Source organism: Saimiri boliviensis, chromosome 11 (genome assembly GCF_048565385.1).
Source record: "Saimiri boliviensis isolate mSaiBol1 chromosome 11, mSaiBol1.pri, whole genome shotgun sequence".
Classification (NCBI taxonomy): domain Eukaryota; kingdom Metazoa; phylum Chordata; class Mammalia; order Primates; family Cebidae; genus Saimiri; species Saimiri boliviensis.
This window is the reverse complement of record NC_133459.1, coordinates 109,512,950-109,585,038: the sequence shown is the minus strand read 5'-3', so window position 1 is coordinate 109,585,038 and position 72,089 is coordinate 109,512,950. Positions and strand designations below refer to the sequence as shown.

Here is a 72,089-nt window from a genome sequence, read left to right as displayed (position 1 = left end):
GAGAACCCTAGTAAGATATTCCACAAGATCATCCCCAAGACACATAATCAGATTCTCTAAGGTCAAAATGAAAAAAAAAAAAAAAAAAAAAAGTTAAGGTCAGCCAGAGAGAAAGGCAAGGTCACCTACAAAGGGAAGCCCATCAGACTAACAGTGGAAACTCTATAAGCCTGAAGAGATTGGTAGCCAATATTCAAAATTATTAAAGAAAAAGAATTTCCAACCCAGAATTTCATATCTGGCTGAACTAAGCTTCATAAGCCATAGACACTTTTTCAGACAAGCAAATGCTGAGGGCATTTGTTAAACCAGACCTGCCTTATAAGAGCTCCTGAAGGAAGCACTAAATAAGGAAAGGAAAAACCATTATCAGCCACTACAAAAACACACAGACCAGTGACAATATGCACCCTGTTCTCTACAAAAAGTACACAGACCAGTGACATTATGAAGCAACCACATAAATCAGTTTGCAAAATAACCAGCCAGCATCATAATGACAGAATCAAATTGACACATAACAATACTAACATTAAATATAAATGTGCTAAATGCCCCAATTAAAAGACACAGAATGGCAAGCTGGATTAAGAACCAAGACCCACTGATATGCTGCCTTCAAGAAAGCCATCTCACATGCAAGACACACATAGGCTTAAAGTAAAGGGATGGAGGAAAATTTGCCAAGCAAATGGAAAACAGAAAAAAGCAGGGGTTGCAATCTTAGTGTCTGACAAAACAAACTTTAAACTAAAAAAACAGAAAAAGACAAAAAAGGACATTATATAATGGTAAAGGATTCAGTTTAACAAGAAGAGCTAACTATCCTAAACATTCTTAAATATAAGCACTCAATACAGAGGCACCCAGATTCATAAAGCAAGTTCTTAGATGCCTTCAAAGAGACAGACTCCCATGCAATAACAGTGAGAGATTTTAATAGACCCCTGACAATAGTAGACAGATGATCAAGACAGAAAATTAACAAAGATATTCAGGATCTGAACTCTGCTCTGGATCAAGTGGACCTGATAGATATTTACAGAACTCTCCACCCAATAACAACAGAATATACATTGCCACATGACTCTTACTCTAGAATTGATCACATAATCAGAAGTAAAACACTCCTGAGCAAATGCAAAAGAACTGAAATTATAACAAACAGTTTCTCGGACCATGGCACAATCAAATTAGAACTCAAGATTAAGAAATTCACTCAAAACCACCAACAGCATGGAAACTGAACAGCCTCCTCCTGAATGACTCCTGAATTGAGCCCAATTGCAGATCTAAGGGAATACTGGCTACTAAATAATTAAATATTTGGATAAATAATGAAATTAAGGCAGAAACCAAGAAGTTCTTTGAAACTAATGAGAACAAAGACACAACATACCAGAATGTCTGGGATGAAGCTAAAGCAGTGTTAAGAGGGAAATTTATAGCACTAAATGCCCACAGCAAAAAGCTAGACAGATGTCAAGCTAAAAACCTAACATCACAACTAAAAGAACTAGAGAACCAAGAGAGCAAACAAACCCCAAAGCTAGCAGAAGGCAAGAAGTAACCAAGGTCAGAACCGAACCAAAGGAGATAGAGACCCACAAAAAACCTATCCAAAGATCAATGAATACAGGAGGTGGTTTTTTGAAAAAAATTAATAAAATAAATAGACTTCTAGGCAGAAAAATAAAGAAGAAAAGAGAAAATTCAAATAAACTCAATCAGAAATGAAAAGGGGGATATTACCACTGACTCTGCAGAAATACAAACAACCATCAGAGAATACTAAAAACACCTCTATGTACGTAAACTAGAAAATCTAGGGGAAAAAAAGAATAAGTTCCTGGACACATACAACCTCCCAAGACTGAACTAAGAAGAAATTGAATCCCTGGATGGACCAACAATTAGTTTTGAAACTGAGGCAGTAATGAATAGCCTACTAACCAAAAAAGCCAAGGACCAGATGGATTCACAACTGAATTCTACCAGAGGTAAAAAGAAGAGCTGGTACCATTTCTACTAAACCTATCCAAATAATTGAAAAGAGGGACTCCTCCCTAACTCATTCTATGCAGCCAGCATCATTCTGATACCAAAACCTGGCAGAGATACAACAAAAAATGGTCGGGCCAATGTCCTTGATTAACATCAATGCAAAAATCCTGAACAAAATATTGGCAAACTGAATTCAGCAGCATATCAAAAAACTTATCTACCAGAATCAAGTAAGCTTCTTCCCCAGGATGCAAGACTGGTTTAATATATGGAAATCAATAAATGTGATTCCTCTCATAAACAAAACTAAAGACAAAAACCACATGATTATCTCAACAGATGCAGCAAAAGGCTTCAAAAAAATTCAACTTCCTTCCTGTTAAAAACTCTCAATAAATTAGATATTAAAGGAACATACCCCCAAATAATAAGAGCCATCTATGACAAACCCACAGCCAATATCATACTGAATGGGCAAAAGCTAGAGGCATTCCCCTTGAAAACCAGCACAAACAAGTTTGCCCTCTCTCACCTATTCAACATAGTATTGGAAGCTCTGGCCAGGGCAATCAGGCAAGAGAAAGAATTAAAGAGTATTAAAATAGGAAGAGAGGAAGTCAAACTATCTTTGTTTGCAGATGACTTCCTGTATCTAGAAAATCTCATCGTCCCAACCTAAAAACTTCTTAAGCTGAGAAGCATCTTCAGCAGCCTCCAGATATAAAATCAATGTGCAAAAATTGTTAGCAATTCTATACACCATCAATAGGAAAGCCATGAGCCAAATCATGAATGAATACACATTCACAAATGGCACAAAAAAGAATAAAATAGCCAGGAATACAGCTAACAAGGGAAGTGATGGGACCTCTATAAGAAGAACTAGAAACCAGTGCTCAAAGAAGTCAGAGGACACAAACAAATGGAAAAACATTCCATGCTCATGGATAGGAAGAATCAGTATTGTGAAAATGGTCATACTGCCCAAAGCAATTTATAGATTCAATGCTATCCCCATTAAACTACCATTGACATTCTTCAGTGAATTAAAAAAAAAAAACTATTTTAAAATTCATATGGAACCAAAAAAGAGCCTGAATAGTGAAGGCAATCCTAAGTAAAAAGATCAAACCTGGAAACATTATACTACTCGACTTCAAAACTATATTACACCTATATACTTCCATTTCCAGCCTGTCGTGTTTCTTTCTGTGGTGATAGTGCTCCCACAAACATGGTGAACATTTCTAAGACCCACCAGACTTTCTGTAAAAAGTCTGGCAAGCACCAATTCCACAAAGTGATGCAGTGTAAGAAGAGCAACAATTCTTCATATGCCCAGGGAAAGTGTTAATATGACAGGAAGCACAGTGGCTATGGTATGCAGACTAAGCTGATTTTCCAGAAAAGGCTAAAACTACAAAGTAGATTGTGCTAATGCTTGAGTGTGTTCAGCCCAATTGCAGATCTAAGAGAATACTGGCTACTAAAAGATGCAAGTATTTTGAACTGCGAGAAGATAGAAAGAGAAAGGACCAAGTGATCCAGTTCTAAGTATCATCTTTTATTATAAAGACAATAAAATCTTGAGTTTATGTAAAAACAAACAAACAAACAAACTGCACTACTGGGCTACAGTAACCAAAATAGCACAAGAACAGACACATAGACCAATGGAACAGAATAGAGAACCTAAAAATAGAACTACATACTTAATAACCATCTGATCTTTGACAACCCTGACAAAACAAGCAATGGTGAAATGATTCCCTATTTAATAAATGGAACTGGAAGAACTGGCTAGCCATATGCAGAAAATTTAAGCTGGACCCCTTCCTTACACCATATACCAAAATCAAGTCAAGATGAATTAAAGACTTATATGGAAAACCCAAAACTATAAAAACACTAGAAGAAAATCTAGGCAATATTATTCAGGACTTAGGCATGGGCAAAGATTTCGTGATACAGATGTCAAAAGCAATTGCAACAAAAGTAAACATTGACAAATGGGATCTGATCAAACTATAAAGAGGCCAGGTGTGGTGGCTCACACCTGTAATCCTAGCACTTTGAAAGGTCAAGATGGGCAGATCATCTGAGATCAGGAGTTCAAGATCAGCCTGGCCAACACGGTAAAACTCCATGTCTACTAAAAATACAAAAATTAGACAGGCATGGTGGCATGTGCCTGTAGTGCCAGCTATTAGGGAGGCTCAGGCCAGGAGAATTGCTTGGACCTGGGAGGTGGAGGTTGCAGTGAGCTAAGATTGTGTCACTATACTCCAGCCTGGGCGACAGAGCAAGACTTCATCTCAATGAATAAACTAAATAAATGAATAAACTAAAGGGCTCTGCACAGCAAAATAAACTATCAAAAGAGTAAACAGACAACCTACAGAATGGGAGAAAATTTTTGCAGTCTATCCATCTGACAAAAGTCTAATGTCTAGCATCTATAAGGAGCTTAAACCAATTTAAGTCTCAGCTGTGACAAGTTTTATAACATTATCTGCCAATAGTGTATTTCAATGTAGTAGGATGGCCATATTGCCAGTTATGCGTGTTCAAGCAGCTGGTCATATGGATCCAGAGAGTCACTCTCAACCACACCACTATACCTCACCCTGACATATCTGCAGCACACATCAGACAAAAGAAAAATTGTATTATTATTAGAGAGATATTACAAAAATAAGAAAAAAAATCCCCCAAAACCCCTAACAGAGAAATGAGCAAAAGACCCAAATGGGTAATTAACAGAAAAAGAAATGTGAATGACCAATAAACATATGAAAAAAGACTGAACCTTACTAAGAGTTAATGAAACACTTCTTCACCTATTATGTTTGCAAAGATATAAATAAAAGTTAATACTACAGACTGCTATCTACTTCTGATGGAATACTACACAGTCATAAAAGAATAAAGCAGATCTACATATTCTGCTTTGGAAAATCTCCTCATTATATTATAAAGAAGAAAAAACTCAAGGTACAGAATGATATACTTTGTAAAATACTATTTACACAAAGTATGGGCTCCATATATGCATGTGTGAGCTTGTAAATGGTCAGAAAATTTTGGGAAGACTATAGAAAAAATCATTCTCATATCCAATTGGAGGGTGGAATAGGGAGTCTAAGGGAGTACAGACCATGGGGAGGAATGGTAACTCTTTTTTTTACATGTTTTATTATGGAAAATTACAAGCATATACAGGGAGAAAGAATGATATACTGACCTTTCTCCCATTTACTCATCACTTACTTCAACAGTAACTCATATTCCTTGATTATGCTATCACTTTTTTCTGTTTGAAAAAAATTTACCACTTATATGTCTTATTTTTATGCTTTAAAAACCCAACATAATGAAAGTAACTTTCCCCAGTGCCCTAATAACCACAGTTTGTTAGCTTAACCTTTAGTGCCCACAAGCAGGAGAAAGCTTCAGGGACTAGGGGTCTGGAGAGTGTTAGCCACTTTGCTCTTGAACTCAGGCCACCTGTGTAGCTAGAGGGACAGCAAACTTCATTCAGCTACAATCAAACAATACTTAATTTAAAGAGTAACTTCAAAGGAAGACTGCCCACTTTGCAAGGGAGAGTTTAAGATGCTTGCCACTCACACCCACACCCCCTAGTCTGTGTTTTTATAAAGGGACAACTCGATTTATACTACAGGAATGTTTTTATCTCTGTATTAAGGTTTACTCCATTTCCCAGCAGAGCCCAAAGCTAAGAAAACAGTGCTTTCCTCTTCAAACTGAGTCTTGGGCAGCTGCAGTTGTTGTCAAATGTTACCCTTGGTCACAAAGGCATGACGGATGCCTCATGCTAGAAGTTCAGGGGAGTTTGGAAATTCCCAGGCACTATTTGGGGCAGAGTGCCAAAGTCTGAAGACTGAAAATGAAGATACCTGCCTCTCAGATGCATTCATTGATTTACTCACCCATCATTCATTCCGGTATAGTACCCTTTGCCAGGCTTTGTGCTAGAGTTAGGATTACCAAGTTGAGCAGCACATGGCCCCTGACCTTTTGGAGCTTATGAAATCTGGAATGAAGCTTTGCAGTTTGCTTTGCTTCCACTGCCAGGATTGATCTTTCCCATCTTGCCCATCTAGTCTTACTCATCCTTCAGAGTTTAGCTCACGAGGTGCCATCTCTGATGAAAGACATTTACAATTCACTGTTCCTCTGCTAGGAACCACCCCTTCTATCTTGTCCACCTGTTATTACTCCCCTTAAAAAGCCAGTCTTCATCACTGTGGCCCTGCCTGACCCCTCAGATACAAGTTAGTTACTGTGCTTAGCAGATTGTGTTACTTATTCTAACATGTTTTCCTCCCTTTAAAGCCCAGCCCTTGGTTCACCATTTCCCATGCAGTGTGTGGCATATATGCATATTTGTTGAATTGATGAGGAAAGTAGTGTAACAGCATAATTTCTCCTGATTTTATGCCACTCAGACTCTCGTAAGTGCCTCCAAAGATAATCTCGTCAGCCGTTAGTCCTTCTACGGTTGCTCCTCCTTCTTTCTGTATTCTATAAAAGCACAAATTATTTTATTTGAGGCTCCAAATAACAAGAGTAGATGAACGTCTGAGTCCCAACCCTAAGCAGCAAAAATTTATTATTTGTCGTTTTGAATAATATTGGTATTAATTTTGAAACTCTTGCTTGGTCCCTTCCACTTTAAATATTTTAAGTGTAAGAAGAATTAGAACGTACAACTATGATAATGATATCAATGTCATGCTGCAAAGTTTGGATGGCATGAAGGTCATTGGAGAGCTTTTGTATCATTGCAGAACTTAAAAAAAAAAAAACTGACTAACATACCGGGCAAGGAATCATATCATAATAAATAAACATTAGACCAAGAACCAGGGGATACGGCTTTTACTTCCTTTTGAAGCCTTCATTTTTGCAACAACAGAAAAGGGATCAATTAATGTTTGAATGATTTTGTGATTTCTAGGGTCCCTCTTGGCTTCACGCTTCTATCAGTCTGTAATCCAAGAAGCAAATATTTGCAGTAAATTGAAAAGTAATTCTCTTATCCAGTCTTATCTCTCATCAGCCAAAGGAGAATCTTTCCTGTAAATTGCCCTTAAAACATTGGGGAATGTTGTAATATTTTTCTTCATGTTATTAATTCTTTCTGTGAATTGAGACACTTACAGGTAACAAGCAAAGAAAAAAGTCCCTTTGGGAAATCGACTTCAAAAGAAAATTCCAACATCCATTGTTTTTCTTGATTTCTTTTTGGCAAAGATATCTAATTCTCACTGCCATTGCAAATTTTGAATTTAATCCAATGGGTGAGGAGACTCCATCCTGATCTACAATTCCCCTGCTGATGGCTCCCATATGGGTGGGAGACCAAGCCCTCTGGAGCCAGTCTTGGCACCTGAGCTTTTGGATGTGGTACAAAAGGCTCCTGTCACCTTTCCTGAACTGGGACTGCTGTCGGTAATACATCCTTCTTCAGCAACAAGACTAAAAGGACTGGCACAGGATCTTTTCATAGCACACCATGTTTAATATGCAGTTCAAATTTCCATTTAACATCAGTGATTCTGCAAAAATACTTTTGATTGGTAATTATCCTCCCAATTCAAATTTCCATCAAATAACAGAGGGAGAGAGGTAAGAAGTGGCTCCACCCAAAAGAAAATTAGAACAGTAATCACTAATAATTATCATGTGCTTACTCTATACTAAGTTTTATCTCATTTATTCCTCACATAACAATACGTATTATTATATGCCCCATTTTATAGAAGAAATAATTGAGGTTTAGGGAAGTTACTATTAGTCTAAGATTACACAGTCTACCACACTGAAATTCAGATGTGAAATATCTGACTCCACAGTCTACACCTATAATCCCTCTGCAATCCTGCTTCTCAAGAATTGTATATGTATGCTATTAGAATGGGAGATATATAAGGTCTCTAATGGATTCCAAAATGGTAAAGAAGCTGATTGTTGGCTTTCCTCTTGAGTTATCCACAAGAGAAGTTTTGGATAATACAGCAATAGAAATCTTTACAAAATAAAGAAAAAGCTTAAGAAATGTCTACTAAGATTTCAGGAGTGATTAATGAGTCATATTGATTAGAGTAAGTGACATCGGTTGCTGTAAGAAGTGCACTGACATCTCCGTGACTTAGCACAACATTTATTTCTCACAGTTCAATGTGGTCAACTGTTAGGCTCTGCTCTAACGTCATTCAAGACAGGATTGAGACCAGTGTGACCTAAGTCAGGCAAAATTTAAGGAGGTGGCAAAAATCTTAGTGATCAAAACAAATAATATTTTAATACAATATTTTGAGACTCAAAATTAATGCAAAAAAAATCCATACTGAATAAAGTATCAACATTTTATTTTATTTATTTAGTTTTTTAGAGATGGGGTTTCACCATGTTGGCCAGGATGGTCTCGATCTCCTGACCTGGTGATCCACCCGCCTCAGCCTCCCAAAGTGCTAGGATTACAGGCGTCAGCCACCGCACCTGGCTGTATCCACATTTTAAATAAAGACAAGATCCAGCCGGGCTGGGTTAAGAGTGAGGTAGGTGAGATTGAGCGGTGTTGGCTAATTACAGACTAATTTAAAAAATCTAACTAAAAGTAGAATGACCTGTACTCAGAAAATGTGCAAAACAAAAGCATGAATTATTGTCCCTTCCCACCATGCCTTGGCCCATGGTAAAGGTGGAAAAAAGAAAGGATCTGTGTAAGTTTCCTGACAATAACTAGAATGAACTAGCACATCATAACTCAACACATGGCATTAACATTCACAACAGAATTCTTGCCCATCAATTACTACATCATCAAGCAGCGTTTATCAGCTAAATGGCTTAGGGTAATTTATGATTCGAAGTCAAGTCACTGCCACTGATTCAACATTTTAATGAGCTATATTAAAATCTATGCATTTTAGCAAACTGGGTACACTTTTAAATATTGGGTCATATTACTCTCTCTAGTAACAGTACTCATCACGTGATACAATCAATTATAAAAATCCACAATAAAATCACACTGTATCTGTTCAGAACAAACTCTACTTTTTAACATTTTCCATATTTTAATATTGTAGCATTATGTGCATTTAACATTGCTAAGATCAATGTCTTATAATCAACATCTTATGAATTTTTAAATTTTTTTTTAAAAAGCTATTATAAAAATAATGTTTTCCCATCAGTTCCACTTCCCATCAGTGTAACTTAGAATGGAGAAAGTGATATTTGCAAGAAGCATGATAGACAGGTATATAATTTTAATTTATTAAGAATTCATACTAAATGATGTTTTAAAAGCAGCAAGCCCTTGGAAGTAAATAGGCGAAGGATGTGAATCTTCCATTCACATAGTAAAAATAAAAATCAAGTGCTAAATAGAATGAGACAGAATGAGCACCCTTATCAAATGGGTACAAAATTTCTGGAAAGCAATTTGGCAGTATACTTTAAAATCCTTCAAGTGTTCACACCCTATTTATTCTTTTAGGGATGTATTATGAGAAAGCAATCAGAAATAGGTCTAAAATCTATTCACAAAGATGTTAAGTGGAATAAAGTCAAGATACTAAATTTATATACTAGATTTCAGTTAACTAAAGAATTAAAAAAGATAAAATATGGCAAGATATTAATAGGTAATTTTATTCTTGTTCTTTTACACTTGTATATACTTTATGAAAAAATATTATTTTAATAATCAGAAAAAATTTAGAAATTGAAAGGAAAGAAAATAACCATAGTGTATTTTGACATAAGTTCCATTTCTTCCCAAAGAAAGAGATGAAAAAATGCTTGCCACAAAAATCTGCCTTCATATGAAACTTACACACTAAAAAATATATGTGTGAGAGTTTTTATGTATTTACATAGCATGACACATAAGATAAAATACTTCATTTTGTTAGACACAGAAAACTTAACATTCTTGAATTTCAGCTCTTGAATTTTACATTTTGGGGCAAATTGTTTTGAAGCTTGTTATTAATTATCATTATCATCATTTGACTCTTTTTTTTAAAAAAACAGAGGCACCTCACTGGTTAAACTTGCCCTGTTAAGCTGTCTTCCTGGATGAGGACGTTTCCAATGTCCTTGCTAAAGATAGTATTAGTCAGCTCTTTATTGTCTCTTACAAATAATAGTTGGATACAGTTCACATTACATAAACATTTACTTATCCAAAAATCTAACAGAGACTATACGCTGCTAATGAACAGTTGTGTAATAAAAACATTGCAAAATCTCCTTTTAATAGGACTCTTCCTCTGTCCAATGCAATAGTGCTTCAGCATGGAGCAGTCTTCTGGTCTTTGGCTGATTCTTTCTCCCTACCTCTCCATCTCATCTCCAGTCTTGACATTTTATTTTTGATTACATTTTCTTGAAACAAACAAGCAAAAGCACAACAGGCCTTGGTTTGTGCCTTTGATATCAGAAAGAAAATTAGTTAAAATCGACAGTAAGTGTATGTGCTATATCTCTTGTATATTTCAATAACTTCCTTATTATATTTACTGCTTCAGGTATTTACACTTTTTGGGTTTTATTTGGTATGCCCATATAAAGAATATTGTGCAGGTCCTTAAGCATCTTGCAGGCTAGTTAGGGATGGCAGGATGTGGGGGAAGAAATATAATCAGCCTTTACAGTTTAATGTGAAAAGTGTCGATCCTTTTTAAATTCAGCATAAGTTTATTGAATGTGTGCCTTTGGCCAGAGAAGTTCTGGGCATTGGATACAGTGCTGTACAAGGCGAAGTATATTCTCTGGCCCTGAATCACGTATTCAGGATCACTGACTCTGAGACTATGCAAAAGAGGTGAGATTCTGCTCACTGGCAACCCCACAAACATCTCAGATCCGCTCCCACTTATCCCACATTCCTACTTCCAAACTCCAGCCAAATGAGCTTCTCAGTCTGTAGATGTGGAGTAAGAACTGGAACTTGATTTGTTTGTTTGTTTTTTAAAAGCTCTTCCTGGTAATTCTGATGCCCAGTCAAGTTTGGAAATTGCTATATGACCTAACCGCCTTAACGACCTCACATAGATGTAGGAGAAAGGCAGCAGGCAAATGTGTCTTGAATCATTTTCCCTCACAGCATCTTGCTGCTGTTAGAATTTTAAAATATAGAATATAAAATCATTAATAATATTGTCTCTAACTCAGTACAACTATATAGATAAGGCAACTCTGCTCTTCTCGAGGATCCTTAGCTTTTGTAATCTATTGAGTTAATATTCAACCAAAGTTATTTCTTTTGTTCTCATTTTTAAATAGCCTTCTAACGCAAATAATACTACAGTCCAGTTTCTCATTGTTTGTTTGGTTGCTACAAGCCTGTTATTCTTCTCTTTAACAGTTCCACAGATGTGCAATGCTTTCTTTTCTCTGAGCCTCTGCTGCACATGCTATGTCCATTCCCATTCACTGGCTCATTCATACTCAGGTATCAGGTGTGGAAAAATAATCAAGTTTTGCACACACAAGAGCTCAGAAAAATGTAACTCTGTCACAGAAAGTTTTTGAGGAATATATAAAACAAGGAAGAGGAAGAGAAGTCTTGGGAAACAGAAGCTAAAAAGTAGTAGCCAATGGAAGAAAGTCCCAGAATGAAAACTGTGCCACAGCATGCAGAAATCCAGAAGGGAGAGCTCTAGGGGAAAGAAAGAAAAACGCTCTTGAAAAATAATATAGACAAACACTTCACAGATGTGATGAAAATAATTAGTCATGGAGAAAACTTTGAAAATGAAAAAAGAAAGCAAACTAGGTTGTTGATAAAGTATAATTCTTACGTACTGTTTGGCTCAGCAGTGAATAATATTCGCATCAATATTGTAGTATAACCGTTGATTATTTCTTTTACCATAAATCGTGATACGACTTTATTGGGATAAGGAGACCGGGGAACTGAGTGTGTGAGCAATGATGGTGTAAGGGCATTAAATAAAAAAAAATTAACAGAGAAGATTTACTTTGAATAAATCAAGAAATAACACACGTATTGGAAAGTGATATAAAAAGAAATAGCAGAAGAAATGGCTATAAGAACTCAAAGAAGTTGCCTCAGTCAAGGGTGGGTAGGGAATAGAGGATTTGCACAAGGAACTGTGTTGTTTTCCTACAAAAGTCTTTTAAGCTTTTAAAATATTTTTGTTTTTCTTTTACAAGCACATTTTTTTCTTTGATTAAAAAACAAATTGATATGTATATGTAGAGCAACTACCATGTGCCTGGAAAAGTGCTTAAGTCTGCCCATGATTTAGGAAGAGTGATAAAACATGATTCTGCTATTCAGGACTGTAAGTCATTTTGGAGTATATAAGCTACAATGTTTATATAAGAAACAATTAAAGAAAAAGGTGTGATTAAATCTGACAAGAACACCAAGAAGTTTTGTATTCAAATTATATGAACCGTAGTATTTAAAAATATATAAAACAAAGAGCCCTATTAAGTTTATAATTTTTCCCCTTACTCAAAGGATGATAAAAATTTATTAATCTGTTTCAGCTCCTCCTTAAGGATCTACAAATTTGGCTCCATCAAAGTCTCTCTGAAAGAGGACTCTACTGAACAGCTAATTTCTACATTGCTACTGTAATCACTGCTTTTGCAGTCTTCATTCTTGGCTCTGTTTTTTATTGTTGTATTTTTTAGAGTTATTAAGTGCTTACTTGATACCAGCCACTTTTGTTTTTAGAGGATGAGCATTGGGTTCATGTTCCCTTTTGCCCAATGACTGTTTGGAAAGATGCTGCAGAGATGACTAAAGAAGAACAGACAAATAAGGAAATCAAAACAAAAGAGTCAGAGGAAAAAAAGTTGAATACAAATACTGTGTTTGTCAGGACTTTGGGGGCAGTTTCATAAATGTATTTCTTGCCATCATTGCACATTTTACTTGGACGTCCTGCCACTTCCTCTGTGCCCTCTGTGACAGAAATATTTGTTAGAAGGGTTAAAATCACTGAAGAAGTTGTTTATGTGGCATGTTTCTTAGCAAGAGAGTTATCTTCTGTTCCTCTGAAAAATGTTAGGTTATGGTGGACAACTAAGCCTATAGAAGGATTAAGCTAGAAAGCGTCAAATATACTTAAACTTTTTTTAGGTAGAAAATCTCTGAGAGATCCACCCTTATGTATATGCTAAAAGTTTTTTTCCCAGCATTAACAATACCAATAGTCTCAAAGCCTGAGCACTATATACTAGGTTAGTGCAAAAGTAATTGCAATTTTCACTATTACTTTTAATGGCAAAACCCATAATTAGTTTTGCACCAACCTAATAGCTTTTTATACTAGTAGACTGGAAATGTAATATATGCATATGAACTACATTTTGGACATAGAAGGCAGATATACAGAAGAAAGCAACCAACTCATGTAATTACACTGCTTACAGTAGATTACTATTAACTTTTTAAGTGATACATGTATTAATATATGCATATATATCATATATATGAGAAAAAGAAGTGTCATATTGTGTATATATAGTTTGCTCTTGTACTTTTCTTCCACTGGCATTCTGATCCACTTTTTTTTTGTGCTGGACCAACTTGGCAAGAATTTTAGGTATTTATTCCAGGCATGAAGGAACGAGGCAAAACTTTAAAGAAACCCAGTTGTCATTTACATCCAGACCTGAAATCCTGTGGTATTTTGTCTTCACAAGAGTTGAAAGTCAAGTTGGAGACAAATTATTCTGTGACTATTCATTCAAATAAAGCAGATAACATACAAAAAAATTAAAAAGTTAGGTATTATCTATTTAGGTATGACCTTATCTTGGAAGGATTTATAGTCAATAAATATTAGATATTGTAACACAGGGCTAAGCATCCTCATAAGAAAATTTTAAAAATTTATTATGATAAATATACACAATATGAAGTTTACCATTTTTGCCATCTTAATGTACAGTTCTGTGAATTAAGTACATTCACTTTGTTGTGCAACAACCACACCAACCACCTGCAGAACTTTTTCGTTTTCCTCAACTGAAACTCTGTACTCATTAAACAATAAATCCCTATACCCTTTCTCTATTGATCACCATTCTACTTTCTGTCTCCCTAAATTTGACTACTCTAGGTGCCTTATATAAGTGAAATCATACAATATTTGCCTTTTTGTGCCTGGCTTGTTTCATTGAGCACAATTCTTCAAGATGTGTCAGAATTTCCTTCCTTTTTAAGGCTGAATAATATTGCATATTATGTGTATACTGCATTTTGTTTATCCATTCATTGGCTGAATTAAAAAAATTTAAATGTATCAGTCATGTGTTGAAACTTTCTCTTTCCTTGACTCTGTGGCAGAGTCAGTTAGGTGATGACCAGAGTTATGTTCCCCTCCATGGTGTAGAGTTGTTGGACAGCAGTGTCCAGACAGGGTCTTCCTGACTCCTTCACATGTCTAGATGGGTTTCATGACAAGTAGCTGCCTGTGGAATGTGAGAGGAAGTGGGTGCATTGTATCTGAATATGCATGATGTTCTAAACACCTGCTGACAGGCTGGTACCTGGACAACTTTGAAAGAGCCACAAGGTGGAAGGAGTCTGGGTCTATGAGTCATCACTTTGAAGGGAACCTCTAGAGAGGCCCTTCCTACTAGGAATTACACTGGATTTTGCATAAGTGAGAAATTTATATGTTAAACCACTGAGATTTGGGAGTGATTAATCAACCCCATCTAATGCAACTTCCAAGGTCCATCTGTTTCAAGTTTCTTCTCCTAGTTTCTGATCTTCTTTCTCCATGTCTGTTGCTGGTTTTGCTTTCCTCTGCCTTATCTCCTGCTTTGTAGTCACTGGGTCATATAGATCATACTTAACAGTGACTGTATCAATTCTTTTCTACCTAAATGTTCTTTATGCTTTAGTTCAAGCGAAGGCAGACCAAGGGATAAGGCCATGCCAGCCGAGTGCTTGGAATGCTAATCTGTAAGGGGTGCTTACAGACCATTGTAAATCTTGTATAAACCAACAGCCTTCTAAAGAGGATACTTACTGCATTGATTGAAAGAAGTACACTGAAAAGCCTTTGGGTGAGGGCTGAAACCTCCATGGGGCCTGCTTCAGTAGCAGCCAATAGTTACTAAACGGCATTAGGAAGCAAGTGGGTTCTGGATAATGCAGGGCTCTGATTTTGTGAGTGGGGACTAGCAACCAGATCCTTCGATGAACAAATATTGAGCCAGTATTTTAAAAACATCAATTTACAGGGAAGAATAATAATCAGCCTATTCAAGTTCCCCACAAAGTCTTAGTTCAGGCTACCAAGTTTTCTTGCTATTTTTGGGCTATTTCATTTCATTCCAAATTGTCCTTTACCTTTACCATTCATCCTCCTCACTGCTGCCCGAGTGATCTTTCTAAAGCACAACTCTGATCGTGTTATCTCTTCCGTTAAAACTCTGAGGTTGCTCTTTGCTGAGGGTGGATATTCTTCAAATGGATCTGCCTCACCAACCACTGGGAAGCAAGTAGGTGAGAAAAACCATTTAAATAGAGCAGGCTATGGTGCCTTCATCCTAAATTATAAGCTTATGCCAGAGAATGGGAATGACGTGGAAGATGTGAATCTTATATGCCTGGCTGTTTCTCACCTCTGAATCTTTGCTCAGATTGTCCTTTCTTTCAAAATTCCAGAAGGATGTTCACTCTCCTTGCAAGTCTTAGCTCAAGAGTTATCCCTTCAGTGAAATTCTTCCCGACAAGTTTCCTCCTCCTCATTCTCATTATCCGTTTCTTTTTGTTTTGTCTTCCTCTCCAAATCTAGAAAGTGGTTGAGAGGCAGAAACGTTTATGGTTTTCTAGCTTTCAATAAAGGCTCCATGACGGTGTGAGAATGGTTATCATAGTACCATCGTTTTAAAGGAAGGTGTATATGTTACACTGAAAGTGTTTGGCAGCTGCACAGCGCTTCATGTCTAATGCATGTGGAGATCGTTGGCAATTGCTCCCTACCAGACTCCAAGACTGCAGAGTGCGAAGATGAGAAACAGGCCCATCCTATGGGCTAAACACAAGAGTTCAAATATCTCCTTTGGGCAGAGGAAGGCTCATTTATCTTTTCCTTTTCCTGAATCCCCTTGTTCGTCTGGGTGCAATCAATCATCCTTTTGTTAGGAAAAATAAATTAAATGTCTTACAGTGAGTTTACCTTGCAACTGGAGTGATCGTAGAGGAAGAATAAACCAAATTATTCTTGTCTCAGTAATCTCTTTGCCATTCAAAATGTGACCCCAGGATAAATCTAACCTGAAAGTTATTGGCCTGAAGTTTGTAGTCAAAATAGTTCTTTTAAAAATATTTTTGGTCAGCACACTTGAGGCACATCATTACCTGCTACCATTGTTATTGTGTAATTGACAGCCGTCAAGTGTCAAGCCCTTCTGATTAAAGGTGAATGCAATTTATAACATAATTTTGAGATACTCGAGTTTAATTCCACTAAACTTTCATTATGACGTCATGTTCTTATGCAGGATTTATAACCAAAAGAAGACAGCTATGAATAAAACCTCTTTGTGATCTTTACTCACTTTGGCTCCCACTACTAGCCCTGGTCTTCTAGCCGTACTCCCTGCTATCAAACAAACACCTGTGAAGATGACACTTAGCTTTGGTCCTGTGGCTCACTACTAAACAGAAATGTTGACTCCCCTACCTGAGGTTTTTCTCTTTTTTGGAGGTGGGGAGAAGAAGTGGTCAGACACTGAGAGAGCATTACCAAATGAGTGTTTATTTCTGCAGAGAAGTCCCCTAAACATAAATTCTTACATTGCTAAAATTTTCTTCACGTCTTTCCCTACCAAAAGCAAATTTATTAACTCTTCACTAAAGGGATGTTAAGTTCTACAGCCCCCATCCTCCACCCTTTGCCCCTGCCCCATTCCATGGAAGACAGCACTAATAGACTGCAGCATTCTTTTTCTCTGAGTCTTGGAATCCTCAACACAGAACACCCTATAGTAACTATAAATAGACTATAGCTGACAATCAAGTTAAAACCTTTGCACTATCCGTGGGCCCCTATATGCCGAACACTGATTATATGAAGGCGGATAATACACAATCTTTGCGTTCAAGGCATGCTAGTGGGTAAAAGAAAGTTAAGAGTTCCTTATTTCTCTCCCTATCCCTAATGCATTTTCTGTTATTGAGGAATTTACTAACCAGATAATTTCTACTTTCATGGTTAAAGGTTTTAAAAAGGCTCAGACTGTTTTTATTCTCAAGTCTTACCTTCTGCAGAAAGGTCTAAGGTTGAAATATTTTATTTAATTATAAAATCTCATAATTTTTGTTGGTTTTTCTTCTACTTCTGGTTTAATTACTTCTGACCTAAAAATAGCATAGTGTCTTGTTTCGGTGGCAACAGATTTTAATTTCCTCTTGTGGCTAGTAAAACAACCTACCTACTTCAATGGGATTTTTTTCCCCCCACTGACCAGGTAGCCACAAAATGTCCTTCCGCAAAATCCTTAGCTAGTAAATGGTGCAATTTGGAGCTGACAGCTGACAAGCGAAAAGGGAATTGCCCACTTTGTCCTGCAGCTTGGGAGTAAGTGGCCTCAGCCCTGAGACTTCACAGGCCTAGGAAAGACCCTCAGCTTCTCCCCCAAAATCTCCTCCTCTGTCTTCCCACAATTGCCTTGAGGAGGTGACTGTGTCTCAGTCACCAATTAGAGATGAAGCTTCAAAAGCAAGTGTACCTCAGAGCAAAGCCTTTGTTTTTACCCTGAGGTGAAAATTATATATATATATATATATATATATATATATAGCCAGAGCAAAGAGGAAGCTGGAGAAAGCTGGCCACCAAGGGGAAGGGGAAGTGGAACTTTCTCAGCAAGAAGAATCTGAAATATGGGATGAGGGGCACGTGGAGGATCTACAGTGGTTTCCTCACAATTTTAGCTAAGTCTTGCCTTTCGCTGACACTGAGTGAAAGTACTTGACTAATGTCTTGGGTATCTTTAAAGCAAGGGCACCACTGAGACTCTTCTGATCTTCTTGTCTCCATTGCACATGGATTGATTGCTCTTTCCTGCTGAGAAAGGCAGCAGGTTTCTGGATGCACCGGAAAAACCTAGCAAACAGAGCCTAGGGCCCAGGATATTCACCTGGTTCCAATCTTGCTGAGAAAGGCTGTTCCTTTGTTTCAGCATCTGGCTTCATTTTGTGCTTTCTTAGAAATCTCCATGTGAGGAAGAAAAGAAATTATCTGCATACATTTCTTCTGAAATAGATCATTGTATGGAATGGCTGACAGTACGTGGGCTTTCTGTGCCATGCTTAGTGACCATTGGCTGAGGACTCAGGGAACCAGGCATCTCATTACTGTTTAAGACTCTGCAGTTTCTCACAGGCTCTGAGGTGCAATGAAAGCTGACTGCTCCTCTAATTACTTCCGTTCACCTTACACTCCTCCTTAAGGACTAAGGGGCCATTTCCTTTTCCAGTTTTAACTCTTTCAGTGTGTCTACTCACTATTTGGTTAGAATGTTTATTACATGTATTTCACTTAGTGGATATAGTGTTGATGTATTTTAGTATCAGTGTCAGGAATATATGAGCTCAACACTAGGTCTAATTATCAAACTGGGCACTCCTGGTGAAGTTCTGTGGTCTTATGAACTACCGGCTATTTATATTTGTTTTTATTGCATTTGCTTTTAGGTTCTTGGTTATGAAATTCTTGCCTAAGCCAATGTCTAGAAGTTTTTTTTCCCAATGTTATGTTCTAGAATTTTTATAGTTTCAGGTCTTAGCTTTAAATCCTTAATTCATCTTGAATTGATTTTTATATAAGATGAGAGAAGAGGATCCAGTTTCATTCTCCTACATGTGGCTAGCCAATTATCCCAGCACCATTTGTTGAAAAGGACGCCCTTTCCTCACTTTATGTTTTGGTTTGCTTTGTCAAAGATCAGTTGGCTGTAAGTATTTGAGTTTATTTCTGGGTTCTCTATTCTGTTCCATTGGTCTATGTGCCTATTTTTAGACCAGTGGTCTATGTGCCTATTTTATACCATACTGTTTTGGTGACCATGACCTTATAGTATAGTTGGAAATCAGGTAGTGTGATGCCTCCAGATTTGTTCTTTTTGTTTAGTCTTGGTTTGGCTATGCAGGCTCTTTTTGGGTTCCATAAAAATTTTAAAATTGTTTTTTTTTTGAATTCTGTGAAGAATGATGGTGATATTTTAATGGGGATTGCATTGCATTTTTAGATTGCTTTTGGCAGTATGGTCATTTTCACAATATTGATTCTACCCATCCATGAGCATGGGATGTGTTTCTATTTCTTTGCATTGTCTATGATTTCTTTTGGCAATGTTTTGCAGTTTTCCATGTAGAAGTCTTTTTCATCAATTAGGTATATTCGTAAGTTTTTTTTAATTTTTTTTTTTTTTTGCAGCTATTGTAAAGGGGTTGAGTTCTTGATTTGATTCTCCACTTGGTTGCTGTTGGTGTATAGAAGGGATAGTGATTTGTGTATATTAATCTTGTATCTGGAAACGTTGGTGAATTCTTTTATCAATTCTAGGTGCTTTCTGGAGGAGCCTTTAGGGTTTTCTAGGTAAACAGTCATATCATCAGCAAACAGTGACAGTTTGACTTCCTCTGTACCAGTTTGGATGACCTTTCTTTCTCTTGTCTGATTGCTCTGGCTAGGACTTCCAGTACTACGTTGAAGAGGAAAGGTGAGAGTGGGTGTCCTTGTCTTGTTCCAGTTTTCAGAGGAAATGCTTTTCCCCATTCAGTATCATGTTAGCTGTGGATTTGTCATAGATGACTTTTACTATATTGAGGTATGTCCCTTGTATGCTGACTTTTTTTCTGAGAGTTTTAATCATAAATTGTGCTGGATTTTGTCCAGTGCTTTTTCTGCATCCATTGAGATGATCATGTGATTTTTTCTTTTTAATTCTGTTTATGTGGTGTATCACATTTGTTGACTTGCCTATGTTAAACCATCCCTGCATCCCTGGTATGAAACCCACTTGATCATAGTGGATTGTCTTTTTGATATGTTGGGTTCAGTTAGCTAGTATTTTGTTAAGGATTTTAGGATCTGTGTTCATCAGGGATACTGGTCTGTAGTCTTCTTTTTTGGTTATATCCATTCCTGGTTTTGGTATTAGAGTGATGCTAGCTTCATAGAATAAATTAGAGAGGGTTCCCTCTTTCTCTATCTTGTGAAATAGTGTCAAAGGGTTTGGTACCAATTCTTTGAATGTCTCATAGATTTCTGCTGTCAACCCATCTGGTCCTGGACTTTTTTGTTGGTATTTTTTTAAATTACCATTTCAGTCTCACTTGCGGTATCTAATTCTTCCTGATTTAAGCTAGGAGGACTGTATTTTTCCAGGAATTTATTCATCTCTTCTTTCTTTTCTAGTTTATGTATGTAAAGGTGTTCATAGTAGCCTTAAATTATCTTTTATATTTCTGTGGTGTCAGTTGTAGTATCTCCTGTTTCATTTCTAAATGAAGTTATTTGGATTTTCTATCTTCTTTTCTTGGTTTAACTTGCTAATGATCTATCAATTTTATTTATCTTTACAAACAACCAGCTTTTTGTATCATTTATCTATTGTATTTTATTTTTGTTTCAATTTCACTTAATCCTGCTCTGATCTTGGTCATTTCCTTTCTTCTGCTGAGTTTAGGTTTGGTTTGTTCTTGTTTCCCTAGTTCCTTAAGATGTGACCTTAGAATATCAGTTTGTGCTCTTTCAGTCTTTTTGATGTAGGCATTTAGGGCTATGAACTTTCCTCTTGGCACCGCCTTTGCTGTATCTCAGAGGTTTTGACAGGTGGCATCATTATTGTCATTCAGTTCAAAGAATTTTTTAATTTTCACATTGATTTTGTTTTTGACTAATGCTCATTCAGGAGCAGGTTATTTAATTTCCATGTATTTGCATGTATTTTATTACCATTTCAGTCTCACTTGGGGTATATAATTCTTCCTGATTTTTGAATGTTCCTCTTGGGGTTGATTTCCAGTTTTATTCCACTATGGTCTGAGAGAGTGCTTGATATAATTTTAATTTTCTTGAATTTATTGATGCTCATTTTATAGCCTATCATATGGTCTATCTTGGAGAAAGTTTTGTGTGCTGTTGAATAGAATGTGTATTCTGTGGTCATTGGATGATATGTTCTGTATACATTTATTATGCCCATTTGCTCTAAGGTATAGTTTAAATCCATTGTTTTTTGTTGACTTTCTCTCTTGATGACTTGTCTAGTGCTGTCAGTGGAATACTGAAGTCTCCCATTATTATCATGTTTCTGTCTTTTTCATTTCTTAGGTCTAGTTTTATAAATTTGGGATCTCCAGTGTTAGGTGCATATATGTTTAGGATTGTAATATTTTCCTGTTGGACAAGTCCTTTTACCATTATATAATGCCCCTGCCTCTTTTAACCACTGTTGCTTTAAAGTTTTTTTTTGTCTGATATAAGAATAGCAACCCCTACTCGATTTGGTGTTCATTTGCATGAAATGCCTTTATCCACCCCTTTACTTTATGTGAGTCCTTATATGTTAGGTGAATCTCCTAAAGTCAGTAGATAGTTGCTTGGTGAGTTCTTATCCATTCTGCAGTTCTGTATCTTTTAAGTGGAGTATTTAGGCCATTTACATTGAATGTTAGTATTGACATGTGAGGTACCATTGCATTCATCATGTTATTTGTTACCTGTGTACCTTGTTTTTTTTTTATTTTAGTTTTTGCTTTTTAAATTGTACTTTGGTTTTATAGGTTCTGTGTGATTTATGCTTTGAAGAGGTTCTGGTTTGGATAGTTCACTGTTGGCATATATTCATGCTACTGATTTTTGTATGTTGATTTTGTAGGTTGCAATTTTACCAAATTTATCAGTCATTCTAGTTTTTTTTGGTGGAGTCTTTAGGTTTAGGTTTTTCCAAATATAAGATTATATCATCTGCAAACAAGGATAATATTTCCTTTCTTATTTGGATGCCTTTTATTTCATTCTCTTGTCTAAGTGCTTTAGCTAGCACTTCCAGTACTATGTTGAGTAACAGTGGTGAAAGTGGGTATTCCTGTCATGTTCCAGATCTCAGAGAGAAGGCTGTCAGTTGTTCCCCATTCAGTATAACACCAACTGTGGTCTGATGTGTATAGCATTTATTGTGTTGAGATATGTTCCTTCTATACCCAGTTTTTTGAGATTTTTTTTCATGAAGAAATATTGAATGTTATCAAATGCTTGGATATCAGTTTCTCCCTTGCAGTTCTAACAGATTTTGCTACATGTAATTTTGAAACTCTGTTATTATGTACATAGACATTTAGTAATATTATATTCTCTTCATGAATTGCTCTTTTATCATTACAAATGAACTTCTTTACTCATTGTAATATTCTTTTCTCTGAAATCTACTTTGACTAATTTAGTATTGCTTTTCTGAATTTCTATTTATGCTAACATAGTGCCTTTTGTGTATCCTTTTAAAAATAATTTCAACTTTTATTTTAGATTCAGGGGTTACATGTGCAGCATATTACATGATGCAGGGGTTTGGGATACAAATGATTCCATCAACCAGGGAGTAAGCATAGTAACCAACAGTTAGTTTTCCAACCCTTTCCACCCTCCTTCCCTCCTCACTCTAGTAGTCCTCAGTGTCTATTGTTACCATCTTTATGTCCACAAGTACCCAATGTTTAGCTCCTACTTATATACAAGAACATGTGGTATTTGGTTTTCTGTTCCTTCGTTAACTCTCTTAGGATAACGGCCTCCAGCAGTATCCATGTTGCTGCAAAGAACAGGATTTCATTCTTTTTTATGACTGTGTAATATTCCATAGTGTCTGTGTATCACGTTAAAAAAAATCAATCCACCATTGACAAGCACCTAGTTTGATTCCATGCCTTTGTTATGGTGAACAGTGTTGTGATGAACATAATGAGTGCATGTGTCTTTATGGTAGAATGATTTTATTTTGGGTATATACTCAGCAATGGGATTGCTGGGTCAAATGGTAGCTCTTTTTAAAGTTCCTTGAGAAATCTCCAAACTGCTTTCCACAATGGCTGAACTAATTGACATTTCCATCAACAGCATACAAGCATTCTTTTTTCTCCACAGCCTCATCAGCATCAGTTATTTTTTGCCTTTTTAATAATAGCCATTTTGACTGGTGCAAGACAATATTTGATTGTGCTTTTGATTTGCATTTCTCTGAGGATCAGTGACAATGAGCATATTTTCACGTTTTTTGGCCACTTGCATGTCTTCTTTTGAGGTGTGTGTTCATGTCCTTTGCCCATTTTTAACGGGATTTGTTGTTTTTTTCTTGTTGAAGTAAGATTCTTGTAAATTCTTGATACAGTGTTTGTGAATATTTTCTCCCATCCTGTAGGTTATTTACTCTTTTGATAGTTTATTTTGCTGCACAAAAGATCTTTAGTTTAATTATGCTGGGTGTAGTGGCTCACACCTGTAATCCCAGCACTTTGGGAGGTGGAGGCAGGAGGATTACTTGAGGCCAGGAATTCGAGACCAGCCTGGAAAACATGGTGAAACCCCATCTTAAAAAACAAACAAACAAAAAAGATCTTTAGTTTAATTAAGTCCAACTTGTCGATTTTTATTTTTTTGTGCAATTGCTTTTTTTTTGTATTATTTTACTCCACTTATTTTTGTGTTTATATTTAAAATAGATTTCTTGATGGTGGCATATGTTTGGGTCTTTTTTTAAATATAATCTACAGCTTTTTTTCTATAGCAATTCTACAAAAGAGTTGCAAAAAGAATACAGACTTTCAATATACCCTTCACCAGTTTCCCATATGTTAACATATTACTTAAACATATATCATTTATTAAGATTAAGAAATTAACTTTGGATCCGTGATTTTACAGTTTTAATCAAATTTGGAATAAATTAGCCATGACTTTTTTCAAATATTTTTTTCTGTGGCATCCTTCTCTCTCTTTTTCCAAAGGACAGGTATTCTATTTACATGTATATTATTAGGCTGCTTGAAGTTGTCCCTACTACTTACTAGTTCTTCATTCTCATTTCCAGTCCCCTCTGCCCCTGTTACCCTTTGGAAAGCTTCTACTTATCTGTCTTCAAGTCTAACCTTTTCTTCTGCAGTGTTTAATCTATCATTAATTCCATCCAGTGCATTTTGCATCTCACACAGTATAATTTGTATCTCTTCGAAGTTTCTTTTTGTTCCTTTTTATACTTTCCAAGTCTCTACTTAGCATGTCCTTTATTTTTCTTAACTTTTAAACATACACAATATGATTAAAACAATTTTCTTAACATTTTCCAGGCAGGACCAGAGCAGCATCTTTTTCTAGAGTAATTATTCATCACTACTAAGGCAAGACATGTCTGAATACTCTTCCTAATGCCCAATTAGGTAAAAAACTTTCAACCTGGCAGCATTCACCCCATACTTGTGTAATCTCTAGTTCCTGTTCTCTCTAACCTTTTCAAGTAGTTCCTTTCTCACCTCAGGTACTTTACTCACACACGTGTACTGATCAGTACTATGCTGAATTCTCAATAGGGTCTGTCTTCAGACATCTAGGTTCTTTCTTGGGACGCAGCTCTCTCCTCTCTGGTACTCCACTCTAGAAACTCAAACCACCTTGCTCTCCCAGTACTCTCATCTCTGTCTAGGAAATTTTCTGAGCTCTGCTTGGGTTCCCTTTCCCTGTGCCAAAACCTGAAAACTCTTTCAACTTAGTAGCTGGGGCAATCTTAGGATTCACCAGGTTGTTTTCCATATCTTAGGGATCATTGTCACTCACTGTCTGATTCCAATGTCCTGAAAAGCGTTATTTCATACATTTTTTCCCCCCAGATTTTGGTTTCAAGATAGGAAGGTAAATCTGGCCCTTGTTACTTCATTTTGGTTAGGAACAGAAGTCCCAGTGACTCAACCTTTCTAAAAGAATAAATATTTATACTCCTGACAGATAGAATGCAGTAGAAATGAGACTCTTGAGAGTTAATTTTCCATGGGTTTCATGCATTTCAGTATGTCCTCCAAGCAGAAAGAGAACTGAACACCTTTGTTTTAGACTATCTTTTGAAGAAGAATTTTATAACAAATGACTTAAAAGATACAATAGTGTTTCCCTCTGTAACAAACGGTAGACTTGCTTAAAGATTGGAAAATATAGTGTCTCTCTCCAGAGCAAAGGAGATACTGTGAAGTATCATATATTTGGGTTTCCTAAGCTCAGTGCTCCTCTCCTATAATGCAGCTCAGGGTGTGGGAAGTTATCACCTGGTCCTCTTTGCATCACCCTGTCAGAATTGGGGCTCAAGGAATTGGTAGAATAAAATACTTATTTCTTATCTATGCCTGTTTCTGTGAATCATAAGCTATCCTTTGTCTCTGACACAGGAATCTTGAGTTTTCTTTTAACACCCATGACCCTGTGACAGGCTAACATGTTAGCTTGCAAACAGGGTAAAATGTCGTATCCTTCATAGTTCTTAACAGTCAAGACAGAATAAGCTAGATTAAAAAGCAAACAACATATGCCTGATTTTCTCTCTTGAGGCATGTGTCTTGGCAGTACTAAGCCAATATGTTACACATTCAGCTAGAGTTGTTGGGCTGTAGAGATCCCATGGAGAGTCTGTATTTGGGATACTTAGGGAGTGCTGGCTCTTCCAATCACCCTCTGATTGAGTCTTCTCAGCCCATGAGGAAAGGGGCTTTCAGTTCATTCTAAATACCAGCCTTTGAGCCACACTGCTAAGGGGAGCAGAGATGAGCTGTCGCCTTAACCCTGCCTCATTTGCAGATTAGTGGGCAAAATAAATACTGTGGTAGTTTTAAGCCAGTACGTTTTCGGGTGATTTATTATGCAATCCTAGATATCTGAAACACCACATATTTAATAACATCCCTCTGGATTTCTTGCTCTTCTTTGTAGAGCACTTTTTCCAAGGGGTTTTTAAAAAGATTCCTGTACAGTAAACTTCTGAGACATTTTACACCTAAATGCATTTATTTTTCATTATATTTAAATTAGCTTAGTTTGTAGTAAAATATCCTTTCCTTCAAATCAATATCTATTGTTTTCTTGCATCCAGGTTGCTGTTGTAAAATTTGATGTTGGTTTAATACCTGTTTCCTTAGAGGTGATCTGCAGTTTATCCTGATAATATTAAATATTTTTCTTGCATTTTAGTTTTTAAAAAATATTTTTTATCACAGGATGTTTAAGTAAAGGATTTTTCCTATTTGTACCATTTTGTACTTTATGAGCCCTTTAATTCCAAGGTTTTACATCTTTCTCTAATTCTGGGCACTTCTTGATCATTTTACTCCTCCAGAATTTTTTCTACTTTGTGCTTTTTTTGGGTGACGCCCATATGAACGCTTTCTCTGATTTTATCCTTCACATCTCTTACAGTTTGCATCTTCCACAACTTTACCTTTCTGGTGACTTCACAGAGAGATTTTACTCTCATCTTTCTGCTCACTAATTGTTCTTTGTCTATTCTTCTGTCATGTTATGTACTGAGCTCTTTATTTCAAATTTTGTTTCCAATACAGTATTTCTACTTGGTAATGCTATCGAATTGCTTGTTCTCCCTTTATGTCACCAATATCTCCCTCATCTTTTTGATGATTATAAATTTCAAGGTTTACTTTTTGTTTTCCGTATTTCAGTAGTTACTGCCACTCATTGATTCCAATGTCTTGAAAACCATTGTTCATTATATTTTGTCTAGTTTTAATCATTTTAAATCACTTATCTCTCTGGTTTATTAGGCCAGATTTTTCAGGTATAGCTTTTCCAGTTTTTAATGCTGGTATGTAAGTCAGATGTCTTATTAGTTCATCTGTTAGCTCATATTCACCTGCGTGTATCAGTTCACTTTTAGGAAGGGGTTAATTCCAGGCTGTAACTGTGACCTTTTTGGTAAGTTTAAGGAATAGGGGTAGGATGGGGAAGTCAGCAAAAGAAGAGAACTAAGATGCTTCTATTACTTATTTGCTATCCCTCTTCCCCGCCAAAGAGTTGACCTTGTTCTCCAGTAAATGTCATGCCTTCCACTAAGGGACTGCTCTCTCTGAAAGCTTTTTCTTTCGCTTGTAAAATGTTAGATCTCTATATCAGTCTAAGCAGAATACTAGAAGAAAAATCGATCATCTATTTCTTTATATTAAGAGATTTGTTAGGGATTCAAATCTACACATTGAATGAGCTAGTTAAACAATCTCTGTAGGGCAACTGTCTTCATGTCCGATGCCAGAGTTTGAAGTTTGCAGGGAACGCAGTCAGAAAGGAAAGATGGATGTAAAGTTAGGGAGAGAAAGGACAAACTAGAACACATAAGCATGAGTCGTAACCCACAGTGATGGGCTAGAACTCACACCAGTTCTCACTACCTTCAAACTTGAAGTAGGAAGAAGCTGAAACCCTTCATCATGGAGCAAAATACATCTGGACCATGAATCAGAGAAGGCAAAGGAGGGTAGAGGTCAAGTTGGACCTTTTGCATCTCCACGAAATAAGCCAGCAATGTGACAATGTGTGTGAGTTTCAGAATTTCTGGTTTCACGCTGTGTTGCTGAGGATAAAACACACTCACACATACACACAACAAAAAGAAACATCTGAGTGCTGCTTCACTTTCACTCTCCAGTATCATACACAAAAAAAGTCTTTAACTCTGACTGGAAATACAAGGAGAAGAATTCTTGGAAATTTAGTTCAGCCCAGCCAAGTTGATACATTGCACAGCCATGGCAACCTCAGCATATAAAAGGAGAGGAGAAAGAAGGGGAAGAAGGAACTCTCAGGGGGCTGCTGTTCTGTCTGCATCTGTTGCTACCTGCTTCTCCCCCAGCTGGGCTCTGGCACTAGCGTGTTGTTATCCTGTTGTTTCTGGCCAGCACTGCCTTGGCCTAGTTTTTCTGCACTGTGGTGGCAACATGTCAAATAGGGAAAGCTCTTCTAATGCAATAAAGAGGGAAAGAAAATAACTCTAAATTTCTTGCTCTGCTTATTTCTTTGTCATATTTTCCAGCTTTCTTCAACCCTTTATTGGTGCTTTTCCATGCTTACCCTTCCCCAGTCATGTCCATTAGCTGCCACACAACTGCCTTTCAATTCGGCCCTCTAATTCTTATGTTGATTCTTCGGCTCCATCTTCTTCCGCATCACATGTGTGGTGACATTAAAGTTGGTGGGAAAAAGCTAGCAGCCCACGTATTTGCTATCATGTCAGTTGTAACAACAATGTAAATGCAGATTTTGTGTTTCATTGTAAGAAATTATTAAAGTGATATAAAGAAATAAAAGAAATGAATGACTTTTTTGATTATGTTGCTTAGCTTTTCCAGAGATTTGCTTGGCACAGTTCTTTTCTGACAAATCTGTCTGAGGGCTAAGGGTCAAGTAAGATTATATTTCGAACCACAGGATTTTAAAGAATTGTGTATTTTTGGCCCATACGTGAGAATAAAAATGCATTAAGGAAACCTGGATGTCTCAATTGTTCCTAAAGGTGACAAGGGAAGGCTATATCATGACCAACAGCTGTTCTTATTATTTCAGATGTAATGTGTTTGCCCAGTTCTTCCCTTTGGCTCTATAAATTGCAGCAGTATTTCCTTAGAAACTCACAGGAAGAAACGTCCTTCTTGTAACGCTGATTTGTGACTGGTTAGAACAACTGGCAGCACCCAGCCTGGCCAACACTTTTCTGTACGTCTCTGAGACGGATTTTCCAGTGCCCCACAATACTAAGATACAGGAAATCCAGGCAAATGACATAGACTAAATTTTATTATCATTTGGACATTAGAATAGAAAGTAAACTCCTACAAATAACTGCAATAAAGTTCAATCACTTAATTCAGTATACCAGAAATAATAATGTTTTAAAATTATTTTTCGAGCACCTGACAATTTAATATCTGGATCCTTCTTGGAAGTAAGAGAACATGCTGGCCAAAGATTTACTACAGAAATGCTCCTAAATAAAGTTAACAAGAAAAAGAACAAGAGCTGGTAATGCTGTTATTTGTTAATGCTCTCATTGTAAACCATTTTTTGGACGATAAACCTCTTGTGGGAAGGCCAGGTACTATGCTCGTTCATTGCCTTAAATGATCCAAAAGACTGAGTAATCAAGGTGGTGAAACGAACAAGAAGAGTGTCTGCAACACTTTAAACTTCACAAAGAAGTTCCCAGGCAGAAGGGGACAATTGCAGTGACTGATTTTCCTGACAAAATGACAGTGTCTTGACAATGGCTATGAAACCTTGATGACCCTTAACATCTCATAGAACAAAGAAGTCAGTAGAGCAAGGTGAAAATGTTAAAGGGGGAATGTAAGAAACACAGGAGAAAGATGACAGGGTGACAAGTTAAACATAATCCACAGAATAAGAAACGTCAGAAGCCTCCTCCGCAGTACACCTACAAACACCTGCCCTTTTGTTAATAGATAAAAGAGAGCCTCTCACTGTAACTCCTTAACTTCCTTGGTGGAGGGAAATCAAATGGCTAGAAAGTATGATGGTGCCTGGTGTGAAAGACTTAACTGGACAATGCCTCTAGCAAGCTGTATTTCACCTTCATCCGTCTTGTATTTGTACCCCCTCTGTCCTGATAATTAAAGTCTTCCAACTCTACTTCATTTCCCCTTTCATTGCCGCACTCACAAAATCTCAAAGGAGTTAATAGATTACCGTAGACATATTCACGGATTAGAGCAGACATATTCCTCATCTGTACTGAGAAAGAGCAGTAGGGGGATCACCTTGGCCTGAAAACTTCTAATGGGAGTCAATTTCCAAAAAGATAAGAAAATGATCAGCCACTTGTAATCTTTTCTTAGTTATATGAGATCCTATTCAAATTTTCAATCCACCGTCACTGACCTCTGAGGACCTCTGATGCCTTTGACCTGGCTCCAGTGGAGAACCCTACGTTCTTCCAAATAGTCCACCCATTTGCCTTGGCCTTAAATTCCACCATGAAAGCGAGAGTTTTTTATGTTAAACATTTCTTTTTATCTAATAATAAATGTCAGAGTAAATAAGATAGTGGGATTCAAAATAACATAACACAAATTAATCATTCATATCAGTTTCTCTATAGAAGAAATGCAATAGTTGATTAAGGATCTGAGGAAGGAAAATCCTTCTTCAATGAAGCAGTGAAAGAAAGAGATGAAGAACTTGGAGTGAGAGACAACAATTATCTTAACAAATATTTTTTATATTATAATTCTTTTCCCTTCTGGACATCAGATGCAGATAACTGAGTTAATTATTCAATTCATGGGACCTTATCATCACTGGCCACAGCACGACTTTATTTTTTAAATTTTTTTCCATTTTATTTCCATTCCTCATTCCCATTCCACCTCCCCACTGGTAGCCTTTCTACTGTATTAAACGTGTATCTTTTTGTTTGCATGTGTTCTTGCAAAATGCATATTTTTGTGTACATCAAATTCACATAAATAATACATCATAAAATTCAATACATTTGAGGTTTTATTTTCCTCCAGACCACATTTTAAGAGTCATCAATATTGCTGTGTGTACATATAATCCCTTACCTCTAACCACTACACAATGTCCACATTTTCCATAATACTTTCCCAGTGATGCTGACCAATATTACCTCTAGCTACCACACCCTAGATGATGCTGAAACCAATATACGTGTACATGACCAATATACGTGTACATGACACGTACACATAATATTTAGAATCTTAGATTCCTGAGAATCACTTTGAACTCTATATGCATGAGCAAAATTGCTGGTAATAAGTTTAAAATCCCCTTAAACCATTCTAGTTTTTGTTCCACTTTTTCTTATAGGTGAAATATATGTGTGGTTGGTGTTATTATTATCATCATCACATTTTGCTAGTGAATAAATGGAAGTGAGTACAGAGTGGACACTAGGTATATACTTAACTTTTCTGACTGCAGCATTTTTCTCTTTTCTTTGTACCACATCACATTGTCTCCACAAATTTGTCTTATCCTGAAGTTGAAAAGTGTTGAGATTAGATTAATTGCATTGTATTTCCTGGGGCTAACATTCTCCTTTGGGAATATGGTGTAAGTAGCTGCTCACAGAGCTAAGCTAATGACATGGGAGATACAAATTCCCTGTTGGCTGACAGCGAATTTGGTGGCCTCATTTAACTGCTTTCTGGTGAACTAGAAATAGTACCTCTGCACTGAAATCAAGAGCAAGCAGATGCTTGCAACCTATTGGCACAGGTCATAAAGGTAAATTTCCAAGATGACTGGTCTTGTAATAAAGCAAGGGAAATACAGCTTTTTAATTCATATCTCTTGTCTTGTATGCCGACATATGGAGGCCTGAAAAAAATGGCTATGGGCTTGTGAAAGCGGAGACTAGGTATAAATCTGCGGGGGAAAGAAAATAAGGTAAAGACACCTTATTATAGATTCCTCAAAAATATATGATAAACACTTAATCGTAACTAATATGAGTACTAAAGCAATCATATTTTGTAGTTCACATAATCATCATATAAGCATTGTATTGTTTGTTGTTAATGTTATTCCAGATAAACCCTCTACATTCTTCTGATACGGTCACATAGAGCCCCAGGGCCACATTGTGATATTACTCTTATCAAAACAAGGTTCTCAGTCCTTGAGAAAACCTGATACAGTCATTCCAGACATTCTCATACAGGCATTTCTGTCTTTTACAAGGGCCTTGAACTTTGATGCTGAATCAAAGAATCTGCTTACATGGGAGAATGCATCCTATTAATCAGGATGGAAACTTCTTTAATCAAGAGCAATGATTGATCTTAACTTAGGAAAACTTTTCTTAAAGCCACCTGGGATGCGAGTATGTGTCCATTCTTCCACTTGGCAAGTGGAAGATTTTAAAAACTGCGAGCCTTTACCTAAAATATGCTGATCCCCTCCCCCTAGTGATTTTGACACATCCACCCTCCACCTCATCCTCTGACTTTTAGGCAATCAGCTTTATAGAAAATGACAATGTCACCGGCTACTTGAGCAAATGTTTTTACAGACTGTAAAACAAGTATTAGGAAACTGAGTTGATGGAGGGGACAGATTACGATTTTAGAAAAAAAAAATATTTTAGAGTTCCTCAATTGCCATGGTATTTTTATTTTTCAAAAAGTAGCAGAGTATATTAGTTTACTGGAAAAGCAATGAGCTAATTTTAGGCCAGAGGTCTGGGCTCAAGCTTCCCTCTCTACTGCAAACAACCTTACGTATTTGAGAACATAACTACTCTGGGCTTTAGATGGCCAAGATATTGCCCAGTTCAAAAACTATTAGCCTATTAAGGCTAGAAGAAATAAACAAACTACAATGGGACCCTAGACTATGATTCCCCCGATTGCCCTCAGTTTCTAATTCTTTCAATTAAGAACATTTCCAAAAGACAGCACACTACAATTAACAAGAAGTTATTGGTGGTAGTACTCACACATGATCACCACTCTGTGGTTGGAATCAAAGATCACATTTATGGCCTTGGACTTTTACCCAGCAGACCTCCATGACAGTCTTTCTGGATTTACTGCTTAGAAGATGAATTACATGGTGCAACTATTTCCCAGTTTGTGTCCAGTTTGCTACTCTGAAAAAACGGTGCTGTAATTATTCTCTGAAAACACTTGAGAGTGTTTCTCTGAGAAGAAAACGAAATTGCTAGACTCCATCATTTCTCCTTCCTGCAGAATCTCAAGAGATACGGAAAATGTCAGGCTGTGTGGTACCTGCTGGCTTGTGAAAACTATTGTCATCTCAAACAAAGATGACCTCAGCCTTGGGATAGAGAAGACAATAGAACCCACTGATTGGTAGATGCCTGAATCTATCAAATGAGGAAATCTTTTAGGTTAAACTGCCTACTTACATTTTTACATTCAGCATTTCTCCTTATTTATTTATTTTTTCCTTCTTTGGGATTTTAAAATGCCTGCCTGGGGAAATTTTAGAAAATATTTGTAATCTCCATAAAGACAATGCAATATTTGTGTTACGATTTCCTTTTCGAGCATTTTAATCACTTAATATTTATCCTATTTATCCTGGCACAATGGCTTCAAAAACAGGATATTTTCCTTAAGTCCAATTTTAACTGTAATGTGGCAAATTGCAATTGCAAGCAAGCTTTTAGAATTTTTTACATGTAATTCTTGGAATTTCCACAGCTTATGCTCTGAGCCAACAAAAATATACAGAGATAGAAAGTAGGGAATTTTTGAATCTAGTTGGCTTACTTCACAACGTTACTTTTTTTGCAGATATATTTGTTTAACAGGGCAATGAATTTTAAGTTTGTTTTAGAAATGGGAAGTTGTTTTTTATAAATTCAGAAGGAAAATGGTAAAAATAGTTTGCATCGATGATACCATATCAAAGGAAAAGGTGATACGTAAGTTAAGTACAAAGCTTTCCTGGACAACCATGAGTACAGGAAGACTCAGAAAGGTCTGGAGTTGAGCTGAGTTGAGACTGTTTTGAAAGTAGGCAATGTGCTAGAATGGAAAGAACACTCAACATAGAATCAGAAACTTAACTTCTCGTCCTAGTTTTCCTATTACCCAGCTGTGAGCCTTCGAAGCAGGTCAATTAACCTCTCTGACCCTCAGTTTCTTCATCCTTTTAACGGCAATTAAAAAAAAATACTCCTGACATATTTCCCAGGATTGTTAAAAGACTGACATAAGATAAAATATCTTAAATAATTTTTAAAATCATGAAGCACATTACTAATGTGGTTTATCTTTATAACATCTTTCTATAATTCAGTTAATCTTCAAACATCCAATGTTTAAATAGGATATAATGGCAAGATTAACTGGACATTTTTCTTTGTCAGGACATGGTATTTATATTATAACTATTTGTTTAGAGCCTAATAAGTCTATATTACCAGCTCTTTGGAACAGGTTCTGCTATAGGACATAAGATGAGGTTACTGAGTTCCTATTATTTCTATTAAGACCACCCTCCCTTCTTCTTTTCTTCCAAAGATCAGTGAACTCCAGGAAAGAACAAACCCCCACTGCTGCTCTTACCACTGCAAATTGCCTATGGATTTGCCTATAAAGCCATACCCAGAAGATGGTGATCTGGTCTCAAACCATCTTCTAATAGATGATCAGGACTAATCTCATCTTTCTTTACATCCATCTCAGTAAACCCAAACTTCTGGACTCATTATAAGTAATCTCTGCACTCATTATAAGTAATCTCTGCACATTCCTTATTCTAAGCCAATTCTGGATCTCCCAAGACTTTCATTGTGCCTTCTAGAATCATCTGCAAAATCCCTGATATTGTCTATCTTCATTAAGTCTTTATCTTTTTATTCTAATGAAAGCCTGAGTTGGTAAATAACACTATACCTGAACCTTGTCAGATGGCGACCCTACATGTGCCATAGACGCTGGAAGTTAGATTAGGAATCCTTTCTTATGACCATTTCCAAAACATTTCCCTGCTCCACTACTCCAAATCTCATCTCCATTAGCCTCCTGGTACCTTCTGGTGACCCTACATCATTCTTTAATGACTCTTTATTTCACACCATCTATTTTCTTTATTGTAGGCTACTAACAACACCCTGCCCCTTTCTTTTAATAGACTGAGGAGTGGGAGGTTCTGAAAGAGATTCATCTTCTTGTTCAGCCGTTTTGTACTAAAATTTGTTTTGTTTCCCTCTCCTTTTCAACTTACCCTTCCTCTGCTAGTTCATTTGCTCCTCATGTTTCTTTGTTCAGTTTCACTAGAACAGGTGTCCCCAAACTATGGCCCGGGGGCCGCATGCGGCCCCCTGAGGCCATTTATCCAGCCCCCCACCACACTTCAGGAAGGGGCACCTCTTTCATTGGTGGTCAGTGAGAGGAGCACAGTATGTGGCGGCCCTCCAACGGTCTGAGGGACAGTGACCTGGCCCCCCTGTGTAAAAAGTTTGGGGACGCCTGCACTAGAATGTAAACTCCATGAAAACTTGGATATTATTAGCTTTGTCATCACTGCATTCCTGAGCACCTAGCGGTGGTTGGCGCACAGGAGGTACTGAATAAATACTCATTTCATTACCAACCTTAACATAGAGGGAAATAGACGTGTCCATTCCCTCAAGAAGCTAGAGCCTGCAGCCAACAGCAGAAAGTCTGTCTAAAGCCTAAAAAAGCAAATAGCAATGATTTAAAGAAACAAAATAAGATTTCCCTGAAGCTTCTACAAAGAACATGTGCTTTGTTAGAAGAACTGCGTTAGTTATCTTGGAGTCATAATACCTGAATTCACAGGTATTTGGCCAATTTGTCTATAGTTCTTCAGTTACTCATTGTTAGTCCAGAAATCAAACTGATGAAAGGGAAGGACTTTAGTGACCATATTCAAGTGTCAGATTAGAATGAGATCTTATGAGCATCTGGGCTCTCTAAGTGACAGCATTAATACTTGAAGGGTAGGTGCTTCTCTCCCACAAGCACTGAGGTGACTTGGCATAGTGGACCAAGTAGAGAACTGGGAAAGAGACAAGCTCGGGTTAAGTCACAATTCTTGCTACTATCTGCTTGAGCTTGCTCAAGTAGCCAAATTTCTCTGAACCTCTGTTTCCTGATCAACACTGTGAAGATAAAAACAACCATATTACCTCTCTCATAGCGTTGCTGTGAAGCTTACAGACCATAATCCTGAGGCACTTTGGACAGCTCTTTAGATCAAGGGTGTCCAACATTTTGGTTTCCCTGGGCCACATTGGATGAAGAAGAATTGTCTTGAGCCACACATAAAATACACTAATAATAGCTCATGAGCTTAAAAAAATTATGAAAACATGTCATAATGTTTTAAGAAAGTTTACAAATTTGTGTTGGGCCACATTCCAAGGTGTTCTGAGCTGCAGGTTGGACAGGCTTGCTTTAGATAAAGAATTACACAAATGTTAGGCTGGGCACAGTGGCTCATGCCTGTAATCCCAGCAGTTTGAGATGCTGATGTGGGAGGATCTCTTGGGGTGGCAGTTTGAGACCAGTCTGGGCAACATGGTAAGACTCTATCTTTACATGCATACACAAAAATTAGCTGGGCATGGTGGCCTGTGCCTGTAGTCCTAAAGCTTCTTGGGAGGCTGAGGTTGGAGGATTGCTTAGGCTCAGGAGATCAAGGCTGCAGTGAGCCATGATTGTGCAACTACATTCCAGCCTCCATGACAGAGCAAGACCTTGTTTCAAAACAAAAAGCAAGCAAGCAAAAAACAACAGAGAGTTTTACAAATGTGAAATGTTGTTAGTAACTGAGAGAAAGGTCCTGAATTACTGCCTCTAAAACATGTTTATTTATTTCATATAACTTCATAGGCACTGGGGGCAGACAGAGCATCAGATCAGGAAATATGTAAAAATGAGTAAGATTTCTCTACTTAAAGAGGTTAAATATATCAAAAACATAAAGCCCCCAGCTGGACACAGTAAGCAATAAAACAAATACAAGGCAAAATTCTTTTTAAGAAGGTCAGAGACAGATTTGCAAAGAGGGAAGATCATCCCAAACAGGAGAACTGGAATATACAAAGGCACCTCTGTCCACCTGAAATGCCAAATTTAAACACATGGGATAGTAAAAGCATAAATAATCAAATTCTGAATTCTATTAAATAAATTTAGAAAAGAAAAGGGGGTAATAATTTTCATATTGATAGTCTTCTTCCTATTACTATTTTATGTCATCATTTAGTGCTATATTAAAATCCAATAAATCACTCATATCTTGTGCATATGTTTCATTAAATAGAAGTTTTTACTCTTAAAAAGAAATAACTTTTTTTTTCAAAATTCCAATAGGTCACAATAAATTCATGATTAAGCAAGATTCTTACCAGATAAGGATCTTTCCTGTAGTGTACTTTCCAGAAAATCTCACACTTCTATCAGCTTACTCAAATATATTTTATTTCCTGATTGCAGATAAATAAATGGCACCTATTTTAATAGGCGCCATTTATCTATCTGCAATCAGGAAATAAAGTGACACTTTATTTATCTGTAATCAGGAAATAAAGTGACACTTCTGAGTCACAGAAGTTCAACCCTTCTGAGTTGAACTATGTGAAAGTTCTTTACTAATACCACACAGATCTTTTCCATTCTGATATAGGAATTGTGTTCATGTCTTCATCTGTATATTTCAGTGCTAGAAAGGTGTCAGTATAGTAGTTTCTCAATAAATATTCTATGAATTGAATGGAATTAGGAAACTGTGACAGATGCTGCTAATTACCTGCCTACTCATCACCCACTCTTCTTTTTTTCTTATAAAGAGAATCCTAATTTATTTGGAGGCCACCATGTATTCAGCTAAAATATTTAATCTCCTACTTTTTCAATGAGATTTGAGTGGAAATCACTGCCTGTGACTTCTTGGAAAGTTATTTAAAAGGAGACAAACTCCACTAGCTTTGAATTCTGGCCCTTCACTTTTTTTCTTGCTTTCCTGACTGAAATGCAGATGTAATGTTTGACAACGAAGCCATCTTAGAATCATGAGGGTTCGTTACATGTAAAGGATGATACAACTGGATCTGAAATCAATCTTGGTCCTCAACGTTTCTCTCTGGTAATCGATCCAGCCTTGAACTGTGTACCCTTAGACCTCTAGTTAATTAAGCCACTGAGAAAGGTTTCTGTAACATAAAGACAAATGGAGTCATAGGCAAAGGTCCTTTGACTCTATCTAGTTTAGCGATTCTCAGGTGGGGAAGTAGTTGACATTATACAATCTGCTGAGATGGTTTTCCACTTTTTCTACCCCATTCTATGACGCCCTACAAAAAAAGAATTACTCTTCCTCTCATCTGGGTAAGAATTGCTGCCATATTCTGGTAAGAATAAAAATTCTAAATTAAAAAAAATCAAAGAAAGAATTGCTGCCGTAATGAGCCACAGTTAACTGCTAAGAAAGTCACTCTCCTCAGATGTGTTAGGCCACCCAAGAAAAAGGGTTAACAATCATCTCTGCTTCAGGGAGGCTCATACTAAATTGACTAATTGGAAGCCCTGAAAGTGCTGGAGTTGCTTTGAATTCAGTAGTTATTAAACAGGTGGAAAGAAGTATGTCTGAAGCATCTTAGTACGTCTGACTGCAGCAGCATCAGAAGGTAATTATGACTTGGATGTGGACAATGAAGGGATTGGTGAAGTCAGACTAGAAAAAATGGGTCACGCCAACCCTGATAACAGAATCTTAGCATTGGAGGGCACCTTAATGGTCATCCAGTTCTATGTCTCATATAAGGCAAAACTTGACTTCTACCTTATTATCCACAGATATCATCCAACCATTGCTTGAATACTTCCAGTGATTAATAGCTAGTGAACTCAGAAGGTGATCTATTGCATTATTGAAAAGATTTAACTGGAAAGTACTTTTTACAATCAACTTAATATGTTTATGTCTTATTATTAGTATATACCATTTACATAGCACTTTACCATAGTTATTTAAAGAGATTTCACCTGATCAATGTTGATTGACAGTCATAAAATGATGTGATTGACTTGAAATAATACTATCACCTTATCTGAGCATTTGTAAACTTGCTCTATATATAGTTGTGCAAGGTTTCCTAATTCCTAGGTAGAGTAGCTGGACTTGAACACAAAGACTGTTGGACTCTGAGTAAAACTCTCCTTTAAGTTGTTATATATTCATTCAGTAGGGATTTACTGAGCCCCTAGTATCTACTGGTTTCTACGTTAAAAGTGCTGAAGTGCTAATGGCGAATAAGACATAGACATTCATGGTTCTTCTAGAGCTAACAATCTGGTAACTGCCTACCTATGAGTCGTACTTTTAGCTTTTGGTATAGCACAGAGCAACAAGTAAATTCCTTCCTCTGTGCATTAGTCATTCAACTATCACATTACTTCATAGATGGCTCTTCTCCAAACATAATATGTCCTATTCATTCAACAACTTCTAATAGGAGCTATTACTTTTCTCTGGACACCCTCTATTTTGTCAGTATCTTTCTTAAGGAGTGGCACTCTGAATTAGACAACACCCAGACTTCCAGTATGGTCTGGTGGGTGTTCAGTGCTCAGAGACTATGGCCTCAGAAGACTTGAAGGCTGAATTACTAGGATTGCAACCTGCGCTCATCACGGATATTTTGACATCTCATGGCAATGTTCATTTTATGGTTCATAAAACCACAAAGCCTTCTTTCTATGAATTGTGACCAATCTAGATCTCTCTCATACTGTACTCAAGCATTTGAAACATTTAAATGTTGAACTTTAATGCATTCCTATTACATTTTACTTCATCATTTGGAAAGATTATTATATATCTTGAGATCTTTTTTATCTTGTTTCTGTCATTTCTAAGGTTAACTGCCTTTCCCAGTTTTGCATTATTAATAAGATAGATATTTATGTCCTATATTAGTTTGTTTTCATGCTGCTGAAAAAGACATACTGGAAACTGGGAAGAAAATGAGGTTTAATGGACTTACAGTTCCACCTGGCTGGGGAAGCCTCACAATCATGGTGGAAGGCAAGGAAGAGCAAGTAATGTCTTACATGGATGGTGGCAAGCAAAGAGAGAGAGTTGGTGTGGGGAACTCCTCTTTTTAAAACTATGAGATCCTGTGAGGCTTACTCACTATCATGAGAACAGCACGGGAAAGACCCCTATGATTCAATTACTTCCCTAAGGGCCCCTCCCACAACACGTGGGAATTCAAAATGATATTTGGGTGGAGACACAGCCAAACCATATCATGTGCTCTATGCTACCAATAAAAATGTTAAACTGAACAAATTCAAAGACAAGACTCAGTAATACTTTATTCAGACAGGGTAGTTTCAGTCTGTTAACCTTACACTTGCAACTCTGATCACTTGTTCATTCCACAAATTTTAATAAATGTTTTATTTTAGCCTAGATGTTGAGATGAAAAACTGAAACCCTATGAGGTAGTGAAGTAGGAAATATAGACATATTAACAGGTAAATGCAGGATTATAAATGCTCCATCAATATGCACTTGTTGCAGTGAGGCCACAGAAGAGGGTGCAATCTGCTCTGGAGCAGGTAGGACTTCAGATGGTATCCAATTCAAAGACATAGTAAGGGACTTGATCAAATATTTGCCAAAACCACTATGAGTTCAATCAATAGATTAGGCATTTCTCCAATTTTGCAAGCTTAGAATCATATCCAAACTCAGAACTGAAGTAATTTATCATAGCTTGGTCATAATGATCCCAAGGATCTTATTGGCCATTTGTCTTAGAGTCTTAAATGAACATATTCAAACTCCATAATACCCTTTTGATCTATTCTGAAGTTAAGTAGTGAACTTACATGATGATGACACAAACATTGTAAAGGACCTTTGGGTTACTTGTTTACAAGCTAATATTTCCTGAATCAATCTTTCTGATCCCTAGACATTTGGTCAATGAAGTCACACTTATATATGCCCACAACCCTAGAATAGTGTCTCCCAGTTATTTTTTCCTCCTTGTCTTTTAGTGGGAGCCACATCATATCCAAGAGGACCAGAAGCCTCTCCCCAGGTGGAGACAGTTATAGATTCCGGACCTCAGCAATGGCCTTTGTTACACAGTATGAAAATTATATAGTACAAGTTTATTGTACACATCTCAGTGAGTCTCTGAGCTTTAGAATTTTCTTGTCGAATTGAGCACTTTTTTTTGTGCCATATTTACATATTATTACTAGTATTTAGAATTTTCTTTTCCAAATGTACAATATTTATTATTGCATTTTTTGTATCCACTAAGTGGAAAATCATGCATTCGACATTGTAGAAGTAAATACAGCAATGAACAAGAACTGGTTCTGGCTATGAGAGGAACTGATGATCCAATGGGGGAGGCAGACCTGCACATGTTTAATATGAGGAAGTGGCTATTCCGGTTTCTTTCTGATGGGCAAGCATTTTGCAAGGTCTTGGGCTATTTGTGTGCCAGGCTAAGCCAGTTCGTTAACTGAGATTTTTTTTAAAAGGCATTTCACTCGGAAGAAAAGGAACATAAAGTTGGTTATTGTCCCTTTCCCTATAATAAAAACATATTATTTTTAATGTTTTACTTGGGTTTGTGGTTAAATCTCACAGCCCAAGAGATTTGCCGCTTCAGATGGATTCCATACATTTGCATTTAAATCTGCAAGAGAATTCCAGTTATCTAGCAATGTAACCAAAATATTGGTAACTTTTCTGAAACCAAAGAGAAAAATTATTTCCCTTGTTTTAGCAGCAGTGTCAGTTCCTTTACTTTCCACTCAAGAAAATAGTTTCAAAAAGTTGATGATTGGTGCCAAAGGAACTGTTTTTATGAATAAATACAAAAGTAAAAAGTTATGCTATCTCCTTTTTAAAAATTGACTCACCTAAGGAAATAACTTTTTCCTTTTTCTTGTAAGAGAAAAAATTTCATCTCTTTTAGAATTGTAAATATATTTCCTTGATGGAGAAAATCAGTTCACATGATATTGTGGTTATTTATCCAGTTCAAAAACCAGAGTATAATTCACTACTCTTTCTCCTTTTTTTCTCTTTCCACTCCTGCTCCCCATCTCACATTGGACTTAGAAAGCTTCATTCTGCAATCAGCATTGTACTTTATCTTCCCAGTAAACATAGCCTTTTGGAGTCAAAGATTAGAAAAAGCTTATATTTTGTAGTCTTGGAAGTATCTTCTTTTTCCAGGACAGAGAGAGGAGCTTCAGCACTGAGAGCAACCGAAGGGGTTAATACTGGAACTTGGCTGGGAGTCCGGTCAACTTTTTTCCCAGGCTCTGCCCTGGGTTTCCCCTTGAAGGGATTTCCCTCTGCCTGCCTCTGCAACAAGACCCTTTATAAAGCGCAGACTTTCTATTTCACTCCGCATCGGGCCTCACTGGCTTTAGGAGCTGAACACCCTTCCCCAGGCACTTACAGGTGTGGCACAAATAGGAGTTTTGGAACCACTGCTTTCTCATCACGACAACAACTTAAAATGCCTGGGAAGATGATCGTGATCTTTGGAGCCTCAAATATACTTTGGACAATGTTTGCAATTTGTAAGTTCTTATCTTTGATCTGTTTTAAATGTTAGCATTCCATTTTAGCCCTGGTTTTGGCTCCAGTCAGTTTTGCGATAGCAGTGAAGTAAAGGCACTAGGATTTGAAACAGTAGGAAAAGTTGATTTAGCCTAACTTTTAATATGAAATTAAGTTTTGCTATGTACCATTGTACTGTCATAGTTAGAGCTGACAATTGATGTTTTTTGTTACCTTTTTTTCCAAAGGTAAGTAAGTAATCTGGATCCTGTGGCTAGCAGATCTGTCTCCTTAGTTTTCCATACTTGATATTGAGGTCAAACTTAGCAAATAACAAAACAGCTTTGATAAATGGGCATCGAGGTTGGAACTGAGAATTCTCTTTAGTGAAGATGTTTCCAAAAACTTTATTGGCAGTGACTTCGGTGCTCTTTGGCTATCTTGCAGTTAGTTTGAAGCAGCTTAGGAAAGAGATCAGTCTGATCATATTTTGAACATTATAAAGAGAAGAAGGAATAGAATACTAGACCAACTAGTGGTAAGTTTGCTTCTCTCTTTTTTGCTTTTGCAGCTCAAGCTTTTAAAATCAAGACCACCCCTGAATCTAGATCTCTTGCTCAGATTGGCGACTCTGTCTCACTGACTTGCAGCACCACAGGCTGTGACTCTCCATCTTTCTCCTGGAGAACCCAGATAGATAGTCCATTGAATGGGAAGGTGAGGCATGAAGGGACCACGTCTACGCTGACCATGAATCCTGTTAGTTTCGGGAATGAACACTCTTACCTGTGCACAGCAATTTGCGGATCTAGAAAACTGGAAAAAGGAATCCAGGTGGAGATCTACTGTGAGTGCTTTAGAAAATCTTTGGTTTCCTCTTAATTTTACTTTAAAATATCTTTTTAAAATGATATTTTAAAAAAAGTTTTAAAATAGATATTCACATATTCTTGGCTAAAGAAAATATAGCATCGGGAAAATTAGGGATAGCTAAGGCTAGCCTAAGAGAGAGCAGAAAGCCAAATGCTGGCTTCTATTTCCACCTCCGTCATAAACACATTGACCATGTATAAGACTCAACTTCTCTGTGCTCTAATTTCTTTAGCTGTAAAATGATAATCTCCAAGGTTATTTTTGTTTTATCAAAAAATATTTCCGTTTGATTATATCCTTAAATGTTTACTTGCTTATGTGTCTGATTGATTTATGAATTCTATCCTTCAGGGATCTTTGCATTCATTTACTGTCAGGCAATTTGATGCTTAAAATTAGTTTAAACAGTAAGTAGAAGATCTATAATTAGTAACAGGTATTAGTATAAAAGTTTTCTTCTTAGACATAATTGTTACTATCCGCAAACGTTTCAGTCATTTGACTTTGGAGTTGATACATTTAGGATTTTGATTGGGTGCCGCGAAGCCTTGGTCCTCAGCTTCAAATATACCTATATAATGAATTAGATTTGCCTCACGAACGTGAGTGGATGCCCTAGTTTACCAAGCTGCCAAAATGTATCTCACTCCATTCTCAATTCAGCAAATAAAGTTAGCAAGAGGAGTAAAAAACTAACCAGACATAAATCATTTGTCTTTTGTTACCGATGGCCTCACTTTCTAAAAAACAACCCATTTATGGCCATGTCTTTATGAAGACCTCATTTGATTATATTACTTTGGTTCTGGTCTATTGTACCGGAGCCCAGCTTTCCCCGGTAAGCTTAATGGATTTGCAACAAGTCCCATGTCTTGCTCAAGCTCCCCAAGAAACTGTGCTTGGCCGGCTGCTTTCAATTATGCTGGTTGTACATGCATAGTTTACATCTGTGCAGCCTCCTGAGCTCCTTGAAAGGTCCCCTTATGTAAACACAGGGAAAAGTAGCAAGTTCTTATGTTACCTGACATCAAACTGTGTGGATTAGAGGAACGTTTCTTACAGAATATAAGGGACAGAAATTATTGGTGGAAAAATTAAAAATACCATGTTTTTTCACATAGCGAAGAATTTCCAGCTCTTTTGTCTTTTGCCCATTAGTACCAAATAGTTGAAGACTTAAGAAAGAGAAATGACGCTTCTGGCTTTAATTATGTTGCCTGAGGTTTTCCACCAAGAACGTCTGTTTCTCATTATGTATAACAGTTCTGTCTTTATTCCAAATTTGATTGTAATAGTGGTTAGAGTTGAGACCTTTGTATTCTTTTTGCTACACAGAATTTTGAATCCACCAATATGTTACTTCGCGACAATATGTAATGAAAAAGTAACTCTTGCAAAGGACGCAATGGTCACATAAAATAGTGTATTTCCTTGTGGTAGAAGCTCCAATGGAATACTGGTTGGGACACTGAGTTAGGCATTTCAGGAGGAAAATCTGTGTTCCAGAACATAAAGATTGCACAAATGTATCTTTCTGGTGGATGAATTCCGGTCAGAGGCACCATTTTCAGAAGCTAATTACTTAAAGTTGGTCTTTTCATTTCTTAGTATATCTTGATAATAACTATTCTTTGCAATGACATTTCAAGCCTTGCAGTCATTATCTGTAAAATGGAAATATATCTGCCCTGACTATAAGAGAATGTGATGTAGCATAATGTAAAACTGTGGTAGCAAAACCAAATAATAGAAATCCTGGGTTTATCCCAGCTACTCGGGAGGCTGAGGCAGGAGAATTGCCTGAACCCAGGAGGCGGAGGTTGCGGTGAGCCGAGATCGCGCCATTGCACTCCAGCCTGGGTAACAAGAGAGAAATTCCGTCTCAAAAAAAAAAGAAAGAAAAAAGAAATCCTGAGTTTAAATCCCAGCTTTACCATTTACCAGGTGTGTGACCTTAGGCAAGTTAAGTCAATGTACTAAGTTCGAGTCTTCTTTTCTGTGAAGTGTGATCTCTATCTTTTAGAGTTATTGTGAGGATAAAATAAAGTAGTTCATGTTAAATCCATAGCACAGTGACAGCTACAAGTAGGGTTCAATATAAACATTAATTTTTCTTTCTTCTTTTACTATAATAACATGAAACTCTTAATAGATATAGGATCAGAATAGAATAATCTTCTAAAAAATGTTTGCTTCCAATTCTTGTGCCTTGACCCTACCCCAAATCACAAAAAGGTATTTAAGCAATTCTGCCTTATTAAGGCTGTCTTAACAAAAACACTAGTCTTGATTTGTATTGTGTTAAAGTAGTAAGAGACCTTATATCACATGAAAAGAAAAAGCCCATTCATGTATTTGTTTGGCCTTTGCAGCTTTTCCTAAGGACCCAGAGATTTATTTGAGTGGCCCTCTGGAGGCTGGGAAGCCGATCACAGTCAAGTGTTTGGTTCCTGATGTATACCCATTTGACAGGCTGGAGATGGACTTACTGAAAGGAGATCATCTCATGAAGAGTCAGGAATTTCTGGAGGATCTAGACAGGAAGTCCCTGGAAACAAAGAGTTTGGAAGTAACCTTTACTCCTGTCATTGAGGATATTGGAAAAGTTCTTGTTTGCCGAGCTAAATTACACATTGATGAAATGGATTCTGTGCCCACAGAGAGGAAGGCTATAAAAGAATTGCATGTCTACAGTAAGTACCTGTGCAATATGTTCTAGTCTTTGTGTGAATCCAACCTTGGTTGTGTATAGCAATAAACTTAGCAGCAAAGTCAAAAAGAAACCTGTATATAGTTTCTATTCCATTTGTATTCATTGAGAACATAATGTTTGCCAATAGTATAATTCAATGAAAAGAACAATGGATTTGGACTGGGAAGGCTTGAGCTTAATTTCTGGCTCTATTAATTGTGTGAGTTTGGGTGAGTTAATTTCTCTATTCCCAGTGCATAAAAGGGGTATAGTAATGCCACCTAATTGGATGGGAATACTATCCAATTAGGTGGCATTACTAATGATAAAACATTTTTATATTGTTTTGTAAACTCTTATAGTATTCATTGAAATACTAGTTGCACAGGTATAGAAACTTGACAAGGTGAACACTTATTCTCTGTGTGTTTGTATGTGTGTGTGTGTGCCCATGTGTGTATGCATATGGGTGTATATACACATGTGCATTGGGCAGGGGAAAAGTGATGGGGTTGATTGCCTCGTATCTCCCTGACACTGCCAGGGGATTTATGGCAGTCTTGTAGTTCCAGAGTTGTGTAGGAGTGGCCTCACTGTGCTCTGTTTAGACTAAAATGCTATGTTCTGCACTGGGCACCACAGTTAAAAGGAGTATTGCCAACTATAGCATGTTTAGCTGAAAGAGAATGAGCTGGAAGTGGTTTTAACAATATTTTAAGAAGAATAGTCAAGATAGAGGATATTTTTCCTAAGAGAATACGACACCTGGAAAAGAGAGTGCTAGTTAAGCATTTGAAACACAGTTATATGAAAAAGTGATTTACTTTGTTCTGTAACAACAGAGGACTGAAGTATGGCCAATATGTTTAAATTAGTTATAAAGAGGAGGATTTCAGCTAAATAGGGAGAAATGTGCTAATATGTAGAGCTGTCCAAAAATCAGATTGACTCTTGGAAAGTAGTCGGTTGATTCTCTCAGTAAATGTTGGAGCTGACTTGAATGGGCACTTGGCAAGAATGCTTAAATGGGACTCCTACCCTTAGGTGGGAGGTTAATCCACGTGGTTCTTCTTAGTTTCTGAATATCTATAACCATCTGAAAAACATGAAACACACAAGAAAAGTAACTTGACCAGTTTAGTCAGAAACTAGAATATTTTGAATGAGTCAGCAGTGCTTCATACTAATTTGGCAAAGTAATGTCATCAAATTGGTAGAAGCACGTAAATACTGTCTCAGAGAAATACATTACCTCTCTTGCACTGGGATGCTGCCTAGCAATTGCTAATATTATTCCTTGCCTTTCCAGTATCACCCAAGAATACAGTTATTTCTGTGAATCCATCCACAAGGCTGCAAGAAGGTGGTTCTGTGACCATGACATGTTCCAGTGAGGGTCTGCCACCTCCAGAGATTTTCTGGAGCAAGAAATTAGATAATGGGAATCTACAGTACCTTTCCGGGAATGCAACTCTCACCTTAATTGCTATGAGGAGGGAAGATTCTGGAATTTACGTGTGTGAAGGAGTTAACCTGATTGGGAAAGACAGAAAGGAGGTGGAATTAATTGTTCAAGGTGAGTAGATTGTGAAAAAAGGAATGATAAAAGTGTTGTCACTGGGATTTGGGCAATAGTCACACAGCTTCAATGCTGAAATTGCTGCCCTTAGTTTCACTGATGACCTACCTGATTGCCATGTCCTTTAGCACAAACATATGTTTATACTGCTAGTGATTCTTGGAAGTCTTTCCTCTCAGGGTTCCCATGACTCTGCTTTTCTTTATTTTATTTTATTTTTTATTGTACTTTAGGTTCTGGGGTACATCTGCAGATCATGCAGGGTTGTTGCATAGGTACATATGTGGCAAGGTGGTTTGCTGCCTCTACCCCCCCCATCACCTATATCTGGCATTTTCTCCCCATGTTATCCCTCCCAACATCCCCACCCCCACTGTCCCTCCCCTAGCCATTCCCAACAGACCCCAGTGTGTGATGCTACCCTCCCTGTGTCCATGTGTTCTCACTGTTCAACAGCTGCCTATGATTGAGAATATGCAGTGTTTGATTTTCTGTTCTTGTGTCAGTTTGCTGAGAATGATGGTTTCCAGATTCATCCATGTCTCTACAAAGGACATGAAATCATTGCTTTTTGTGGCTGCATAGTATTCCATGGTGTATATGTGCCACATTTTCCCTGTCCAGTCTATCATCGATGGGCATTTGAATTAGTTCCAGGTCTTTGCTGTTGTAAAATATGCGGCAATGAACATATGTGTGCATTTGTCTTTGCAATAGAATGATTTATAATTCTTTGGGTATATGCCGCATAATGGGATTGGTGGGTCAAATGGAATTTCTATTTCTAGATTCTTGAGGAATCACCACATTGTCTTTCACAATAGTTGAACTAATTTACACTCCCACCAACAGTGTAAAAGTGTTCCTATTTCTCCACATCCTCTCCAGCATCTGTTTTCAACAGACTCTGCTTTTATGATTCTTTTCTATCTCATACCACCTTTTCACTGCTTCATTCCCTCACTTTTTCTCTCCCTCCTGCTCCTTGGATATTGGTATTTTCAAGTTAACACCGCTGGGTCCTCTTCTCTTCACACGCTAGACTCCCAAGAATTGGCCTACAATATGTTGATTACTCCCAAATTCATGTTCCTATTCTATGCTGTTAAATCCTGTCAGTTCTGCCTCAAAGTGCTCCCTGGAATATGACCTCTTCTTCAACCTTCTTGCTGTCGCCTTAGTTTATCATCTCTCATTTGGGCTCTTGCAAGATATTTCTACATAACAGTATTGACTGAACACCAGATATGTTTCTGGCATTTAACATATGCTGTCTGCAATCTTCAAGAAATAACTAAAAAGTAGGTATTTTGTGTTCATTTTACAGATGAGAGAGTGGAATCTCCCAGAGATTAATAATGACATCACCCATTGATTGAACACCTACTATTTCCCAAGAATTCTACCTTCTGCTTTATGTATTTTATCTCATTAATCTTTACTAAAACACTATTAAAAATCCAGGCTCAGCATACTTCATACTTTTCCTGGGGCTAAACAGCTCTTCAGTTGCATTTATCATTATTTTAATACAGGTTCATTTTAATGAAAACTGCTTCATCTTTTAAATTTTATAGCTAATTATCTAATTTCTTTTTTAAAATATTATTTTTAATTGCTAAATCATGATTGTGTACATTTATAGATTACAGTGTGATGTTGGATATAGGTATCCAATGTAGAATGATTAAGTCAACATATCCATTGCCTCACTAACTTCTTTGTGGTGATAAATTTGAAATTCACTTTCTTAGCTATTTTTAAATATACAATATATTACCATTAGTTATAGTCATCATGATGTGCAATAGATCCCAACAACTTACTCTCCTGTCCAACTGGACCTTTGTACTCTTTGGCCAACATCTCCTTATTCCCTTCCTCTCCTCCCTCAAGCCTTTGGCAACCACCATTCTACTCTCTACTGCTATGACTTTAGAAGTAGATCCCACATACAGGTGAGATCACGAGGTACTGGTCTCTCTGTGCCTGGCTTGTTAGACTTAGCATGATGTCCTCTGGGCTCATTCCTGTTGTTGCAGATGACAGAATTTCCTCTTTTGTTTTTTAAGGCTATATAGTATTTCACGTATTTTATGGCTAATTGTCTTTAAATAGTCTCCCTGCTAACATTCTGTCCCCAATACAATCAATCTTATGCACCATTCCCAGAGTTTATTACCTTAAACAAAAAGGGGCTCATTTTCTGTAATTTCAATCACATTTCTTAAAACAGTCACAGAGAACTCTTTACGGTCTGGTCAGAGACTCCCTCTGCAGCTTCGTTGATAACTTGAGTGCCTCTGCTTATGCTGTTCCTTTTGCCTGAAATGGCCTTTCTCCTTCCTTCATCTGGCAAAGTCTTAGCCATTCTCGAAGACAAAGCTCATGTCAGCCTCCCAGTTCCAGACTGTGTCAGACCAAACGACTTATTCCTTCCTTTGTGTACACTCAATTGTCCTTACAGTCATGTATGCATTTCTGTTCAGTTTAACGCATATTAAGAGCCCTTATCCAGGAATCTAAGATTTGTACTTGGTACTGGGGGTACAGACATAAAAAAGATATGACAACTTCCCTCGGGGAGCATACAAACTAGGAAGGAAGGACAGGTATATAAATAGATAATTCAAATATTCTTTAGCAAGAGACAAAATAGTATGTCTTTTTAAATGTATTTTTCCACTAAACTGTAAAATCCTGCTGTGGACACAATTGTTCATGCCTATAATCCCAGCATGCTGGGAGGCTTATAAGTGGAAGGATTGCTTGAGGCCAGGAGTTTAAGACCAGCCTGGGCAACATAATGAAACCTCCTGTTTCTATTTAATTTAAAAAAAAATCTGTAAACTCCTTAAACTCAGGAATTCTGTGCATGTGTGTGTCTGTGAATGTTTGGATTCTTATCACATTACCTAATACATAATAAATGTTCAGCAAATGCTTGTTGAATTAATGAGTAGATTATAAACATGAGAAGCATAGTCTTTTCTTTGTTTTGGGAGATGAGGTCTTGCTATGTCGCCCAGGCTGGACTCAAACTCCTGGTCTCAAGTGATCTTCCTGCCCTAGCAGTCTGAGTAGCCGGGATTATAGCCACTATACCCAGCTCAAATTTTTAAAATATGAAAACATTGTATTTAAACTTGAACAATTAAAATAAAAATCAAACTCACTAGAAGTAGATTACCTCAGTTGGATGTTAGGTGAGCATTCTCAAGTGACCAGGAAAGATGTTACACTAATAAAACTGTGTAAAGCCAATCATTCATCCTGGAATAGTGCCACCCATAATAAACTGTATCCTATTTCAATGTACAAAGGGTATGTATTTTGGGTTTGGGGAGAGCTGTTTTGTACTTTTCATCACACGGGATACTACTGAGCTAAAGTACTGAAGGTACTTTCAAAAACGCTTTCAGCTACCTAAAAGAGTTACTCCTCCCGAGATTCCAAGTTCACGTGGCAATACATGTGGCCACTGTAAAGAATAATCTGAGAAATGTTCACACACAGGAAGTGGATCTGTTTTTAAAGTTCCTCATTCTCACACTAGCATTTAAGAAATGTGGAAGCTCTGGTTGTTTTAGTGAATGAGCTCTCTTTCAAAATTTAATAGCTTATCAGTTTATTGAGGTAATTTGAGGAGAATCTACTTTACAAAATGCTAAGATGTCACAATTAGACAAAGCTATTGAGAAAAATAACTTATGGCACAGATGAGAGACATGTAAGATGTAATATGTTTGGATTATTTATATTTTGAGGAGCTTTCTTTTATCTCAAGCCTGTAATTTACAAGGAAGATTTCAGTGATTTTTATTGGGGGGCAGGGCCAGGTCTCATCTGTTGCTTTCAGAGTTGCCCAAACACTCCCAGTTTCTTCAGGGGAACAGAGCCAGAATGTGGTGTTCCCTTTCTCCCTAAATAGCAGTCATCCAAAAGAAGCCCCTGTGCTCAGCAGGTATAGCACTGATGGCCAAAGAGTATTCCTGGATATTTGAGTCTTAGGAATTTGCCCTCACGTCTCAGCTTTCAGATCCTGAATTAATTGTAAAATATTTTCATATTGCATCAGGCAAATTTTGGAGGTGACATGTATCTCTTTAATGCTTAGATTTTGACTTTGATTTCAGGGTGAATCTATGTGACTTTCAATGGCATAACAGTATTATTGGAACAGAGCACTAAACTTGTCCACTGTCAGTATTATATCTAATTAGAAGATAGTTTGTAGCTTTTTCCAGTACCTCTTTTAGATCGTTTTATGGCTATATGAGGATGGCTTGATTTAGTTGTAGCAACTGAAAAACTGAGATCTTAAATCAGACCCACCTGGCATCAAGTCTTAATTTTGCTACTTACTTGCAAACTGGCCAGAGTTATTCAGCATTTCTGAGCCTAAATTTCCTCAAGAAGAAAAAGGAGGGGGAAAAGGAGGAAGAGAAAGAGTAGAAGCACAAACAGAAAGAGAAGACAAAGAAGAAAGAATAGTACCAGTGTATGAAATTGTTGTGGGGATTAAATGAGATTTATATAAACACACACACACTATATATATACAAACACATCGTATATATATACACTATATAGTATATATACATGATATATGTATACGATATATATATATATAGTAATTTACATAGTGCTTGACACACAAGAACCACTTCAATTATCTGAGCGATTGTTCACTCTTACCGTGATTTGATAAACTACATTTGAGCAGAGACTCGATTATTGCTATGAAGAGATACCAACCTCTCTTGACAAAATTGTATCTATTCATTTTGTTAAATGAATGAATCAACAAACTATTATGGTTTTATTTTTAAAAGATGTGATCTCATTTGTGATGGTCCCAGGGTGGAAAAGAGTAATTTCTTCTTGGCATAGATGTTAGCTGAAAGGAGATCAGGAAAAATAAAGATCATATGTCAGAATGTGAAAAGAAGAAAAGAGTCTTACGTTCTTTTCATCTTGTTTTCCACCTCTGTTCCAGAGAAACCATTTACTGTTGAGATCTCCCCTGGACCCCGGATTGCTGCTCGGATTGGAGACTCAGTCGTGTTGACATGTGGTGTCATGGGTTGTGAGTCACCATCTTTCTCCTGGAGAACCCAGATAGACAGTCCTCTGAGCGGGAAGGTGAAGAGTGAGGGGATCAATTCCACACTGACCCTGAGCCCTGTGAGTTTTGAGAACGAGCACTCTTACCTGTGCACAGTGACTTGTGGACATAAGAAAGTGGAAAAGGGAATCCAGGTGGAGCTCTACTGTAAGTGTTTTTCAGAATCGTTTACTCCTTTTTTTTTTTTTCTCAGTTTCATTGGAAGAAAAAGAATGCAAGTCTCTGATGTGCAATGAGATCCATGTTTAGTAAAGGAATTTAGCATTGTGAATTGTTCCCAAATCTGAATCAGAATGGTTTGATGCAACATAATTCACCTAAATCTTAAGTATAGATCACATGTGTACACAGCACCCACAATCCTTGGTTTGTGCCTTGTCAGTACTCTCTCAGTGTGCACTTGGACACACTCCATGCTGCAGGCAAGTGCAGTGGGGTGAGTGCCCATTCAGATGACTGGGTGGAGGTGACTGCTGGTCAGTGACTCCGATTGGGAATGAGTAGTTTTAAACTGTTTTAAGGCACTGTTTTAAAGGCACATTTGAAGAGCTGTCTGCAGGATGGGAAAAAAACATAAGGGAATAGGAAGCAGAAGAAAGCAAAAATTAAAGATAAGAAGTTAGATTGGAGATGGGGATGGTCAGTGGCAGTGGCTCCGCTGAAAAGTAGAATCGGGAAGCAGCACTAGATGTTAATGTTCATTTATACCACATACATATACTACACTTTCTCTTACTCTTCTTGTCGTCTTAATAAACATTCTTTGCAACCTCAATTCTCAGGACTTGACATTGATGGAGTTCCTCAGTCTATATTGAATGAGGAACAAAATATGCAAAGTGACCATAAAGTTATTTTTTTGAGAGGGTCACTCTGCCTTATTTTATTCAGTAGAACTCAAGAGAACATATTGTAGAGATTTTCTACCAGAAACCCTCACCAAACTTGTGTTACCCTTGAGGATTTTGTTCAGAGTGAGTTAGAGTATACCTGTAAAGGGATTGGGGTCTCTCAAAAGAAGGATAAATTTTATTTGCATTATCATATTACACAGAGTCCATGATCTGCTGAGATAGGCACATTCTCAGCAGAAATGAGAACCAGCCGTGGAGTCTCATTGCGACATAGAAATAAATGAGCGCGTATTGCTTTAACAACATTTTGCTTAAGGAAAAAAAAAAGTTTAAGCATTATTCTTGCCCTTGATAGCTATTTTAGTCTCATTTTTATTGATTTGTACTATGTTATAAAGAATACAGTTAAGGCAGTTCTTATCTTGATTGCAAGTATTATCTGAGAAATATTTAAAACTTGCCATCTAAATTTGGTCATTAAAATTTAAACTAAGTTGAGAACTTCCCTGTTTGCCTTATTTGATACTGAGAGACCACACAGCTCTGTAAAACCAAAGCTGGGCTCTGAAGTCAGAGAAGTACGGATTCTTAGTCCATCTCAGTGACTTACTAGGTATAATGCATGATGAAAGTCCCTTAGCCTCTGTATGTTTCAGTATTTCTTGCTATAAAATAAGTTAAGTAATACCGATTTTGCGTAGCTGCTTTGAAGACTGAGATAATGAATATTAAAGGACTAGTTTATACTAAGTATTCAATGTAGCATGGAAAATATTTAAAACATTTAAAATACATACTGACTAAATAAGATGATAGAAACCAATATGGACTTAGAAAAGATCAAGCCATGGCACACAGCAAAATTGCATATTAAGAAGAAAAAAATAAGAAGGGAAAATTTATTACTCAATGACTGGATGTACTAAGTAGTTTTTGCTTCCAATATTATTCATATATAGTATCATAAATATGCCACTTATAAATACTGTGATGACTTATATATTGACAGTCTTTCTATGCCAGGTGAATTAAAGCTGTTGTTTTGAGGACTTTACATTTAATAAAGCTTAGCTCAATTTTTCCTTGAATGTCGTGTATAAAAGTCATTTTTGCTTGTGATTTGCAGCATTCCCTAGGGATCCAGAAATTGAGATGAGTGGTCTCCTCGTGAGTGGGAGCCCTGTCACTGTAAGTTGCAAGATTTCTGGTGTGTACCCCTTTGACCGGTTGGAGATTGAATTACTTAAGGGGGAAACTATTCTGAAGAATAAGGAGTTTTTGGAGGATATGGATATGAAATCCCTAGAGACAAAAAGTTTGGAAATGACCTTCGTTCCTACCATTGAAGATAATGGAAAAGTTCTTGTTTGTCAAGCTAAGTTACATGTTGCAGAAATGGAATTCGAACCCAAACAAAGGCAGACTACACAGACACTTTATGTCAATGGTAAGTTTATATATGTGATATCTACAGTTTAGTATCTGTCTCTTTATCGTGTTTTCCAGGCAATAGGTAGCATAAGGTTAATCGTTAAAACCTCTGTGAAGAAAAAAACATAACTGAAAAGAAATGGCAAAATAATTATGATTGTAACAAATCATCCTCCCTAAACCTAAAATAGTATCTATTTACTGGCTTATGATTCTTTGAGTTGGCAATTTGGGAGGGGGCCAGCTAGGCAGTTATTCTGCCCAATATGGTATTAGCTGAGCTCACTCATTCATTTTCAGTAAGGTTAGCAGGGCTGACTGGTCTCAGATGACTTCTCTCACATGTCTGGAGTCATATCTGGGTGGGATGACTTGGCCTCTCTTTCTTTGCATGATGTCACCCTCACAGTAGCCTAGATTTACTCACCAGAGCTCAGTGTTTCAAGAAGGTATAAATGAAAGCAGCCTCTTCAAGGACTGGGTTTGGAAGCCCTACAGTGTTACTTCTTCTTCCGCATTTTATTAGTCAAAGTGGGTCATGAGGCCAGCCTAGAGATTAAAGGGTGGAAAAATAGATCACAGTTTTTCACAGGAAATTCATAGTCATGTTGACTCTACCATAAATGACAGTACACACTATATTGACCATCACCATTCTTTGGTTGCAAGGGAGTGCCTACTGAACTTATTTCCATTAGAAAACACCATGACTTGTCCACGTTCTACTCTGTCATTTGGTGTCAGCTAAAGTAAATGAGGATCTAAACCTCTTGTGGTAAATTATCAAGGTTTATAAACTGCTTGAGTCTGCTGAACTCATAGACCAATTTTGCAACATTATTAAAACTCTTGGGAACTCAGGGAATAAGGGGTCAAGCTAACAAGTCTCTCTGCCTTTTCAGTTGCCCCCAGAAACACAACTATCTCGGTCAGGCCTTCTTCCATCCTGGAGGAAGGCAGTTCTGTGAATATGACGTGCTGGAGCCACGGGCTCCCTGCTCCGAAAATCCTGTGGAGCAGGCAGCTACCTAACGGGGAGCTACAGCCTCTTTCTGAGAATGCAACTCTGATCTTAATTTCTACAAAAACGGAAGATTCTGGGGTTTATGTGTGTGAGGGAATTAACCAGGCTGGAAGAAGCAGAGAAGAAGTAGAATTAATTATCCAAGGTGAGTAGAGTGTGAATAATGAGTTATCCTTGCTAGTAAGTTATTTTGGATATGTTACTGATTATGAGGAAAGGCTTCTTTGAAAACAAAATGTTTACTACAAAAGTGTGTTGCGGGTTTTGAAGAGTTTATGATGTTTTCAGAGTGTGGAGACATCTCCTGAAATTGTCCTTTCTCATGAATTGTTACAAGTTTCTTATCCTGGGATTCTTTTAAACTCAAGTGAAATGCGAGCCTTCAGGGCCTGTGTCAGAAGTTTCTCTTACACTTAGGAGGCAATAGGTATTGTGTTGAAATAAAAATAGGAAGAGGAATATCTGGATTTGGAATTATGTAGGATTAAAGCCACCGTATCTAGCTAAATTGAACTCTGAGTGGTAATCTCACAAGAAGGTCAGTAGTATTTGCTTAGAAGCCTAAGCTAGCACTTAAACCTTTTGCAAATTCTGAGATTATGTGTAGCGGTGACTCTGCCCTCTGGTTCATCAGCCTGAGAGCATGGAACCACTAAAGTAGATTAAGTCAACAGATCTAGGCCCCTTCTCTCCAGGATGCAGACCCAAGATTGAGAACAAGACAATTTCTAGTTCACAGGTTTAAGCCATATGCAGTTATGAGCAAAATCATCAAGTGATCAATTTGGATTTCCTGCATCCCTTTCCTTTTGGGTATCAGGATCTTTTCTTTGCCAAGGCTGTCATTTCCTCTCTTATCCCTTGGTATTATTCCCACTAAAGTATTAGTGACTTTCTTATTATCTCAATTCAATAAGATTTGATTTGTATTTTAGAAGAAGAATCTTGGAAAGGCAATGCGCAACCTTAAAAACAAAAACAAAAACAGACAAACAAACAAAAAACACCTTTTAGGTGGTTGTCATGACCTTGGATGGGGAAAGAATTTCAAATCAACTTATAAAATAGAAGACCTTAATAAGGATTAAAAATTGGTGATATGGTACCTCCCTCCAAAGGTTCTTGCATTAATAGAGATGTTATATGTCAAGTAATTAGCCCAGTGCCTGGAACTTAATAAATGCCGGTAGTGTTGTTAAGGATAGCGAAAATGCCACATCTGTACAGCTTAACTTCTTGATTGAAGGATCAAACTCAAAACTCGGAAACCTGTAAAGGCCTTTGTACTTCAAGGAAATTTTTGCAAAACAGTATTACAAAAAATTAGTTTTCTGTTTCACATTTGAATTCTATAGCTCTTGATTAAACACTTTATTCATCTATTTTCACACTGCTATTAAGATGTTACTTGAGATTGGGTAATTTATAAATAAAAGAGGTTTAATTGACTCACCGTTCCACATAGCTAGGAAGACCCCACAAAATGTGCAATCATGGCAGAGGTGAAAGAGAAGCAAGGTATGTCTTAACATGGTGGCAGGCAAGAGAGACTGAGGAATTGTCACACTTTAAAACCAAAAGTTCACCATCACAAGAACAGCATGGGGAAAACAGTCCCCATGATTCAATCACCTCCCACCAGGTTCCTCCCTCCACACCTGGGGATTACAATTCAAGTTGAGAGCTGGATGGGGACACAGAGCCAAACCATATCAACCACCAATTCTCTGTGCTAGGCTGCATAAATAATTATATTAAGGAACATGAAAGAAGTATAAGCCATGTAATCTCTCAGTTAAAACATGATCATTTCCAGCAATCCAGCAATGCTTGACTTCTTTATTTGCCCTTCTTAATATTTAATGCAAACACTAAGCATGATTCGCTCTGTGGTAGCTGTTGCTGATGTTATTAAATTAATGTGGAATTGGTTTATACTTCACTCAATCCGAGATGCCTTTTAAATTCTCTTTACAGTTACTCCAAAAGACATAAAACTTATAGCTTTTCCTTCTGAGAGTGTCAAAGAAGGAGACACTGTCATCATCTCTTGTACATGTGGAAATGTTCCAGAAACATGGATCATCCTGAAGAAAAAAGCAGAGACAGGAGACAGAGTACTAAAATCGATAGATGGTGCTTATACCATCCGAAAGGCCCAGTTGGAGGATGCGGGGGTGTATGAATGTGAATCTAAAAACAAGGTTGGCTCACAATTAAGAAGTTTAACACTTGATGTTCAAGGTGAGTTTGTTTTGTGTTTTTGATTTTTGTTTTTGTTTTCTTGGTAATAGTTCAGAGGTTCCATGGATTACTAAGAGTTTCCAGTATTTGATGAATGAGTGGGCAAAATGGAGCTGTGGTTTATTTCTTAGTGGTTCTTGAAATAATCAAGCACAGCTGCTTTATCCTATAAAGTTCAGCCAGGAAGTTGACATTAATCATTGGTGAGTGAGGAATTCTTGCTTGCTTTTTTCAGTTTACAATTCGTCATTTGTCTCTGAGGTCTTGCAGCTGCTAAATATTTAACTATATATTCAAAGCTTTTCCCTGGAGGTTACAAGGAAACTGAAGAAGTAGGATTGGCACACTGAAAAAGAAGCGTTCTATCCAGACTCCCTTCCTATCAGAAGGAAACACTATTTGCTGAACATGGTGTAACTGCAATTTTCTGGACCGACTCTTTTCAGGATAATAATTGGGAATAGTAAACTTGATCCTGAACAACGTGAAAAAAAAATCTCTAGACTATAGAAAAGCCCCATTAAAACTACAAGCCCCTTCCCATCCTACTCTATTCTGATGGACAGAGAAAGAGAGGAGCAATATCCTCACTGGAGAAACTTCAGGGGCCCCTTAATCTCCTAAGCCGTCTTGTGAATGCACAGTAGGTAGGATCTACTGATCTTATCAGTGTAAGCAGGATACGTCAGCCTTGGCTGATAAGTCTCACAGCCCTTGCTCACCAATTAGCTGCGATTGTGTAATGGAAGCCATATTTGGCAGTGGAGTGCAAACAGGACTGCAAACAAATGCCAAGTCTTAAGAGGTCTGGCACTTGGCTATCGGAGTTAGCAACCACTTGTCAATGCAGAGAAAACTTGAATCTAGGTCAGAAACAGGTAAAATTTGTGTTCCTCTGACCAAATTTCTCAAAATGGCAAGGCTTACCATATATATGTTTTTGCAAACATGACAATATCTCTACATCCATCTAGAAATGTTAAAGAAGGGGAAAACTCTCGATTATATGTAAAACTTTTAGTCATCCACCTACAGTGATTATTCTGAAAAGAGTTGATCTAGCCATGAAGTTACTATGTGTTCAAAGAAGGGAATATTTATTTTGTATCATGTCATTCAAAATGATACCGTGTTATACGTAATCAGTGCTTCCAATGAGGTTGGAGATTATTCTAGACAGATTGCAATCTCAGTTATGAGTAGGCTGAAATTTATTCACCCCTATTTTCTTTAATCCTTAATGCCTCTAGGAGACCCTTAGTTAAGCCTAGCCCAGGAAATTGGTCCACTAACATTTCTCTAATTCTGTAATTAATTGTTATCTTTTAAAGACACATTAGACGTGCTTCTCTATTCTTTAACTCTGCCTCACACACATTGCTTTATTTTCTAATTGCTTTATTAGCCAAATACATAGTTGCTACTTTTTACTCATTATTTAAATGAACAATCAACGAATATTAGCCACTCAGCTAGAAACTCATGCCCCTAAACTGAATATAGTTTAAAATAGTTAAATTTTTAATGAAGACCAAAAAATGGACATTTTTCTGGGTATTTTGAACACTCTTCTTTTGTATTTGGCTGAATTTTTTATTTGTTTCATTTTGTCTTGGCTTGAATGTAGTCCATTAATAGAAATCACCAGGAGTTTTCAAAGATATTCAGTGTTTATACAATTAATAGAAAATCGTATTTGAAGGTTACCCTGGCAACCGCCGTGGCAGCAAGTTTGTGTTTTTCTGCAGATGCCTGCGGGGAAGATTGAAAGGCATAAGATAATATATATTACATTGAAAAGAGGGCAATAGAAATAGAAATACTGTTTCTCAGCCTGTCATCAATATTGATGCCTAACCATAATCATGTTGATGGACATCCTATTAAAATATTACCCTTATACTTTGACTAGCTCAGTTCTAGCAAAGGACAGTCAAAAAGTGAGGCAATTATCATTATGCTTAGGGTGAACTCTTTTTCTTCAATAATTTGAAAAAATGACTTCACATCATTTGATGCTGGTGATTCTTTTTTACTTTGTTGACCTCCAGTGATTAGAAAGCTCTGGAAAGAATGTAGTAACCAACAAAGTCAGATTTCTAGTTTCTGCCAGGACTCAGACAATGTATATGCCATTTGGTGAAACTTAATACTTGAGTGGTCACAGGATGCTGTGCAAACGAAGTATAAACAGAAGTCAGTCTTCAGAAAATGACACACTATCTTCTTCAGATGTTCTTATAAAGTTAAGATGTTAAATGGTATAGCAGCTGTCAGATGAGTTTTTTTTAGCAGATTAGAAAGGATACTAATTTTAAAGTTTTTGTACACTGTTACCTACTGTACTCCATTTACAACTAAATGGCAAAATGGCAAAATGTAGAGAGGAAAAAATGTTATTAGCATTTAAAAAATATTTTGGGGGGACCAACTACGCCAAGCAGTGAGTCAGGTGCTGGCTGTTGAGTGATGGACCAAAAAGAAAATAGACATACATGTATTGATGTTATTTACAGCCTAGGGGAGGAAACTAAACTTAATAGGTAATTATATGGATAAATGTTTAATTAAAAGCCGTGATGAGGGGTTTGAAGGGAAAATTAATGTGTTTTGGGACTATGTTGAGGTTCTTAATTTAGAATGAGGGAAATGTAGATCAGAGAATGCCTTTGAGTAAGAAACATTTAAACTATAGCATAATACTGTCCAAAGAACTCCAGTTTACCAAAAGCTGATATAAATGCTGAAGAGGAAAAACATTAATATGACCTATTTCTGACATACAAAACACAGAAACTTTTATATATCTCTGAAAAGGCCATTGGTAAGATTTGGTTTTTCTCTTTCTATCTTATTTGTGGAATTTAGCTATAATAGTCACACTTTGAATGTTATAAGGGTTTTCTTAGAGAACTGGTTAGTCATTTCAATTTATGGTCATCAGAGTCTCAGTTCTTTAGTAGATATTTTTATTTCCCAAAGCAAGTGCCTCTCTCCAATTCCTGTTCTTGTTAAAAGAGTGCTAAAATCTTTTGTACCTTCCCTTCCATTTTACAACTGAACTGAATCTATTTGAATCCAAGTTTGTGGAAACCAACAGCTATCATCTTGAGATCCATCGTGACTGTAGCAACCACCAGCTGGTTATTTGGATAATTCAGAGAAAATGCATCTTGAGTCCTGATGGTCCTTGTCACTGCTTTGATTCCCTTCTCTTTGGAGAAACAGTTGTATTGTTATAGTAAAAATGTAACTGTTATTATTAAATGCTATCTTTTTATACTAGAAATTAATTGCATCTATTTTGTTATTTTCCAGGAAAAGAAGACAACAAAGACTATTTTTCTCCTGAGCTTCTCATGCTCTATTGTGCATCCTCCTTAATAATACCTGTCATTGGAATGATAATTTACTTTGCAAGAAAAGCCAACATGAAAGGGTCATATAGTCTTGTAGAAGCACAGAAATCAAAAGTGTAGCTGATGCTTGATACGTTCAACTGGAGACATCATTTATCTGTGCACATCCTTGAAGCTACTCATCATTCCATGAGAAAAGCAATGAGCTGAGAAGTCAGACTTCCCTGAATGTATTGTACTCGGAAAGAAATGCCCACCTACACCCCTGGCTGTGAGCAAAAAGTCGAAGAAAAACTTGCTGCCTGAAAAGTAGTAACTGCCATCAAGATGAGAGAGCTGGAAGAGTTCCTTGATTTGTATATACAATAACATAATTTGTACATATGTGAAATAAAATTATGCCATAGTAAGATTGCTTAAAATAGCAACATTTTATATTTAGATAGTTAAGACAGCTAGCATTGCTTGGACTATTATAATTTAATGCATTTTAGGAAAATTTCCCATTAATATTGACTGACAGCTGACCTTTGTTATCTTTCTTCTATTTTATTTCCTTTAACAAAATTTTATTCCTATAAAGTTCATTGAGAATAATTTCAGGTTTTGTAAAGATGCCAGGGTTTTATGTTTTTTATAGACAAATAATAACCAAGGAGAGCACTGGGTTGACTTTCAGGTACTAAATACCTCAACCTATCGTATAATGGTTGATTGGGTTTCTCTGTATGGTACTGGCATGGTACGGAAATGTTTCACAATGTTCATTCTTCAGTCTCTTGTGCAGCTTTCTCAATGTGGTCTAAAAATGCAACTTCTGGTTTTCTTTTGTAAATGTTTAGATTTTTTGTAGTAAAGTCATAATTTCTGGAATTAGAACGGTTGTATGTTTATTTATTATAAACTGCCTCCTTTAGTCACATTGTAGCTCTTTCTGAAATGCCAAGTTATAAAGTAAAATATTCAAACTATGGAAATAATGCAGATACTCAAAATGTAACCCTCAGGCTACTTTTAATTAAAATTGCTGTAGGAACTTGATAAAAAAGTTAGATTTCTTTGTGCCATACTACGATATTGAATAGAAATATCTGGTTTTAGGTCCCTGAAATCTGTAATTTTTAATTTAAAAAAATACACAAAAAGATTTAATACAGATGAACATGCACATGCTAATAGGCAACAAATGAACACCTATGTATGAAACAATAAGAGCAAGAGATACCGTAACTATTCTTCAGGGCCTTTTATATGCCACATACTGATGGCAATGCTCTTCCCTCACTGAGCAGTAACCCATAAATATCCTGAATTATGCACTGATCATTTCCATGCTTCCTCTGGATGTTTTATACCTGTCTATGTACCCCTAAGTAGTACATTACTTAGTTTTGCCAGATTTTGCATTTTATATAAATACAATCCAATTATATATTTGCCTGGCAACTTTATTCTTTCACTCAAAGTTATGTTTTCTAACAATACATTCATGTTGTTGTGTAGATATAGGTCGTTCATTTTTCTCCACTTGGAATGGATTTTTTTTAACTTTTAAGTTAAGGGTTACAAGTGCAGGTTTGTTACATGGGTAAACTTGTGTCATGGGATTTGTTGTACAGATTATTTAATTGCCCACGTATTAAGCCTAGTACCCATTAGTTGATTTTCTTGATCCTCTCCCTCCTCCCACCCTCCACCCTTCTAAAGGCTCCAGTGTGTGTATTCCCCTCCATGTGTCCATGTGTTCTCATCATTTAGCTTCCACTTAGGAGTGATAACATGTGGTATTTGGTTTTCTGTTTCTGTGTTAGCTTGCCAAGGATAATGTCTTCATCCATGTCTCTGCTTCATCCATCCTCCAGCTTCATCCATGTCTCTGCAAAGAAGATGATCTCATTCTTTTTTATAGCTGTATAGTTGGAATGGATTTTTTTATACAATGCAATGTGGGCATACAATCTCATCTTTTTTAGATGATGAAACAATTGTCCCTATATTATTTATTGAAAAACTCATTTTATATATATGAAGAATATATATATTTATATTCATAAATTCATATATATTCTTTTTTACAAATGTGTCTTGACTATTCTAGTTTTTGTACTTCCATACAAATTTTAAAGTCATTTTGTTAAGATATAGAACAATAAATTAGGACTTTAACTAAAATTATGTTGACTATATAGATCACTTTGAGTAGAACTGATATTTTTAAAGAATTGAGTCTTCTGATCCATATATATAAAGATACATAAAGATAGAAATTATTTATCAAATACACATTTAGCAAATGTTTTCTTTCAGTAATTGCAGTGGCTTGTATTTTCATTTCTTTTAACAGTGGCTTTGCCTATCCCAAGGCAACAAAGATGTTCTCATTCATTTTTTTCTAGAAGCATCATACTTTTAGTTTTAAACTTATGTCTATGACCCAATTCAAATTAATTTAGTGTATGATATGAGGCCATGGTGAAAGCTCATTTTTGCATATGTATATTCAACCATTACAGCACAATTTGTTGAAAGGACTTTTTCTCTCACTGACATTTTTGCAAAGAATCAACTGGCCATATTTGTGTTGGGCTATTTCTGAACTTTCTTCTGTGTTCCATAGATTGATAGATCTCTTCATACACAATATGACACTCCCATCATTACCGTAGCATTATCATAAACCTTGAAATCAGACAGTGTGAGATCTCCAATTTTAAACTGCTTCAAAAAGTTCTGACTAGATTAGATCTTTTGCCTTTCCATATGAATTTTAGAATCTGCTTGTCGATTTCTGTAAAAAAAAAAAAAAAAAAAAAAAAAAAACCTGCCAGTATTTTGATCAGGATTCATTGAATCTATACATTAACCTGGGGAAAATTATCATCTTAATAATATTGAGTCTTCCAACACATGTACGTATAACTTCATCTTCTTAGGTATTCTTTAGTTTTTTTCACCAATGTTTTATTGTTTTCAGTGTGCAAGTCTTATACATTCTTAGCGAAATTTATCTTTAAGTATATCACGGTTTTTTGATGTGATTATAAATCATATTGGTTTTTAAATTTCCATTTCCAGTTGTTTGTTCCTAACATATGAATATACAATCAATTTTGTATATAGACTGGGTATTCTTCAACCTTGCTAAAGTCCCTACTTCAGTTCTAGTAGGTTTTTTTGTAGATTCTTTAAGATTTTCTGCATAGATAATCCTATCTTCTGAGAATACAGATAGTTTTACTTCTTTCTTTTCAACTTATACTTTTTGTTACCTTTATTTATTGCACTGGATAGAACTTCCAGTAATATGTTGAATAAAAGCAGATAAAACAGATAAGTCCTAATCTTAGGAAAAAAGGCGTTAGGTAATTTACATGTGTGATGTAAATGTTATGATGTAAAATGTCTTTTAATTATGATGTTAACTGTGAAATATCTTAGATGCTATATCAGGTTGAAAATTCCTTTCTATTCTTTGTTGTTGAGAGATTTTATCATATATAGATATTGAATTTTGTCAAGTACTTTGTATACATCTAACAAGATGATCATGTGGTTTTTTTTATTTCTTTTTGGGTCTGTTAATATAGAATATGGCATTAATTGTCAAATATTAAATGAACTTTTTCATTACTGAGGTTAGCTCATTTGGTCATGATGTATTATTCATTTTATACATTGCTGGATTGAATTTGATAAAATTTTATTAAGAATTTTTGGGCCTGTGTTAATGAAGAAAGTTGATATGCAGTTTTCTTGTAATATCTTTTGTCTAGTTTTGGTATCAGTAATGGTAGCCTCACAGAATGAGTTGGAAAAAATTTCCTCCTATTTCACATTCAGGGAGAGTTTCTATAAAATGGCTATTATTGGTTCCTTAAACATTTAATAGAATTCACTAGTGAAACTATCTGGGACTGGAGTATTCTTCAGGGGAAAGATTTTAGCTATAAATTCAATTTTTTTTTCAATTGATCGTGGACTATTTCAGCTTCCTATTTTTGCTGAGCAAGCTGTGGTAGTTGGTGTCTTTCAGGAAATGTATCCATCTCATTTCAGTTGGATTTACTGGCATTAAGTTGTTTATGACATAAAACATTATTATGCCTTTAATAACTGAAAGATCTTTACAAACCATTTTGATCTAAATGAAAAGGGGAACACATCTCATCAAAAATCTGTGATATACAGCTGAAGTATACAATGCTTAGAGGGTAATACATAGCATTAAATGTCTACATTGTAAATAAGGTCTCAAATCAATGATGTATAGCTCTACGTAGGAAACTAGAGAAAGGAGATATAATAAAACTCAATGTAATCGGGGAAAAGGAAAATTTAAAAACAAGATTAAAAATAAGAAACAAGCGAACAGTATGATTAAATAAAACCCAAAACCGGTTCTTTGAGAAAAATAGTAAAATTCATAAACCTCTAGCCAGACTGATATTGGGAATGAGAGAGGACATGTCACTTCAGATCCTATAGACATTTGAAGGAAAATAAGAAAATTATAAACAAGTTTATGCCAATAAATTAGACAACAATGGACAGATTCCTTGAAAGAAACAAATTACCAAAGCTCACTGAAATGAAACAGACAATGTGAACAACTCTATATCTATTAAAGAAATTAAATGTGTGGTCTAAAAAGAAAACTTCAGGCCCAGATGACTTTATTGGTGAATTCTACCAAACATTTAAACAGGAAATATTACCAATCTTACATAAACTCTTCCTGAAAGTGGAAGACAAGGGCCTTTTTTTAAAATATATATCAGGACTTCAACTGATTCAAATGAAGCTCACCTACAAACTAATGCAGAGTAACAAAAAGTAACAGATCAGTATTTGCTTTGGGGCAGGATTGGAGGTAGGGAGGGATAAAGTGTAAAGGAGCACAAAGAACATTTTCGAATGATGGATATTTTATAATACTAAGTGTGATGGTTTCATGGATTTCACATATGTCAGACATCGAATTGTATAGTTTAATATGTGCTGTTTATTATATGTCAATTATAAATCTATAAAGCTGTAAAAAATAAATGTTTAAAAGAATCTGTGCTATCTTATATACACATCTGATACATAAAATAGAATTATGAATACTGTGGATATATTCCCAAACACATTAAACTAGTATTTTAAAAATTGTGCCTTTTTGACAATAAGAGCTGGAAATGTTAACTTTTGTTCTTTTATGTCTTTGACTGTTCTGTCCTCTCTTTATGACAAATATCCATATTGCTATGGGAGATTTCAGATTGGTCTTAAAAATGCAAATAGAACAGTTAATAAACTTTTTTTAGACTTCAAAGATAGTTTATTGAACTATGACTACATGCAATGAAACGGGTGAATCTCACAAAAAGAATATTAAGAAAAAAAACCATTAGTAAAAGAGAACATACTATATCATTCCATTTATATATAGCTCAAAAGAAGGCAAAACTAATACGTGATGTTAAAAGTCAGGATATTAGTTACCCCTTTGGTGACAGTGACTAGAAGGAGTAGAAGAGCTCCTTTTGGGTTCTGTTTTCATCCCGTTGCTTGAACTGGGTGGTGGAATTTTTAACAAAAATATGCATTTCATAGAGCAAATTCTTGAAAATCAAGGGCCTAGAGGGATGAGGGGAGTCGAGTGTATGCACTGGAAAGGGAGCAAAGGGAGAAGCAAATTACCTTGCCCACCTCCCTCCCCACATTTCATCTTTCCTGGGGAATGCAAGGAGAGTGATGTGAAAAGACTTTATAGGAAACACTATAACCTGTGTTGAAATGTATAACGTGAGGAAAGAATGCAACAGAGAGACTGGCAAACAGCAGGAAGCCTTCTGGAAGCTGAGCCAAGGCATTCAGAGAGACCATACTTGCCTTTCACAAGAAACCATCACACCTTTGTGGGGAAGCCAAGTCACCTGTCCTCATCACTGCCTAGAGAGGGGTTTCTAGTAAATAGCTGCTGTAAACCCTTTTCATTTTCGAGTAAGATGCCTGTACATGACCTGAAGTTCTGCTAAGCCTTAGCCCTTGTCAATAACCCAGGGTGCTATAAAGTCCCCTTAAGAACAGAGTTAGATTCTTTATTCTTGCCGATTTTGGTTAGGATGGCCTTCGGGCTGGGTGCAGTGGCTCACACCTGTAATCTCAGCATTTTAGGAGGCCAAGGCACGCAGATCACTTGAGCCCAGGAGTTCAAGACCAGCCTGGGCAACATGATGAAACCCCATCTCTACAAGAAAGTACCAAAAAATGAGCAAGAAGTGGTGGCTCATGCCTGCAGTCCCAGCTACCCAAGAGGCTGAGGTGGGGGAATCACATGAGCCCAGGAAGTCGAGGCTATAGTAAGCTGTGATGATGCCACTGCACTTCAGCCTGGGTGACAGAGTGAGTCTCTGTCTTAAAAAAAAAAAAAAAAAAGATAGAAAAGAAAAGAAAGAGAGCCTTTAAAGAGATGTTAACAGAAATGAGATGGGTAAAGGAAGACCTGGCTGGTAGCTGACAACTTTGGTGAAGAAGAGAACTTTCTTCCCTGACTCTTCTGGTCTCTGAAGTGGGTGCAATTTCTGTTGGATGCTATTGTCAACTTTGCTGGCTGACTGTCATTAAAGTGAAGCATAGAAGATACCTGTCAGGGCTTTCCCTCTGCAGTAGATATCCTTGATTTTGCCTATTACATCAGCAAACGTTCAGTTCTCTCATAGGTTTCATTGTTTTTTTTTTTTTTTTAGAAATGGATTCAAATCTCACTATAAACTTTTAGTATTATTGGTTCTCAGCTGCAAGAACATTTTCTGAAATGTATGAGACTGTGAAACTTGCCACCTCTTATTCTGATTTTGTGTAGTCAAACCGTGACTAATTAACAGGTTGAAAAAATTCATGGCAGTCTACCTCATGTAACCATCACCATCACCTTTTCTGCTCTGGATAAATGATGTAGGAAAATTATGAGGTAGAAATCAAGATTGATTACAAAGAAAAACCCATACAGGCTCACGAACACTTCTTGAGGAAATGCATGTTCAAATAATGGTCTAACAAAGAAAGTTTAAGTCTGATTCCCATATAGAATCCTCAGAAATGCCTCTTTTGTTCTGCTAATTGCAGATTTGGTGAAAACTAATAGCAATTAAAGTGATCACTAAAATTACTGGGGAAGGTAATAACTGGGGTCAATCATCTTATATATTAAGGAGCTTCAATTTTCCTGTGTGTAAAATTAAGTTTGGCCAGTTAAACTTTAAGACCCCTTCCAATGGGTAACTTTTTTCCTCCACTTTATTTTAGAGAATATCTTCTGATATTTAGTCAAACAGAGACCTAGGGAATCTTTTTTGAATCCTTTGCTTAATTAACTTCAACAGAGTCTTAAGGAGAAAAATAAAACACTTAAATCCCAACACTAACACGTAGTTTCTGCTATGATTTCATAATGACCAGTCTTCCCTGCAGAGAGAAAAGGGACATTTGTAATGCCCTTGGAGAAAGCTTTTGTTTTGGTCACAATGATAGTGAAAATTTGTCTTCTGAAAGAAAAAAAACAGTGCACCATGGCTTTTCAGATGTGGCTGCTATGGAAGAGCATGTTTTCTCTCAAAAGGGGCCACTCTGTAAGGCTTGCTTAAGAAGAGTGTAACAAATTGAATGGAACGAAATGTCTGGATATTTTAGTGAAGAACAATGCTAATGAGAGATAGCATGTTATTGTTTTTAATTCTTCTTTGCATTGTAAGGGACTTGAAGACATTATGGAGCAATAAAACATTGCAAAGACAATGTTTCAGTCTTGAAAAGAAGAAGAATAAGGAGACGACACTGATTTTGAGGGTAAGGCGGCATGGTGAATCACCCCTAAATTGAATTGCATTGTGATGAATTTTAACTTACCTTCTCAAATGAAAGTTTTAGTCTATGTAAAAAGATTTTTTAAATCAGAATTTGTAATTAAGGCTGTTATGACTACTTTTCTTTAACCCAGCTTGCATGCAATTACAATTCATTCAATTACTGGGACATTGAATATTATTATGCTAAGTCTAACAAGAAGGACTATTAAATATAGAACCCTGAATGCATGATAAAAATGAACATTATTACTTTGGCTTGAGGTCATATTTGGTACTTAGAAATTTAGAAGTATTCACATGAATCCCACTTAAAAAGTAGCAGACTCAAGGAGTTGCTTTTCACTGGGACTTCTGCTGTTGTCTTGCCAAGAGAAATGCCAGATGTAGGTGATGGGGAGGAAGGCAGCAAATCACACTGCCATGTGTGTACCTATGCATCAATCTTTTATGTTCTTCACATGTACCCCCAAATCTAAAATGCAATAAAATAAAATAAAGTTTCATGGACGCTCTACATTTTTGTGAAAATAAGTTCATGCTCCCAGGCAGAAAACTGAAAAAGCCAGTTATTCTGCCTTGTGACAATCTCATAAGGCCCTGCTTCTTATTTGTTTGAGTTCCTCTTATTTAAACGGTCTAGTCATTTTTGAGTTAACCCTTAATGTTACAACCTTGCATATTCTATGGGCCATTTACTAGAATCCTGGCAATATTTCCCAAAGTCTCCTCGTCATGAGAATTGCATGGGGCATTCATTAAAAAGAGAGTCTTGTGCACTATTCCAAACCTACTGTCATTGTATCTCTTAGGTGGGTCCTGGAAATTAAATTTTTAAAAATATCCACAGTGATTTTTATTTCTATATTTGGGGAACCCTGTTCTAATAAAAGTATTTGCCCTAGCTAAGGCATTACTTGAACCCTGAGTGTTGAAAGGCTAAATTTTTTTTTTTTTTTTTAGATGGAATCTCATACTGTTGCCTAGGCTGGAGTGCAGTGGTGCAATCTTGGCTCACTGCAATCTCTGCCTCCCAGGTTCAAGCAATTCTCCTGCCTCAGTCTCCTGAGTAGCCGGGACTACAGGTGCCGGCCGCCATGCCCAGCTATTTTTTGTACTCTTTGTAGAGACAGGTTTTTATTGTGTTGGCCAGGCTGGTCTCAAACTCCTGATCTCAGGTAATCCACCCATTTCAGCCTCCCAAAGTGCTGGGATTACAGGCTTGAGCAACAACATCTGGACTCTAAACTTTCTTTCAAATCTACAACTGCCTCTTTTATTATTATTATTATACTTTAAGTTCTGGGGTACATGTGCAGATCATGCAGGACTGTTACATAGGTATACACATGCCATGGTGGTTTGCTGTATCCATCCCCTCATCAACTACATTAAGTATTTATTCTAATGTAATCCCGCCCCAATTCCCCAACCCCCTGCTATTCCTCTCCTAGTCCCCCCACCTCCCAAAAGGCCCCACTGTGTGATGTCTCCCTCCCTGTGTCCATGTGTTCTCATTATTCAACTCCCATTTATGAGTGAGAACATGCAGTGTTTGGTTTTCTGTGCTTCTGTCAATTTGCTGAGAATGATGGTTTCCGGGTTCATCCATGTCCCTGCAAATGACATGAACTCATCATTTTTTATGGCTGCATAGTACTCCATGGTGTATTTGTGCCACATTTTCCTTGTCCAGTCTATCATGCATGGGCATTTGGGTTGGTTCCAAGTCTTTGCTTTTGTAAACAGTGCTGCAATGAACTTACATTTGCATGTGTTTTTATAATAGCATGATTTATAATCCTTTGGATACATACCCAGTAATGGGATTGCTGAGTCAAATGGAATTTCTATTTCTAGAGCCTTGAGGAATTGCCACACTGTCTTCCACAATGGCTTAATGAATTTACACTCCCACCAACAATGTGAAAGCATTCCTATTTCTCCACATCCTCTCCAGCATCTGTTGTCTCCAAGGTTTATAATGATTGCCATTCTGTCATGAGATGATATCTCAATGTTATTTTGATTTTGATTTCTCTAATTACCAGTGATGATGGCCTTTCCTTCATATTTGCTGGCTGCATAAATATCTTCTTAATGAAAAGTGTCTGTTCATATCCTTTGCCCACTTTTTCATGGGGTTGTTTGTTTTCTCTTGCAAATTTGTTTAAGTTTTTTATAGATTCTTTGGAGACAACTTTGCCAGGTGGGTAGGTTGCAAAAACTTTTTCCCATTCTGTTGGTTGCCAGTTCCCACTAATCATAGTTTCTTTTGCTGTGCAGAAGCTCTTAAGGTTAGTTAGATCCCATTTGTCTATTTTGGCCTTTCTTGCTATTGCTTTTGGTGTTTTAGTCATGAAGTCCTTCTTGCTGAGCAGCACATTTCTGAATAAAGGCAGCAGCCTATCAGGGACTTATAAATAAAGGTGCACTTCCCTGGACAGAGCACCTGGGAAAAGGGGCGGCTGTGAGTTACATTTCAGCAGACTTAAACGTCCCTGCCCAGCAGATCTGAAGGGAGCAACGGAGTTCCCAGCATGGCACTTGAGCTCTGTTAAGGGACAGACTGCTCCTCAGGTGGCTCCCTGACCCCTGTATATCCTAAGAGACACCTCATACAGGAGAGTTCTGGTTGATATCTGGCAGTACCCTTCTGGGACAAAGCTACCAGAGGAAGGAACAGACAGCAGTCCTTGCTGTTCTGCAGCCCCCACAGGTGATTCCCAGGCAAGCAGGGTCTGGAGTGGACCTCCAGCAGTCCTGCCACAGAGGGAAAGGAAAAATAAAAAACAAAGAAATAGCTTCAACATCAACAGAAAGGATATCCACTCAGAGATCTCATGCAAAAATTGCCAACTTCAAAGACC

General features: G+C 36.8%; 1 protein-coding gene across 1 annotated transcript; it reads left to right on the top strand.

The window, feature by feature from the left end:
* Positions 1 to 42,008: 42,008 nt before the first annotated feature.
* On the top strand, positions 42,009 to 62,248 carry VCAM1 (vascular cell adhesion molecule 1). Its single transcript, XM_003933254.4, has 9 exons — positions 42,009 to 42,205; positions 42,757 to 43,032; positions 45,431 to 45,751; positions 47,060 to 47,326; positions 52,329 to 52,604; positions 54,438 to 54,758; positions 55,645 to 55,911; positions 57,744 to 58,010; positions 61,329 to 62,248. The coding sequence occupies exons 1-9, from the start codon at positions 42,142 to 42,144 to the stop codon at positions 61,487 to 61,489; spliced, it is 2,220 nt and encodes a 739-aa protein (XP_003933303.1). The 5' UTR covers positions 42,009 to 42,141; the 3' UTR covers positions 61,490 to 62,248.
* Positions 62,249 to 72,089: the final 9,841 nt, after the last annotated feature.

What these genes read in the sequence shown, in the direction of transcription:
- VCAM1 (XM_003933254.4), top strand. Translation starts at nt 42,142, where the DNA reads ATGCCTGGGAAGATGATCGTGATCTTTGGAGCCTCAAATATACTTTGG. An exon ending in TTGGACAATGTTTGCAATTT is followed by an intron (nt 42,206 to 42,756) that starts GTAAGTTCTTAT and finishes TTGCTTTTGCAG; the next exon opens with CTCAAGCTTTTAAAATCAAG. An exon ending in AATCCAGGTGGAGCTCTACT is followed by an intron (nt 52,605 to 54,437) that starts GTAAGTGTTTTT and finishes TGTGATTTGCAG; the next exon opens with CATTCCCTAGGGATCCAGAA.